At 41.1% G+C, this 72,089-nt stretch overlaps 1 protein-coding gene and 2 long non-coding RNA genes across 5 annotated transcripts in view; 1 reads left to right on the forward strand and 2 right to left on the reverse strand.

Annotated features, from left to right (window-relative positions):
• Positions 1–4,186, forward strand: part of LOC148109441 (uncharacterized) — a 5,635-nt gene extending 1,449 nt beyond the window's left edge. The window contains exons 2-4 of one of the 2 annotated variants that reach the window (XR_015725632.1): positions 50–105; positions 402–1,708; positions 2,620–4,186. This is a non-coding gene — a long non-coding RNA (uncharacterized LOC148109441). The remainder of the gene's footprint in view (positions 1–49; positions 106–401; positions 1,709–2,619) is intronic. The other variant, XR_015725633.1, reaches the window with a different exon arrangement.
• Positions 4,187–6,139: 1,953 nt separating this feature from the next.
• Positions 6,140–49,313, reverse strand: FZD6 (frizzled class receptor 6). 2 transcript variants are annotated; one of them, XM_045805824.2, is made up of 7 exons: positions 48,885–49,313; positions 47,605–47,910; positions 14,617–14,813; positions 10,766–11,783; positions 9,510–9,658; positions 7,829–8,257; positions 6,140–6,591 (listed from the first exon to the last, which is right to left on the reverse strand). In XM_045805824.2, exons 2-7 carry the CDS (start codon positions 47,779–47,781, stop codon positions 6,423–6,425), a joined length of 2,139 nt encoding a protein of 712 aa, XP_045661780.1. In that variant the 5' UTR covers positions 47,782–47,910; positions 48,885–49,313; the 3' UTR covers positions 6,140–6,422. The 2 variants fall into 2 exon arrangements, with proteins under 2 accessions (XP_045661780.1, XP_045661779.1); XM_045805823.2 differs by having other exon boundaries at positions 47,605–47,934.
• A 13,678-nt stretch (positions 49,314–62,991) lies between these two features.
• LOC123797701 (uncharacterized) lies at positions 62,992–64,142 on the reverse strand. The gene is made up of 3 exons (XR_006781029.2): positions 64,045–64,142; positions 63,568–63,628; positions 62,992–63,156 (listed from the first exon to the last, which is right to left on the reverse strand). It is a non-coding gene; the product is annotated as an uncharacterized LOC123797701 (long non-coding RNA).
• Positions 64,143–72,089: the final 7,947 nt, after the last annotated feature.

A 72,089-nucleotide genomic window follows, 5' to 3' on the forward strand; every position in this document is an offset into this window, starting at 1 on the left:
CCATGTCCGTGCGCTTAGACTTCATTCCTCTGAACTGCTCATTCTTTAGGTGTTCTTGCCTCTTTCACACGTGAATTCATTCTCCTCCATCACTCTGGACGCTTGGTGAGTAGAGACGACAGGATCTTATATTGTTTAGATCTCTTCTGAGTGTCCAGGGTAGCCAGACTCTGCCCTGCCCCTGAAGTCCCCGAGGCTCCCTCGGCCTGGTTTCCGATGTGTCGGCCCCCTTTCCTGGTCTCTGCTTCATCAGGAAAGTGGTGGGACCTCTCCGTGTCGGCAGGGCAGGCCTGGAAAGCCCTTCCCGGAGTCCGAGGACCAGTGACAAAGAGGCAGTGAGGACTGTGCGTCGAGGAAACACAGTCCTCCTGTTCTGTTTTACCGTACTTGTTTGCCCGCAGCCTGCCGACCAGGTCAGCTCTAGAAACAGAGCGTGCCATTCTCCTTCCCTCGGAGCCTGCGCAGAGAGAGGCGGCGGCAAGGGCCAGCAGCGGTTTTGCCAGTGGTCAGCTTTGTTTACTGGCTCTGGAGGCTTCTGTTTTATGAGTTTTCATGGGGGCCACGGGACTGGCCATTCGGAAGGGCGGAAACCGCTATGGGACCTTATACTTGCGAATTTTTCCAGATAAAGTCTTAAATCTATGTATTCAGCCTTATGTATTTTCTGGCAGTGAAACTAATTAGATCGTAGAATAGGCCCCCAAGAAAATAAGCCCACAAACTTGCCAGTTTTACTTTAGCACCTTGGCAAATAAGATGGAGAAAATATTAAGATATTTTCTTTTGGGGTTAGGACAAACTTTTCTTAATCTTTGTTGATTTTTTGTGTGTGTGCTTCTTCGCTCGACATTTTCTAAATGTAATAATCTGTAGATTTATAAACCTAAGTATTAAACATCGAGTTTAACAGACTCTTTGCACTTGAGTATGTCAAAACCCAGTATATGTGCCAAATAAGGAGGAAATATTTGTAAAAATAATGTAAATCAAGATGAACTATGGCATGAGTTGGGAGAAAATGGTTTATTTGAAAAACGTCCTTTAAGATGTTTCTGTTGAAACAAGTAGATTCTCTCTCTCTCTCACCCTTTTTTTTTGTGGTGGATATCCTTAGAAGTTTCTTCTGGTTTTCTCCTTTTTCTTTCTAGGGATGGAAAATAAAAGCCTTGGATTTGGCTGGTAAAATTCATTCATTTTAGCATCATTTTTTCATTTATTTTCATTTCTAACTAGTATTTACCACTTCTAGTCCTTCCTTCTTTTCCTCTTCCCTACTTTTGCCATATGGCTCCCTTTAGCTTCCCCTCCCCCAGCAGGGTCCGCAGCAGAATTTCCAAGGCCGCTCTCCCCTGCTGTTCAGCTCTGGGGGCCAATGTCTTTGGAGAAGTTTGGATCAGGCTTTTAATCTTTTCTTGTCTGCTCTCTATTGACGCAAAGGAATTAATGAAAGTTTGATTCTTCTGTACATACAGATCACAGTGGCCACTGTTAGAAACCTTCAACGTCTGGAACTTTCAGTGTTTGACTTGCGCTGGCAGTGAGGTATTAAAGATCATGCTTTTCACGCAGAAGAGTTATAGGAATGCTTCTTGTGATTATTAAAAATTATATCTTTCCTTTCTTGAGAGTTCCAGAGCCTGCCTTGGCAACGTTAAAACTTTCCAGCAGTCGTAACTGGAAGAGCCCACCAGTGGCGTGTTTCTGAGAAGTAAGGAAGCACTAAAGCAGTGATTTTGATGATGGGTGGTAATTACAAGCTGTTTTTGGTCTAGTTTTTCGAGGAAAGTCTAGGAAAGATTCCTTCGCTACCATAAATAGCCTAGCAGATGGATCCTAATGGATGTACTGTCTTTTCGGAAGATGGTATTCCATAACATTCTGTTGAGGATTTGTGGATGATTTTCAAGGTGAAACGTTCCTTCATCATATCTTTTCTGCTGTGGAGTTTAGCTGCACATGGCTCACGCCAATATTGTTATTGTAAATGTAAATATGATATTTAGGTCCACTTGCTTCGTCAAAAAATGTTCTGTAATTCTGATAAAATTAATGTCCCCACTTCTGGAACAGTAGGCTCTTTTTGCATCATGGACTCTGGTCTCCTGAAAAAGAGAAACTGCTGTTTTATTTGAAATTAGATGATAGTCTTGAAGTTTGCTCTTAGAAGTAGAATATTTTAAAAAATTTAAGCTTACTGATTACAAATGCTATGTCCCTGGTTGAGGAGTCATTTAGAATACAAGTAGGTATAGATGTACATTTTTATCTTAAATAAATTGCTAACAAATCAAATCCAGCAGGATACTAAATGTTACACCATGATCACTTTGGGTTATTCAAAGAAGGAACGAATGGCATTATACTAGGAAATTTATTTTACTACATTAGACTTGTAGGTTGAAACGTTGCTGGCCAATTACTGAGTAAGGCAGTTCCTCCTCCCTCCCAGTCGCACACCTAGACTGCATTTCCCAGCCTGCCTTGCAGTTGGGTGTGATTCTGTACCTGGGTTCTGGCAAGTGGAATGTAGCTGGAAATGATGGGAACCACTTCCCACTCTGACACATTTTTCTGTGCAATCGTTTACTCTCTCTTCCTCCATCTGCTGGCTGGGTGCAGAGAATCCTGCAAAGGACCTGCAGTTCTAGGGGATGGCTGTGGATGGCTGCATCGGAAGGTGGAACTGGTGGGTCCTTGAACGATCAGGTGGAAGGCTACCTCAAGAACACGTATACCTGCCCCATGAATAACAGCTCCTTCAGCTGCTAGCCTCTCGAGGATGGTCATTGCCGTTAGCCTACCTCGACTAATACAGCAAAAAGCATTCAATCAAAATTCAGCACCCGCTAATCTGAAAAAAGTTGTCAAAATAAGATTTGTTATTAACTTGTTTAAAAAGATCTATCTTCTCTCAAATGCCAACGTTGTTCTTAATGATGAAATGCTAGAGACCTTCTCATTAAAATAAACCAGACCAGGATGCCCACTGCTACCGCTATGAACAATGATAGGCTCCCAGTTCAAGCTAATAGATGAGAAATAAAATTACCATTATTTGAGATGAAAAGGTCATCTAAAGATTATTGAAAATCCAGGAAAAATCAACTGTAAATTTTTAGAGTGACTAGGAGACTTTAATAAAGTCATCCTTTACAAAATAAATATTAAAAGTTCGTGTTTTCTACATGATCTTTAAGAAGCAAGTTACGTATCTGCAACTATAAAGAATCATGAAACAGAAAGATACTATTTAAAATAAGAGACAAAAATGCTCTGTGAAGTTAAAATTATGACAGCCCAACTAAAAATTCAATAGAAATTTAGAAGGTGAGAAATTTTCTTAGAGAACCAAAATTCAAAGAGATGGACAAAAAGAGAGGAAAGATGAGAAAATTGGAAGATCCACCTAAGATGTCCACGATTGGATTGAAAGGGATTCTAGTAAAAAAGAGCAAGCAGAAGGGAGGAAATTCTCTCTCTCACACAGACCACACATACGCAAAGGACATTTCACTGAATTGAACGTCTAAATTAAAGCCTGTACTTCATTCAGATGCCCTTAGTTTTTACCTACAGCGCCTTTCCTTTTCCGGGAAACCACATGACATCCAGTCACCATGTCCCCTTAGGCATCTCTTGGCTGTGACCATTTCTGACTTAATTTTTGATGATCTTGGTAGCTTTGAGTGCTGGTCAGGTATTTTGTAAAATGTCCATCTGTTGGGATTTGCCTGCTTTTCTCACAGCTAGACTGAGGTTATGGCTTTGGGGGAGGAAGATCATCACAAGGCCAAGTGCCATTTTCATCAGCTCATAGGAAGGGCACCAACTCTCAACAGGCCCTCTACTGATGTCGACTCTGTCCCCTGGCTCGGGCAGTGTCAAGTTTCTCTACCGTGGAAGTTCTTCCCCCGCCCCATTCCCTACTGTGTTCTTTGGAAGGGAGCCACTGGCTATGTGCTGGCCAGACTTGAGTGAAGAATTCTGCACCTCAAGGATGAAGTATCCACGTCACTCAGTTCAAGAAATTCTTAGGAGTGGGATCGCGGGATCGGAGGGTGAGACCACGTTCGGCTGTGTTGAGAAGCTCCTGTTTTCTGGAATGGCTGTACCATTTTGCGTTCCCGTTAGCGATGCATGAGCATTCCTGTTGCCCTGCATCCTTACCAGAAATTGATATCGCCAGTTGTCTTTTGGATTTTAACCATTCTAATAGCTGTAGTGGTGTCTCGTATTTTTAAGTTACATGAGTTTAGCAAATCCATGCCTCGTAATTCAGGAGTACCTCTGGATCTTTTCGTCCTGTCGGATGTTTGTGCCAATTCTTACTCATGTATTGTTTTGGCATGCCTGCTTATGTTTGATTATATGATGACTATCGTATTGGAAAAAATATTTGTAGAGTACAGAAAATGACATTTTCTTCCTCCAGACAAGATTTCCATTTGCTTCTGCCTACCTCTAATCCAGAACTACCTAATTCTACTTCCAGAGTAAGAGGTTTTTTCCAGTCCACCCGGATAACTTGAAGCAGTGCTGCTTTCCTGACACTTTACACTTCTAGGATTCATCCTTTTGAGGTCACAATTCTAAGTGCCATATGGTGGGTGGACCCTCTTTCCCTTGAGCCCAGCCCTCCGAGGCTGGTAATAACTGTTCAACCTCTCAGCTACCTTTTCCCAATCATTAAATGCTCCCTGGGCAAAGAAGCTCCAATTGTTGGGGCTGGCAGGGTGAATTTCTTTCTTCTCCCAGGTCTTAGCCTGGCAATTTCTCACTGTCTTACCGTTTTTTAAAATGTTTTAATTTAATATTGTTCTTTTTCCCACTTCCAGGAGTGAAAGCAGGGTCCTGGGTTCCCTTTGCTTTACCCCATCCTTTAGGTCTTCCACTGGCTTTAAAAAGTACGGTAAATATGGCTGTATAATGTATACTCTGGGAAGAAATCGTAACAGATGACAAATAAGAGTCCTGTCTTCTCTTTTTCCAGTAAAAAAAAAAAAAAATGCTTCTGGCTTATTAGTTATGGAGCCACTGATCTAAAAAATTCTACCACTTCCTGGGTCAGGACCACTAAAAATAAGCACAGAATACTCTACAATCTCTTACACAGAGAAAATTTTATTACTGGAAAGATCACACAATGTTTTTGTATACAAAGTTCAAAAATGTGGAAAAGTTAATATTTACATTTTCCATACAGTACATGATAATTTTCTTTTTATGCTTAATAGAATGTTAAACTGAGGAAAAAAACCCCAAAGCATCAGAAAACATTGTTCAAGGTATAACACTTAACTGGAAATAAAATTAAGAAAATTCTTTAATATTTTAAAGTATGCTATATAAAATACATTTTATTTATCATGACTACATTTTTCCCCATTTGATTGGCACTAATATTGCTAACACTTTTTTTAAACATATATTTAAATGTTCAGCAAAATCCTATATAAGTATATAGAAATGAATTCTACGTAATGTCTGACAAAGATAGTGTACAAAATTTAGTATTCTAAATGTTAAAAAACAGTTAAAACAGAAGTACAAGCAACTATAAATGGTCATAAAAATACAATCTTGAGTGGTCATAAAACTTTTTTTTAAAAAGAAATCAATTGCACTTGGCTTAATTTCTAAAAGAGTAACATTTCATCTAATCCTTCAGGACATATTATTTAAAAATGTAGAAGGATCATCGAGCAGCATAATACAATCAACACTGGACATCAAGCACCTTATTTTAGTGGCATAACAGATGTATGAAATTCCTAAAACAAAAGGACTTTATAAAATTCACGCAGGGAAGATAGAGTGGAATAAGCAGGTTTATTTTAAAGCTGAATTCCTATTATAACTCCTTCTGTTGTGTCAAATATTTTTTATACCATAAAAGAATACTATTTCTCCATTTTCTTAGGAACTCCGTGTAAAAGCTGCCAAAGTAGTGCGAGCACATGAGAGTAACAGAACGATATTTGAGTAGCGCTTCCAGGATTCCTAAAAAAGTTCAAGTAAGTCCATATACACTTATTTTCAAATATATAAAAAAAAGATACAAAGATAAGTCTTAAATACTTTAGCAAAGAAATATCTTGATTTTAGACCATAAAAGTGAAACAGCATATACCACATCTTAACAAGAGTAGAATTTTCATAAATAGAAAAGGAAGATTCCTCTAACTCCCTCCTCCCACACAGGTTGAAAAACTATTATTCACCTGCACATTTCTGCTTTCTGAGTATACTGTCATTGTTAACCTCTGTGCGGAATGAATCCTATTCTCGGAATCTACCGTTGCCAGTGTAACAGCAGGCAATGTGGCTGTCAGTGCAAAAGAACAGAACGCTGATGATAAGACAGGTGCTGTCCTCTCCAGTGTAGCACGAATCCCCTTCTCAGCAACGGGCGAACCTGCCTCTCACGTATCGGAGGGACCGCCGGGGCCCTGCTCTTTGCTCCCTCCCGAAGCCGAAGCCGAGTGAATGAGCAGTGACGTGGAGCCTCTCGGGCTGCCCGGCTCCGAAGAACCAGGGGCCTGCCTGCTCTGCGCCGGGCCCGTTTCGGTGACGTCACTTTGCGGAGTTAGCCTAGGTATAAAGACGAAAGGTGATATGCTAGGACCAGAGCACAAATTGATGCCTAATGTCTTTACAACTGCCACCCGTTTTCCATGAGTTTGACTCCCAACCAACACGCACCTTTATCAGAGCATAAGTAACTAAAACTATGTGCACCCTGACACCTCAAAATACAAATACTTCATTTTCAAACACCGTTTTCGCTAACGTCAGAAACTGCATTTAGCATCGCCCGTGCACGGGCTGAGCACGGCGCAGCCTGGGGAATACAATTAATATGGCAGGATTCTGGCCCTTGGTTTAGCAAGTATTTTATTCATCTCCCACCAAGGATGACATTGTGTAATTCCAACACAAAGATGGAAACACAAAGATGAATCAGACCTCAGCTCCGCCTTTGAGGGTTTACAGATCTAGTGGAGTTTTAAAGGCATATATCTAATTAGAATCCAGTCTGCAAAAACTGTTACGGGGACACAAAGAAGGCGCATTTGGTCTAGTTTGGGAAGAGGGAGGTGAGACAACCTTGAGACCTAAAAGTATTTAGCTATCAGCATTCTGGCTAATTCGATGTTTACCTGTGTTTGAATCACCTATGACCATTTGGAAAAAATCATTAATATCAATATTCTTTCATGTTCAGAAAATAAACATTTTATAATCATCTCCATATAAAATGACAAATGCCTTTTAGTACTATGATACAAGTTACAACTGAATAGCCTCTATTTCAGAAGGATTTAAACATTAACCCAAATATACATGCAACACTTAACAATTACCGTAGAAACGAACATCACTTTTCTATTTGAACAACATTCCTGAAGGCTCTTTTCCAAGCTAAGAATCGAACTACCAAACAGCACATTTATAGTCTGAACCTCAACTTCTTAAACCCAAACTTCCTTGGATTAAGTGTATGAACATGTCATCTCCTAGAATATTTTCTTTCCAGATGTGCTATGCTTTAATAAAAAGTATATAATGCAGGGGCGCCTGGGTGGCACAGCGGTTAAGCGTCTGCCTTCGGCTCAGGGCGTGATCCCGGCGTTATGGGATCGAGCCCCACATCAGGCTCCTCCGCTATGAGCCTGCTTCTTCCTCTCCCACTCCCCCTGCTTGTGTTCCCTCTCTCGCTGGCTGTCTCTATCTCTGTCGAATAAATAAATAAAATCTTAAAAAAAAAAAAGTATATAATGCAGTATTCAAAGCGGTCCCGATTTAAGAAAACAAAATCCACGCTCACCTTCCTTCACTCCGCATACTTTCGGATACGCTGATCTTATCATTCCCATTGCCAGCCCGGCCTCTCCGGTCGGCCTGTTCCCCACAGAGTTTGGAGCTGGATGCCGCTGGGGAGGCCGGCTCCCCACAGTCCTGTTCTCTGGATCTGGGGGTGCTCGCTTCATCTGCTCTCACCTCTCTCACTGATGTCTCTGGGGAGGTTGGTATTTCTGTCATAGTCTCTTGCCCTAAGTAATCGTGGTTGGTGATCGCCACCGAGGAGGCGCCATGATGGGCGGCAGCGCCTGTGCTGGTCCCCATGGATTTGGAAATGACCTTCAGCTTATGCGAACTCGGTTTGTAGTGCTTCTTTTTGTGTTTAACTTTAGAATTATGCTTTAAGAAGAACTCACATGACTCCTGTAGAACTCTTCGACTTTCACTGATTGGACTGTAAGAGAAACCAAGGAGAGGGCTGACTTGGTAAATGTTAAGTGTTATCGAGAAGCCAAAAAGCATATCCCATATCTTATACCAAAAACCCTTAGTCAATTAAGTTAAAAATTCTAAACCATTTATAGTTATGAAATCTGAGATTATAGATACTATGAGCTATAAGTAGATTGTCAAGTGAAATCTTTTTTGCATACACTGTTAGTTACCTTTGTCAGCCTAAGTAGATTGGTAAGAAATTAAAGAAGCCAAACCAAAGGATGAGGACAAGGAAACTCAAAGCAGCATAAAGTAGGGGACTATCTGTGTATCACACATAAATATATCAAACATAAAAGTAAACCAGAAGAGAAAGAACATAGAATGGTTGTCGTTAAATTTAATTGTTTGCTTTCTAACATTAAAGTTAGCAAGTTATACTGAAGTGTGAGTATATAAATATGGGATACATAAATAATAATAGGGCAAAAAAATTAAAGTGCAGTTAAATGCAATTCTTCAGTCAGGCTCCCTTCTCCCTCAGCTTCTTCCCCTGCTTGTGCCCGCTCTCTATCTCTCTCTCTGTCAAATAAAATCTTAAAAAAAATAGATGCAATTCTTCAGACTTCAAAAACTTAGAAAAGATCTATAGCTCTGAAATTTTTACCCCGAAAAAGCTTATTAAACCAATGGGGAATAGTTGAAAACCTATACTACACTGTTGACTGTATAGAGCATACAATGTATATAACCAAATTGAACTATTTACTTGCAAATCTCCTATATTATTATAAAATACTACATAAGGTTAAAATTTTACCATCTTAAGCAAGGCAAATAAGTGATATTTTAAGCCAGCACTATGTGTAGTAAAATTTAAAGGTAGTAAACAATGATCATACAATATATTTGAATCATGCTCTCTAGATTTCCTTACATATATTTGATCTCATTTAATCTTTTATCACTGATAAAATAATTAAAATTTAAAATGCTGCACCCAAAATAATGAATCCAGTGATAGCATAATATAAGCTGTGTAAAGAAAATGCACACTTTACAAATCTTTCATTCATATTTCAATAGAATAGTATAGATCAAAGACTATTTTAACGAACGCCAAACAAAATATATTTCTCTAGAAAAAAGATTTCCAAATTTGATGTAATAGTTGACATAACGAAACTCCAGTACAATGATGACTTGAATAGTTCCTTGGTATTTGTTCTATTTAATTTAAAACAACATCAGATAATTCAATAGCTTCTTACTCTCTCTTACGATTTCGTTTAAAAAACCCAGCCCATTCCGTGCAGGTCTTTTTGCTTCCAACCCAGAAGACGGCCGAGATGCCAACAATTAACGTCATCAGATATTTTATCATAAATAAAGCCAATTCTGGTCGAGTTTCTGTTTTTGCCTACAAAAAAAAATGAATAACAATTTCAGTGATACATTTTAAGTGGAAAGAAGTCTATATAGTCAATGTAAAAGTTGAATAAAAAATATAAATCTTCAGTCTGTTTTATTATAAAGTGCTTGACATAGCATAATATAATGAATAGTGCTGCTTTAAGTATATTCTTTACTCAAGTTCTGAATGAAGAGCTTATCTGTGTATCAAAATACATAGCTAGAAAGGAAAAACACTTAAATATATTTAGAAAGAATATCCTAAATCTTGGCTTGATTTCCCAGCATTTTTTCCCTATAAACATAGCAGCCTCTTAAAATTGCCGAAATATCTGGCTTTAAGAATTTATCTACTTTCCTAAACTAAATCTACCAAAAAATTACATTTAAATTCATTGGAACAACATAGTATTTTCGAGTCTTTATGCATTGTTGTGTTTTTAAAAATTTGGTTGGTGAGAGTGTAATAAGTATCAGTTCAGTAAAATAAGTTCTGTTTTTATAAGCATATACGAAACAAAAAATTGTAAGATGATATGATCAAATTAAATATACCCAAATATGGTTTCCCCCCACTAATGGAAGAATTAAAAACAACTCCCAATTCAGCAGGAGTTGACAGACCTGTTCTTCTGTTTCTGTTCCTCATTATTATTTATCTGCCTCCGCAACCGAATTTAATTTTTAAAAGAATAGCAAAGGAGGCACTTTAAGATTGTAACCAAAGTCTAAACTTGAGGAAGAATTCTTGAGGCCCTGACTCCAGTTTCTTCTAATGCCCAGGGAATCATTCCCTCTGTCCACTGGATTTTCTTCTGAAAAATCTAATGTCATGTTCAGACTAGCTGAAGTGTACTTCCAGGGAACATCCTCTATGTTAAAGTTAAATACTGAACTACTACAGGGGCTCCTAGGTGGCTCAGTTGGTTAAGAGTCTGCTTTCAGCTCAGGTGATGATCTCAGGATCCTGGGATCAAGCCCCGTGTTGGGCTCTCAGCTCAGTCAGTCTGCTTCTCCCTCTCCCCACTGGCTCATGTGCATGTGCTCTCTCCCCCTCTCTCTCAAATAAATAAAATCTTGAAAAAATTAGTGAACTAATACAAATGCTCTTTACCTGATAAGGACATGGGATGTGGTACTGACGACAGTGGTCGGAGACCCAGGTTATCTCCCAGGTGATCCTGTTCACTTGCTCATAGACGTAACATCCCAGAAGTGTCACTAGTGGCACAAGATACAGGCCACTAAAGACTCCAATCCGAATCATAAATTTCTTTAGTTTCTCTTGGTTCCGGCCATCATGTTGTATAACTTGTCGAACGTGATTTAAGGAAATAATGCCAGCTAAAAGAAGAGACAGCCCGACAAACACACAAAGGCACAGTGGCAGGAGCACAAAGTAGCGAGAAGCATCCAGGTCATAAAGGCCCACGAAGCAAACGCCACTAATGTTGTCTCCTTCAACTTTGTTCATAGCAAGAAGCATCACGGTCAGAAAACCTGGTATTCCCCACGCAACGGCATGAAACCACACCGCTTTTTGTTCAATGGCTTCACAACTCCATTTTCTTCCTGCCGCTAGGAACCACGTAATGGTAAGAATCACCCACCACACCGTGCCGGCCATTGTGAAAAAATACAAAAACATAAACAGAACAGTGCAAGCCTTATTCTGAGAGCCCAGAACTACTGTGTCCCCGAGTTCTAGCTTCTCATCTGCCTTGTTGCAGGCTGTGCGATCGCCTAACAAGAATCCGATAAAGTACATCAGGGACACGATGCTGTAGCAGACGGAGTAATATATAATTGGTCTCTCTGGGTATCTGAATCTTTTAACATCAATTAAGAAAGTAAGGAATGTGAACAGAGTTGCACAGAGACAAAATATTGAAACTATCCCGATAAAACTTTTTGCAAACTCCAGCTCATCACTTTTAAAATACATGTTAGGGCATGGAGGTGCGCACTGGTCAATTCCCAGAAACTTATAGCCTTGTCCCCCAGAAGTCTTAAGATGCCTTGGACACCAAAACCCAATGTCTCTTTGAACTTCCTCTGCTTTCTTCTGAGGACCAAGAAACTGTGTGTGTGGATCAAAAGTTACAGGAACGGTCTCATCACAGTATTGCAACCTGTAGAGATTATAAAAACTGAAGTCAATGTTTTTACTGATTCACTATTTTAATGCTATGCTTTCCAGCTCTAAAGTATTACCTGATGCATTCATAATTGATGGGAAGACACACAACCTGGATAAATTATAGGTTGGAGCTTTGAAGTTAACTAAAAACTTGTAGTTGTTAGTGAGCCCCCACCACGCTAACATATATTTAATACCAGGCAAGTGACTATGAAAATTCCCTTACTCAGAAAATGATCAATTAATAATTTTTATTTTATAAACATTTTTTTTAAAGATTTTATTTATTTATTTGACAGAGAGAGAGAGAGCCAGGGAGAGAGGGAACACAAGCAGGGGGAGCAGCAGGCAGAGGAAGAAGCAGGCTCCCCGCAGAGCAGGGAGCCCGATGTGGGGCTCGATCCCAGGACCCTGGGTTCAGGCCCTGAGCCGAAGGCAGACGCTTAATGACTGAGCCACCCAGGGGCCCCTTGTAAACTTTTTTTAAAGTAAGTTCTACACCCTAAGTGGGGCTTGAACTCCCAACCCTGAGATCAAGAGTTGCATGCTCCACTGACTGAGCCAGCCAGGTGCCCTAATTAATAATTTTTGAATAATTTCTGCTTCCAAGACTAAATATCTAACAATTTATCCTAAAAAAAAGAAAGAATTTATCTTAACTAGTAGTCTCCAGACAAAAAAGTGCTGGCTTGTCTGTTTATAGCATTAGAAATACAAGACTTGGGGAAGTTCACTTGTTTTCTAATGCCCACAAAGGAGCTCAACCATATGACTAAGGTTTGACAGTTAAAATTGACTGAAATGAGACCCTTCCCTCTCCTGGACTGAGTTCAGGTGATCTCTACATTGTTAAAGAAAGGCAAGAAGATCACCAAGAGATAGACTGGGGACCAGCTTAATTCTCATCACTACTCTGTTTCAGTTTGGCTGGTTTTTTTTTAATTGAGGTATAGTTGACATACAATGTTGTATGAGTTTTAGGTGTGCAACATAGTGATTCAACATTTATATACATTGACAAATGGTCACCATAGTAAATCTAATCACCATCTGTCACAAAATCAACACAACGTTATTGACTATATTCTCCATGCTGTACATTGTATCCCATGACATATTTATCTACAACTGGAAGTTTGCACTCTTTGCCTCCCTTGTTTATGGCAGACCAGAGTGATATACACAGGCATATTTCTATTTTGTGAAACCCTTTACTACACAGGTGAGTTTCTACGTACCAGTATTAATTTAGAGGGTCTATATAGTTTAGAAATTAGTGTGGGTTTTGGGTCACCTGGGTGGCTGAGTAGGTTAGGCATCTGATTTTGGCTTAGGTCATGATCTTGGGGTCCTGGGACTGAGCCCCACGTTGGGCTCCCTACTCATGGGGAGTCAGCTTGTCCCTTTCCCTCTTCCTCTGTCCCTCCCCCTACTTGTGCTCTCTCTCTCTCTCTCTCAAATAAATAAAATCCTTAAAAAAATAAATTAGTGGGAGTTTTTCAGAAGAAAGCTATTTATTTTTTTTAAAGATTTTATTTTTAAGTAATATCTACACCCAACGTGGGACTTGAACTCATAACAAGATCAAGAATTGCACGCTCCACCAGCTGAGACAGCCAAGCACCCCAACAAGGAAATGTTTAAAATATGCTTTAGATATAGATAAGAGTAGCAATTAATAAAATAGTTTGCCCACAAAGAGAACACTATGTATCTACCAGCATTTTTAAAACTTAATATTATGTCAGTTTTGCTTTCTAGCTTTTGGGACCCCTTTCTGGTCCTATTCTCTTTTCTCTCTCTCCAGAAATACTCATTACCACAAGTTCAGTTTTTATTCTCCATATGCATTAAAATTTTTTTTTTACTATGTGATTTTCTAACCATTGTGTTATATAGTATGTTTCACAGGTTTTGAATTGTATATAAATGACATCATACTATATATATTAACCCACAGCATTCATTTTTTACTTAACAGTATAATTTTTAGATTTATCCATGTTTACAGGTGTGGATCAACTACATTAATTTTATCAGCTGTATCGCAGTGTTCTAGTGTGTAAGTACCTCACAATTTACTAGTCATTCTACAATGGACTTTCACTTTTTCACTTTTTTTAAAAAATTAGGAATAATGTGACAATCAGTATTCTTATGCATGATTCCTTGTTTGTGTGAAAGTTTCTATAGAAGGGGATTGCCTAGAATGTAAGGTATGAGCGTCCTCTACTTTATATATTATCAATTGCTCCTGAAAACAATTATCTGCCGGAAGTATACGACTGCCACAAAGCTTCTATACCTTAGTCTACAGATAAAGACACAAAAAGATAGACACAGCTTCCCAGCTTTATCATGTGGGGTCTCATTATATCAGCAGAATATTTCAAATTGCAATCCCCCAATGTCTAGAGAATAGGAGACAGAAGTAATGAATCAAGGTCAGGGTGCAAAAAGGTCAGTGAATTGATAATAAGTTCATGTCCCCCCAGTCTGGGTCAAAGGCACCCTTACATGTTCTTGGAGAACTGTGTACTTCTCCTTTGTTGGATCTAGTATGGTTATAATTTTACATTTATTATTACAATTACTTGATTACTATCTGTTCCTCCCACCCCACTATAAGTTCCCACTGCAAATCTGTTTTTGCTCACCACTGTGTCCAAAACACTATCACCACAGTGGCTGGCATATGTTAAGTGTGCAATAAACATTTGTTGAATTAAATAATGAAAGCCTCTTACAAACATTCTAGAAAACTAATAGCAACATTAAAAGATAGCTTTCAGTTTTGGTAACTTTCAGTTGAAAACATAATTTACCTGTCACATTCAAGTTCCTCAGGCCATCGCATACCAAAGGTGTCAATTAATTTTTTGCAATCAGAATAAACTTTCTCACAAAAGTTACGACAAGGTGGGACCACATTAATCTGTTCTGTGCAGGCTGGTACAAAAGCTTTGCAAAGGAAAGTTTCGATGTTTGGTGAACATTCCAAATTTGCAAGAGGAAGAAAAGGCTATTAAGAAAAACAGAAGATGAGGTGAGAAAACATTTTAATAACAAATGAATGGAATTCATTTAATATTTAAAGTATATACATTTTCACTTACTTACACTCCAAAAGAACGTCTCACTCTCAATACAAATTTTTTCACTTTTATTTATTAATTTGTTTTTTAACTAATCTCTATGCCCAACATGGGGTTTGAACTCATGACCCTGAGATCAAGACTCATATGCTCTACTGACTAAGCCAGCCAAGTGCCCCTCAATACAATCACATTTTAAGGAGATAATTTCAGTTAGTCTGTTAGACTTATGAACCTTTCATATGCAATGGAACATTATTATTTTATTCAACTATACATTTTTCAAGAAGACATGCTAAATCAAATCAAAAGTATGAGTTGATTGCTAGGTAAAATAAATTATGCAAATATTCAACTTATAAGTATATAATGGAATACCCTAACACTGTACTGAGCATTCTAGAGAACGAAAGAATGTTTGGGGCAGAGGAAGAGCATGAAAAAGGCGCGAGGATCACTAGAACCTTGTCCATGCAGGGCAAGCGCAGCGTGGCTAGAATATGAGGTCAAAGAGGTGGTGTTAAGGGCAGAGTAGAGAGAGGTGAGATTGGAGAGGTACGCTGGGCCTGATCCTGGAGATCAGGAATGGCATGCTAAGTTGTCCGGATTTTTGAAATTAAGGAATGAAATACTTTGGAGAGTTTTAAAAGCAGGAAGTATCTCTAGAGTCTGACAGCTGAGTTTTAATGCTAGTCCCTCACTTACTGGCTGTGTAACTTTGTCGAGTTAACGTTTCTGTGCCTTAGTTTCTTCATCTGTAAAATGGCAATAATAATAGTACCTGTTGCATAAGATTGTTACGAGTACAGAGTTAATAAACGTAAAGCACTTCAAACAGTGTCTGGCATGTAGTAAGCACTCAATAAATGCCAGTTATTGTGATGATTACACTGTAGAGAGTGCAGATGGGTTCTGGATAAACCTGGCACATTAACCATGTATGTTTACCCCCTTTCCCTCCTCATGCTTCCTCACTAAATTAAAGGGGAAAAAAGGCACTAACCCATCAGTAAGTGAACAGAAGCGATCACATTAGCATATCTGACTTTTCCAATGACAAAAACAACAAAAAAGAAAGCCCCAGGCTTTCCAAGATGGAAAGCTATTAGAGGAGTGGAAAGTGGCTTAATGGGACACAGGGTGGACTATGAAGAAGGAGTGGAGACATTCAGATGACAATGAGCTGATGTGCTCTAAATAACCCGAGAGTCTGTTCTTTGAGGTACCAAGTAGCACAAAAGGCTACTCTCACCCTACGCCAGCCCAGATGATTATTTCATTCTACCAGGGTTGTTTCCAGGAGAAACGGAGCTGGAGATGTTCTGCACTTGGGGCGTCAAGCACAGGACAGAGATAACGCACAAAGAGAAAAGAGAGGGACTGAATAACAGTCTACCTACAGAAACATGAAGCCTTCACCTCCCTGTTCCTGCTCTGTTCAGGCATATACCTACCACCCCCATTCTTCGAAAAAACTCAACAGTCTTGAAGAGACACACTGACAATGAAAAAGCCAGTCGAACTTGAGCTCACCCTACAATGAAGCCCACAGGTACCAAGCCCCATTCTTGCACACACAGCTTTTTAGGGCCCCGCACAAATAAAAATGGGTAGCCAAGGATCGTCAGACATTTGAAGAAAGCCATTCACATCGAAGGGTGACCAAAGCAAGCAAGCAGATAATTGAATATTTGGAGGAAACAGAGATTATGCAGGGAACAGAAGAAAACAAATCACAGAACAAACAAAAACCTTACTATTGTAAATGAGAAGTTACTGCATCCATTTAAAAGGGACAGGATGCTATGGAAAATTAATAAGATAGCTCAAATAAAAAAAGCCTCTACAGAAGGATTAGAAGATAAAGCTGAGGGAAGAGATGGACAATCAGAGAGAAAATCCTCCCAATCAGAGGATCAGTCCAAGTGTCCAACACATGACTAAAGGAGTTCCAGAAAGAACAGAGAAAATGAGGTATGGATGATAGTCAAATAAAGAATATAAGAACATTTTTCAGAACAGAAGGGTACTAGCTTACAAACTGAAAAAGGTGGCATCGCACTGCAATCTTACTATTAAAACATTTCTGGGCTAAAACTTCAGTCAATTTTCTTTTCTTTTTTCAGATTTATTTATTTGACAGAGAGAGTGTGAGCTGGGGGAGGGGTAGAGGGAGAGAGAGAGTCTTAAGCAGACTCCATGCTGAGTGCAAAACCCAATGTGGGGCCCAATCTCATGACTCTGAGATCATGACCTGAGCTGAAATTAAGAGCTGGATGCTTAACTGTGCCACCCAGGCGCCCCCAATTTTATTTTACAGAGATCTCCCTCATATTCTTCTCTCTTCCAACCCCTCCAATTCCAAACCCTATGCTACAGTGATTATCCCATCAGACAAACTTGTTCTATTATCACCCATCATAAACAAAACAATAATACCTTTCCTTGACTCCATATCCCAATCCCCATCCAGCCATTATTCCATTTTTCTGTTCCCCTTTATAGAAAAACTCCTCAAAATAGTTGTCTTTACTTTCTCTAATTCTGCTCTTCCCATTCCCTCTTGAGCCTCCCTCCAATTGTCCTCACACTTCAGTGAAACTGCTTGTCAGAGCCACCAATAAACTCCATATTGTCAAATCCAATAGTCAATTCTAAGTCCTCATGCTACTAAACTCTTAACAATATTTTACACAGTGGATCCTGCCTTCCTTGTGAAACACTTTTTTCAACTGGCTTCTAGAATACAAATTCTCCTGGATTTCTACCTATCTCATCGCTGTTCTTTTTCTGATCCTCTTCCGTTTCCCAGTTTTAAATATTGGAGTACTTGAGAGTTCCATCCTCAGACCTCTACCTTATCTATACTCACTCCCCAGGGGAAACTCGTCCAGAACTATGGTATTAAATACCAACTGTACATGAAGGATTCCCAAAGTTATCTCTGGCCCCATCTCTCCTGTGAACTCTCTACTTGATGACCACCTGCTTCCTGGAGAATTCCACTAAGCTGTCCACATGCATCTCAAACCCAGTATGTCCAAAACATAGCTCAATCCCACTGCACCCTATCTCCCAAACAATCCCTCAGTCTTCCCCATCTCAGTTAGGTGGTGCCACCATCACCAAGTTCTCTGGCCAAGAATCTAAAGATTCAGCTTTTACTCCTCTCTTTCTCTTACCCCATATTCAATCCAGGAGCAAATCCTGTTGGTTCTCCCTGCAAGATATATTTCAAATCATCTCATTTCTCACTAAGTTACTATGTCTATGCCACTAAATCTTTCACCTAGACAACTGAAATAGCTTCCCAATCGTCTCACTACTTAACATTCTTGCAAATCTGACAATTTCCATTCAGATCCCCCCTCCAACCAATGTGATTCTTTAAAATGTAAGTTGTCCTTGTTCAAAAGACTCCATTAGAATAAATTCCAGAGTCCTTACCAAGTCCTAAGAAGCCTTAAATTTTCTAGCCCCTGGCTACAAATCCACTTTCCTACCAGCCTTTTCCTCATTTCCTACCATGCTTTCTCTTATTCACTCCAGTGCCACCAAATTGGCCTTTTGCTTCTCATCATTCCATGTGTATTTCTGCTTCAGAATCTTTGCATTTGCTATTCCCTTTGCCTACAACACTCTTCCTCCACATAGTCACATGGCTTGTGTCCTCATTCATTTGGGTCTCTGCATAACTGTCACTTCAGAGAAGCATTCCCTGCCCACCCTATGTAAAAAATTGTCCTTCCATTCTCTGTTCCATTATTCTGTTTTGTATTTCTTTATGGTCCTTATCACTATCTGGCATTTCATTATATATTAGTTTATTTCCTAATTTCTGCCTTTACTACTAGAATGTAAATTCCATGAGGGAAAGGGATTTTGTCTATTTTTTTCACTGCTATATCCCTAGCGCCTTGAACAGTGTGTGTGTGTGTGTGCATGTGTAGAATGATTTCTCTATAAATATCTGTTAAATAAATGAACTATCCAGAGCAATGAATGAACTAGCCACATCAATAAAAAATTTCAGAGCATCAAGATAAAGAGATCATAAATGCTTCTAAATAGAAAAAAAAAAACAAAACCAGGTCACACACAAAGGAATTAAATTCTGAATATCTAATAATATCAGATACTAGGAGACAGTGCAAAAAATAACTCTAATATTCTGAAGGAATATTACTTTTAACCTAGAATTCTATACCCAACCAAACATTTAGGTGAGAGTAAAATAATACCCTTTTGGGGCCTGAAAGGAATAAAAAAATGTTAACTTTCAAGTATCCCTTTTAAGGAAGCAACTAGAGGATGTAGTATTCTTAAAACCAACTGAAGGAATATATGAATAAGCCATGAAGGAAAATGACATGGGACTCACAAATTAGTTGATCCAACATTGGAGAATGGCAAGAGGAAGCCTTAACATGACAGCTCTGTATCTAGTCCAGAAAACAATCAGGGCATATATGGGAGGACAGACAGCTGAAGGAGGAATGTCTCAAGGGAATGGGAATGGGGGACTGGAACTGACAGATTATATATTTTCAGCATCTGGAAAAATCACTATTAGATGTCTAAAAAATCAGGAAAACAATTAGCTATAGGTACATAAAAAACAAAGTAAATGAGGGAAGATGCAGTTACTGCATTAACCAAGAGAGAAGATATTAAAGAAATACATGCAATCAAAGCATACTACTTGACTCAGTAATGTACAATATTTAATGTTCCTAATAATGCTAGCACTGATGACTGATTTAACCAAGAATTGTATTAGAATGTTGGGAGGAGAAGTAAAAATGGTAGAGTTAGACAAATAAATATCAACTACTGTAAGAGGAAAGAATAAACAGAGACTGCTTGAAGTTCTAAATGGAAGATCAGTAAGTAACAGACTAAGCATATTAGAACATGGCCTATGTATCAGAAGAGGCTTGAAAGAGTTCAAAGTGTCTGCCTTTGGGGAGGAGGATTGGGATGGGGATAGAGAAGAGTGGGCAGGAACTGTTGTTTTTCTGTTAAAAGCCTTTAATACTGAGGGTTTTCTTCCAGCTTTATTTAGGTGTAGTTGGCATATGATAAATTGAACATGGATAAAGTATAAACTTTGATGGGTCTTGAAACCATTATCACAGTCAAGGAACTAAATATATCCATCATCATGAAAAGTTTCCTCTTGCCTCTTTGTAATCCCTCTCTCCTATCTCCCCTCTCACGCCCTACCCCCACCCCAAGTCAATAACCTCCCCTGGCAACCACTGATATGCTTTCTGTCATTATAGAGTGGTGTTTTCTAGAGTTTTACATAAATGGAATCATACAACATATATTCTTTTTGTCTGGTTTCTTTCCTTTGGCATCATTATTTTGAGATTCATCCATGTTGTTCTGTGCATCAACAGTTCATTCTTTTTAATTGCTAAGTAGTATTTCATTATGTGGTTATACCATAATTTGTTTATCCATTCACCTGTTGATGGACAGTTTGAAGTGCCCATGAAACATGCAGACAGTTATATAAGCAAAGTTCTGTAAGTAAGAGACTTTAGGTAAAGAACATAGATTTGGAACCCATCATTATGAAAAAGGTAATTGAAATATGTGAATGAAAGTGCCCAAAGAGAACAAAGAGAGTAAGAGAAGATGAAAATTCTGATTCAAGAGGAATGCACTGAATTTACATATTAACATCCTGTTCTTCTCCAAATGTCATTGAAATGGGAAAAAAGGTTTAAGGATTAAAAAAAAGAAAATCTATAGCTCTACAAAAAACTAGGAAAAGGTCTTATCAATGAACTATAAACACTGAGACATTTCTGAAAGATAAAAAGGAATGGAGGTGGAGTATCTGGTAAGATGGTGAAATGGGAGGACCCTAAGCTCACCTTGGCCCACAGATAGAACTAGATAATGCTCACATCAGTGTAAAAAACCCAGAAAACAACCCAAAGACTGGCGGAACCAACTTCATAACTAAAGGTGGAGAGGAGGTCACACTGACGAGGGTAAGGAGGGTGGAGATGTGGTCAGATCTAAATGAACCCTGGCAGTCCTTGGAAAGGAGGGAGCCATGGATGTGGAGAGGGGAGAGAAAGACTATCACACAGGGGAGCCTGCATGGGGAAGATGAAGTGCCATAACATTTGGCTTTTAAAACTAGAGGGGCTAAATTTGTGAGTTCTCACAACCAGTGGAACTTAAAGCCTAGGATTTTAAAAATCAGCAGGCTGGTTTCTGGGAGAGCCAGCTGAGTCCCCAACCTTAAAGAGAAAGCACTACAAACAACCCATGGAGATAGAGCATAGATGCAGAAGCCTGGGGCATATGGGAGGGTTATTTACTAATTTCAGAGTGTGTCCCCAAGGGATAGAGATCCCTGGGGGACTCCCCCAGGAACAAAGGAGCTGGCAGGCACCATTTCCCTTTCCCACCACCAGCACAAACACATGGCCACTTCTGGGAACTAGCCCAGAGCTGACACTCACTACCTAAACTTGCTTATACCACCACCTACCCTTTTAGGGGATCCGCCCCCTCCAGCCAAGCTTGCCTCAGTCCCAGCACTGAGTGTCCTCTCCCCAGAACACTGGCGCACCCTGCCAACACCTTGTCTCCCAACCCTGTGCTTTGTGAAGCCTCAATCCTCCAGTGGTGGTGGGTCCCACTGAAGACCAGCATGCCTTATTAAAACTGCAGGCCCCACACCAGCAGCTGCACCAGCCACACCCTGCAATGGCAGCTCCCCTCAACCAGCATAAACCTTGTGGCCACTGTGGGCCCTGCCCCCTCCAACAGCTCTTGGTTGGAGCCTATTCCAACTAGAGCCACAAGCTGGGCATTGTGCAAGCAGCCATGACAGGAGCTGGTACCACTCCAAAGTGACTCCTGCCCTTGGGTGAGGAGAAGATAACCACACACCCCAGTCGGACAATCCCAGCAGCGGGCTGGGGGAAGACAGTTGGTCTGATTACAGGCCCACCAACCAATAAAAGCTTCTCTGGGGACAACACAGGGAAAGCACCCTTCAGTTTGGTGCTAGAGTAACTCAGGCAAATGCCTGGTCTGACTAAACTCAAGCCCAAGGTGGCCCCAGACTGGCCTACTAACAACACATGGACCAAACACTGCCCACAACAGACAAAGACAGCCAGTGCAGAAGAGCCAACACACAGCATGCAATACACATAGGAGACACCCCTGAAGCACCAGGTTCTGGTGAACAGGGGGCACTGCTACTGCAGGGCACTACAGGACCTCTTCTTCACAAGGCCGTTACTCTCAAGAGTTGGAGACATAGCTGACTTTCCTAACACACAGAACAGACATAGAGAATTAGACAAAATGAGGAGACAGAGGAATATGTAACAAATAAAAGAACAGGACAAAACCACAGCAAGAGGCCTAAGCAAAACAGAGATAAGTAATGTGTCTGATAGAGAATTTAAAGTAATGATCATAAAGATACTCACTGGACTTGAGTAAAGTGTGGAAGACCTCAGTGAGACTCTTAAAAAAAGAGATAAAAAGAGCCAATCAAAGATAAAGAAAACAACAAATGAAATAAAAAATACACTAGAGAGAGGGGTGCCTGAGTGGTTCAGTCAGTTAAGTGTCCAACTCTTGATTTTCAGCTCAAGTCTGCATCTCAGGTTCATGAGTCCAAGTCACACATTGGGCTTCTGGCTGGGCATGGACCCTGCTTAAAAAAAAATGCACTAGATGGAATAAATAGTAAGCTAGAGGAAGCAAAAAATGAATTAGCAACCTCGAGGACAGAGTAATGGAAAGTAATCAAGCTGGACAGGTGAGAGAAAAAAAATTATGCAAAATGAGAACAGACTTAGGAAACCCTGCAACTTCATCAAGCATAACATTCTCATTACAGGGATCCCAGAAGAAGAAGAGAGGGGAAAGGGGGCAGAAAATGTATTTGAATAAATAACAGCTGAAAACTTCCCTAATCTGAGGAAGGAAATAGATAACCAGATCCAGGAAAACATAAATCCCCCAACAAGATCAACCCTAGGAAGTCCAAACCAACATACATAGTAAATAAAATGGCAAAAAGTAGTGATAAAGAGAAAATTTTAAAAGCATCAAGAGAAAAGAAGACATTTACACACAAGGGGATACCACATAAGGCTATCAGCAGACTTTTCAGCAGAAACTTTGCAGGCAGAAGAAGTGGCATGATATAGTCAAAGTGCTGAAAGGAAAAAAAATCTGCAGCCAAGAATAATCTATCCAGCAAGGCTATCATTCAGAATAGAAGGAGAGATAAATAGTTTCCCAGACAACAAAAGTTAAGGTAGTTCATGACCACTACACGAACCCAACAAGAAATGGTAAAGGGAACTCTTTGAGTGGAAAGGAAAGACCATAAGTAAAAGTAAAAAAAGTAGGAACCACAAAAGCAGTAAAATTTCTGTAAAAATCAGTCAAGGGACTCACAAATTAAAAGAATATAAAATATGACTCCATATACATAAAACACAGCAGGGGAGAGAGTAAAGAATGGGTTCAAACTCAGGTGACCATCAACTTAATATAGACTGATATATACAGAAGATGTTATATACAAACCTGATGGTAACCACAATTAAAAAACAGTAATAGATATACAAAAGATAAAGAAAAGGAATCCAAGTATATCACTAAAGAAAGCCAGCAAACCATGAGAGAAGAGAGCAAGACAAGAAAGAAACAGAGAACTATAAAAACAACCACACAAGTAACCAAATATCAATAAATACATATCTATCATTAATTACTTTGAATGTAAATGAACTAAACACTCCAATCAAAAGACATAGGGGGATGGAATGGATAAAAAAACAAGACCCATCTATATGCTGCCTATGAGAGACTCATTTCTAACCTAAAGACACAGGCAGATTGAAAGTGAAGGGATGGAAAAGCATTTATCACGCAAACAGATGTAAAAAGAAAGTTGTGGCATAACGTACTTGTACTGGACAAAATAGACTTTAAAACAGAGACTGTAACAAAAGACAAAAAAGGACACTATATTATCATAAAAGGGACAATCCAACAAGAAGATGTAACAATTGTAAATATTTATGCACCCAACATGGGAGCACTCAACTACACAAAACAGTTCATAACAAACATAAAGGAACTAATCAATAGTAATACAATAACGGTAGGAGACTTTAACACCCCAGTTACATCAATGGACAGATCACTCAAACGGAAAATCCACAAGGAAACAGTGACTTTGAATGACACAGATATATTCAGAACAGTCCTTCCTAGGACGGCAGGATATATATTCTTTTCAAGTGCACATGAAATATTCTCCAGAACAGATCATGTATTAGTCCACAAAACAAGTCTCAACCAATTCAAAAAGATCAAAGTCATACAAAGCATCTTTTCTGACCACAATGCTATGAAACTAGAAAGCAACCACAAGAAAAAGTCTGGAAAGAACACATATACATTAAATAACATGCTACTAAACAACATATGGATCAACCAAGAAATCAAAGAAGAAATAAAAATTTACATGGACAGAAATGAAAATGAAAACACAATGTTCCAAAATCTCTGAGATGCAGCAAAAGTCATTCTAAGAGGGAAGTTTATAGCAATAGTGGCCTACCTCAAGAAGCAAGAAAAATCTCAAATAAACAACCTAACCTTACACCTAGAGGAACTAGAAAAAGAACAACAAACAAAACTCAAAACCAACAGAAGAAAGAGAATAATAAAGATTAGAGCAGAAATAGATGAACTAAAAAAACCCAATAGAACAGATCAATGAAACCAGGAGCTGGTTCTTTGAAAAGATCAACAACAACAACAACAAAACAACAACAAAAAAACAACAACAAAAACAAAAAGAGAGAGAGAGAGACGACTCAAATAACCAAATCAGAAATGAAAGAGAAGAAACAACAATCAACACCACAGAAATACAAAGGATTGTAAGAGAATGTGAAAAAGTATATGTCAACAAATTGGACAACCTAGAAGAAAAGGATAAATTCCTAGAAACATATAACCTCCCAATATTGAATCAGGAAGAAATAGAAAATTTGAACAGATCAATTATCAGCCATCAAATTGAATGGGTAATCAAAACACTCCCAACAAACGAAAGTCCAGGACCAGACAGCTTCACGGATGAATTCTAACAACATTTAAAGAAGAGTTAATACATATTCTTCTCAAACTTTTACAAAAATTAGAAGAGGAAGGAAAACTTCCAAATTCATTCTATGAGGCCAGCATTACCCTGATACCAAAACCAGGTAAAGATATCACACACACACACACACACACACACACACACACACACAAAAAAGACAACTACAGGTCAATCTTTTTGATGAACATAGACACAAAAATCCTCAACAAAATATTAGTGAATCGAATCCAACAATACATTATAAAGATCATTCACCACGCTCAAGTGGGATTTATTCCTGGATGCTAGGGTGCTTCAATATTCACAAATCAATCAACATGATGCATCACATCAATAAGAGAAATGATAAAAACCATAAGATCATTTCAATAGATGCAGAAAAAGCATTTGACAAAGTACAACACCCATTCATGGCAAAAACCTTCAACAAAGTAGGTTCAGAGGGAATATACATCAACATAAAAAGGTCTTATATCAAAAACTCAGAGCTAACATCATACTCAATGGGGAAAAACTGAGAATTTTTCCCCTGAGGTCAGGAACAAGACAAGGATGTCCACTCTCAGCACTTTTATTCAATATAGTACTGGAAGTCCTAGCCACAGCACTCAGAAAACAAAAAGAAATGAAAGGCATTCAAACTGGTAAGGAAGAAGTAAAATTTTCACTATTTGCAGATAACATGACATTATACATAGGAGATCCTAAAGACCCCACCAAAAAACTACTAGAACTGTTAAATTAATTCAGCAAGGTTGCAGGATACATAATCAATGTACAGAAATCCGATGCATTTCTATACACTAATAATGAAGCAGTAGAAAGAGAAGTTAAGAAAATAATCCCATCTACAATTTCACCAAAAATAATAAAATACCCAGGAATAAACTTAACCAAAGAAATGAGAGACCTGTACTCTGAAAACTGTAAAACGCAGGTGAAAAAAATTGAAGGTGACACAAACAAATGGAAAGATATTCCATGTTTGTGGATTGGAAGAACAAATATTGTTAAAATGTCTATACTACCCAAAGCAATCTACACATTTAATGCAATCCCAATCAAATAGCATTTTTCACAGACCTAAAACAAATAATTCTAAAATTTGTATGGAACCACAGAAGACCCTGAATAACCAAAGCAATCTTGAAAAAGAAAACAAAACTGGAGGTATCACAATTCCAGACTTCAGGCTATATTACAAAGCTGTCCTAATCAAAACAGTATGATACTGGCACAAAAATAGACACACAGATCAATGGAAAAGAAAAGAAAGCCCAAAAATAAACCCATAATTATAAGGTCAATTAATCTTTGACAAAAAAGGCAAGAATACATAATGGGGAAAAGACAGTCTCTTCAACAAATGGTGTTAGCAAAACTGGACAGCAACATGCAAAAGAATGAAACTGAACCACTTTCTTATACCAAACAAAAATAAAGTCAAAATGGATGAAAGAACTAAAATGTGAGATCTGAAACCATAAAAATCCTAGAAGAGAGCACAGGCAGTAATTTCTCTGACATCAGCTATAACAACATCTTTCTAGATATGTCTCTTGAGGCTAAAGAAATAAAAGCAAAGGGGGCGCCTGGGTGGCATAGCGGTTAAGCGTCTGCCTTCAGCTCAGGGCGTGATCCCGGCGTTATGGGATCGAACCCCACATCAGGCTCCTCTGCTGTGAGCCTGCTTCTTCCTCTCCCACTCCCCCTGCTTGTGTTCCCTCTCTCGCTGGCTGTCTCTATCTCTGTCAAATAAATAAATAAAAATCTTTAAAAAAAAAAAAAGAAATAAAAGCAAAGGTAAACTATTGGGACTACATCAAAATAAAAAGCTTCTACACAGCAAAGGAAATAATCAACAAAACTAAAAGGTAACCTACTGAATGGGACAATATGCTTGCAAATGATGTATCCAATAAAGGATTAGTATCCAAAATATGTAAAACAACTGATACAACTCAACACCAAAAAACCAAATAATCCAATCAAGAAATGGGCAGAAGACATGAACGGACATTTCTCCAAAGAAGACATACAGATGGGGTCACTGGAGTTAAGATGGCGGAGGAGTAGGAGACACCGTTTTCAGCCGGTCCTCCGAGTCGAGCTGGATAGGTACCAGACCAGCCTAAACAACCACGGAACCAGCCTGAGACGCAGGAAGACGCATCTGGATCTCTACAAATGAACATCTCCAGCGCTGAGTATTGAGGTACGAAGCGGGGAGCCATGAAACTGTGCACAGATATCGGAAGATAAACGGAAGGGGGAGGGAGCCGCCGCGTTCGGGCGCCGGGAAGCGGTAGCCACCTGCACGGGGGAGCGGGCGGACTCGCGGACGGCACCCGCAAAACAGCAGACTGAGACCGTGAGCTGGGTGCGCGCGCCACCAGGCATCTCGCGGGACACCGGAATCCCGGTGCGCTCACCGGATCCAGACTGAGACCGGGAGCTCCCGGAGCGCGCGCGGGGCGGCTGGCGGCGTTAGAAACACAAAGGACAGAGACGCGCCGGCCCTGGAAGTGAGGGCTGGGACGCCGGGTGTGGGGCGCACATCCCGGGACGCTGCAGGGTTGAGCAGCACCAACAGAAACAGAGTTAAAGTGGCCAGAACATCAGTGGAGAACGGGCCGCAATCCCTCTGTTCTGTGACAGAGGCTGAAATTCGGCCGCTGCTGCTCTGACTCTCAGAAGAGGCACAGCAAACCGCCAGGGAAAGCCGCCAGAGAACAAAAGCCTGGAAATACCGGCTCAGGGAGTGCCCATCCCCATCCCCCCTCGCAGGGGACACGGAGACTCTACCCAAACAGGGCTGCCTGAGTATCGGCGCGGCAGGCCCCTCCCCCAGAACACAGAAGGCAGGCTGAAAAATCAAGAAGCCCACAACCCGAGGCGCCTGGGTGGCGCAGTCATTGAGCGCCTGCCTTCGGCTCAGGGCGTGATCCCGGCGTTCTGGAAAGGAGTCCCTCATCGGGCTCCTCCGCTGGGAGCCTGCTTCTTCCTCTCCCACTCCCCTGCTTCTGTTCCCTCTCTCGCTGGTTGGCTGCCACATAAATAAATAAATAAAATCTTTAAAGAGGAAGCCCACATCCCTAAGATCCCTATAAAACAAGGGGCACGGCCTGGGACCCAGTCAATAATTTGGGCTCTGGAAACCCCGCAACCTCTCCTCATCAGAATGACAAGAAGGAGAAGCCCCCCCCAGCAAAGAAAAGACAGTGAGACTGTGGCCTCTGCCACAGAAATAATGGATATGGATGTAACCAAATTATCAGAAATGGAATTCAGAGTAACGATGGTCAAAATGATGAGTAGAATTGAAAAAACTATTAACGAAAAGGTTACTGAGAATATAGAATCCCTAAGGACAGAAATGAGAGCGAATCTGACAGAAATTAAAAATTCTATGGGCCAAATGCAGGCAAAACTAGAGGCTCTGACGGCCAGGGTCGCAGAAGCAGAGGAAAGGGTTAGTGAATTGGAGGATGGGTTAATAGAGGAAAAAATGAAAATAGAAGATGGTCTTAAAAAAATCCACGCCCACGAATGTAGGTTACGGGAGATTACTGACTCAATGAAACGATCCAATGTTAGAATCATCGGCATCCCTGAGGGGGTGGAGAAAAACAGAGGTCTAGAAGAGATATTTGAACAAATTGTAGCTGAAAACTTCCCTAATCTAGCAAGGGAAACAAACATTCGTGTCCAAGAAGCAGAGAGGACCCCTCCCAAGCTCAACCACGACAAACCTACGCCACGTCACATCATAGTGCAATTCGCAAATAATAGATGCAAGGATACAGTATTGAAAGCGGCCAGGGCAAAGAAATTTCTCACGTACCAAGGCAAAGGTATCAGAATTACGTCAGACCTGTCTACACAGACCTGGAATGAGAGAAAGGGTTGGGGGAGCATATTTAAAGCTCTTTCAGAGAAAAACATGCAGCCAAGGATCCTTTATCCAGCAAGGCTGTCATTCAGAATTGATGGAGAAATAAAGACATTTCAGAATCGCCAGTCACTAACCAATTTTGTAACTACGAAACCAGCCCTACAGGAGATATTACGGGGGGTTCTATAAAAGTAAAAAGGCCCCAAGAGTGATACAGAACAGAAAGTCACAGCCAATACAAACAAAGACTTTACTGGCAACATGGCAACATTAAAATCATATCTCTCAGTAATCAGTCTTAATGTAAATGGTTTGAACCATCCCATAAAACGCCACAGGGTTGCAGATTGGATAAAAAGAAATGACCCATCCATTTGCTGTCTACAAGAGACTCATTTCAAACCCAAAGATGCATTCAGACTGAGAGTAAGGGGATGGAGTACCATCTTTCACGCAAATGGTCCTCAAAAGAAAGCTGGGGTAGCAATTCTCATATCAGATAAATTGGATTTTAAACTACAGACTATAGTTAGAGACGCAGAAGGGCACTATATTATTCTTAAGGGAAGTATTCAACAAGTGGATATGACAATTATAAATATATATGCCCCCAACAGGGGAGCAGCAAGATACACAAGCCAACTCTTATCCAGAATAAAGAGACATATAAATGAAAATACATTAATAGTAGGGGACCTCAACACTCCACTATCAGAAATAGACAGAACACCCTGGCAAAAACTAAGCAAAGAATCAAAGGCTTTGAATGCCATACTCGACGAGTTGGACCTCATAGATATATATAGAACACTACACCCCAGAACCAAAGAATACTCATTCTATTCTAATGCCCATGGAACATTCTCAAGAATAGACCATGTTCTGGGACACAAAACAGGTCTCAACCGATACCAAAAGATTGAAATTATCCCCTGCATATTCTCAGACCACAACGCTCTGAAATTGGAACTCAACCACAAGGAAAAATTTGGAAGAAACTCAAACACTTGGAGACTAAGAGCCATACTGCTCAGGAATGACTCGATAAACCAGGAAATCAAAAATCAAATTAAACAATTTATGGAGACCAATGAGAATGAAAATACAACAGTCCAAAACCTATGGGATACTGCAAAGGCAGTCCTAAGGGGGAAATACATAGCCATCCAAGCCTCACTCAAAAGAATAGAAAAATCTAAAATGCAGTTTTTATATTCTCACCTCAAGAAGCTGGAACAGCAACAGAGGGACAGGCCTAATCCACGCACGAGGAAGCAGTTGACCAAAATTAGAGCTGAAATCAATCAAGCAGAAACCAGAAGTACAGTAGAGCAGATCAACAGGACTAGAAGCTGGTTCTTTGAGAGAATCAATAAAATTGACAGACCACTGGCAAGACTTATCCAAAAGAAAAGAGAAAGGACCCAGATTATTAAAATTATGAATGAAAAAGGAGAGGTCACGACGAGCACCATTGAAATTGGAAGGATTATTAGAAATTTTTATCAACAGCTATATGCCAATAAACTAAGCAATCTGGAAGAGATGGAATCCTTCCTGGAAACCTATAAACTACCAAGATTGAAACAGGAAGAAATTGATTCCTTAAACAGGCCAATTAATTATGAAGAAATTGAGTCAGTGATAAACAACCTTCCAAATAACAAAACTCCAGGCCCGGACGGTTTTCCTGGGGAATTCTACCAAACATTCAAGGAAGAAATAATACCTATTCTCCTAAAGCTATTTCAAAAAATAGAAACAGAAGGAAAGCTACCAAACTCATTCTATGAGGCCAATATTACCTTGATCCCCAAACCAGGCAAAGACCCCCTCAAAAAGGAGAATTACAGACCGATCTCCCTAATGAATATGGACGCCAAAATCCTCAACAAGATACTTGCTAATAGAATCCAACAGTACATTAAAAGGATTATCCATCACGATCAAGTGGGATTCATACCTGGGATGCAAGCGTGGTTCAATATTCGCAAATCAATCAGTGTGATACATCATATCAACAAGAAAAGACTCAGGAACCATATGATCCTCTCAATCGATGCTGAAAAAGCATTTGACAAAATACAGCATCCTTTCCTGATTAAAACCCTTCAGAGTGTAGGAATAGAAGGTACATTTCTCAATCTCATAAAAGCCATCTATGAAAAGCCTACTGCAAATATTATTCTCAATGGAGAAAAGCTGGAAGCCTTTCCCTTAAGATCAGGAACTCGACAAGGATGCCCACTCTCGCCACTATTATTCAACATAGTACTAGAAGTCCTTGCAACAGCAATCAGACGACAAAAAGGGATCAAAGGTATTCAAATTGGCAAAGAAGAAGTCAAAATGTCTCTCTTTGCAGATGACATGATACTCTATATGGAAAACCCAAAAGAAGCCACTCCCAAATTATTAGAAGTTATAGAGCAATTCAGTAACGTGGCAGGATACAAAATAAATGCTCAGAAATCAGTTGCATTTCTATACACGAATAACAAGACCGAAGAAAGAGAAATTAGGGAATCCATCCCATTTACAATAGCACCAAAAACCATACGTTACCTTGGAATTAACCTAACCAGAGACGTAAAGGACCTATATTCTAGAAACTATAAATCACTCTTGAAAGACATTGAGGAAGACATAAAAAGATGGAAAGATATTCCATGCTCATGGATCGGAAGAATTAACATAGTTAAAATGTCCATGCTACCCAGAGCAATCTACACTTTCAATGCTATCCCGATCAAAATACCAAGGACATTTTTCAAAGAACTGGAACAAACAGTCCTTAAATTTGTATGGAAACAGAAAAGGCCCCGAATCTCCAAGGAACTGTTGAAAAGGAAAAACAAAGCTGGGGGCATCACAATGCCGGATTTCGAGCTGTACTACAAAGCTGTGATCACAAAGACAGCATGGTACTGGCACAAAAACAGACACATAGACCAATGGAACAGAATAGAGAGCCCAGAAATGGACCCTCGGCTCTTTGGGCAACTAATATTTGATAAAGCAGGAAAAAACATCCGGTGGGAAAAAGACAGTCTCTTCAATAAATGGTGCTGGGAAAATTGGACAGCTACATGCAAAAGAATGAAACTTGACCACTATCTCACACCATACACAAAAATAAACTCCAAATGGATGAAAGACCTCAATGTGAGACAGGAATCTATCAAAATTCTAGAGGAGAACATAGGCAACAACCTCTACGACATCGGCCAAAGCAACCTTTTTCATGACACATCCCCAAAGGCAAGAGAAACAAAAGATAAAATGAATTTATGGGACTTCATCAAGATTAAAAGTTTCTGCACAGCCAAGGAAACAGTCAGAAAAACTAAGAGGCAGCCCACGGAATGGGAGAATATATTTGCAAATGACACTACAGATAAAGGACTGGTATCCAAGATCTACAAAGAACTTCTCAAACTCAATACACGAGAAACAAATAAACAAATCAAAAAATGGGCAGAAGATATGAACAGACACTTTTCCAATGAAGACATACAAATGGCTAACAGACACATGAAAAAATGTTCAAAATCATTAGCCATCAAGGAAATTCAAATCAAAACCACACTGAGATACCACCTTACGCCAGTTAGAATGGCAAAAATAGACAAGGCAAGAAACAACAATTGTTGGAGAGGATGTGGAGAAAGGGGATCCCTCCTACATTGTTGGTGGGAATGCAAGTTGGTACAGCCACTCTGGAAAACAGTGTGGAGGTCCCTTAAAAAGTTAAAAATTGAGCTACCCTATGATCCAGCCATTGCACTACTGGGTATTTACCCCAAAGATACAGACGTAGTGAAGAGAAGGGCCATATGCACCCCAATGTTCATAGCAGCAATGTCCACAATAGCTAAATCGTGGAAGGAGCCGAGATGCCCTTCAACAGATGACTGGATTAAGAAGTTGTGGTCCATATATACAATGGAATATTACTCAGCTATCAGAAAGAACGAGTTCTCAACATTTGCTACAACATGGACAGCACTGGAGGAGATAATGCTAAGTGAAATAAGTCAAGCAGAGAAACACAACTATCATATGATTTCTCTCATCTATGGAACATAAGAACTAGGATGATCAGTAGGGGAAGAAAGGGATAAAGAAAGGGGGGGGTAATCAGAAGGGGGAATGAAGCATGAGAGACTATGGACTATGAGAAACAAACTGAGGACTTCAGAGGGGAGGGGGGTGGGGGAATGGGATAGACCGGTGATGGGTAGTAAGGAGGGCACGTATTGCATGGTGCACTGGGTGTTATACACAACTAATGAATCATCGAGCCTTACATCGGAAACCGGGGATGTACTGTATGGTGACTAACATAATATAATAAAAAATTATTAAAAAAAAAAAAAAAAAAAAAAAAAAAAAAAAAAGAAGACATACAGATGGCCAACAGCCACATGAAAACATGCTCAACATCATTCACCATCAGGGAAATGCAAATCAAAACCACAATGAGATATCACCTCACACCTGTCAGAATGGCTAAAATTAAACACACAAGAAAGAACAAGTGTTGGTGAAGATGTGGAGAAAATGGAACCCTCTTGCACTGTTGGTAGGAATGCAAACTGGTGCGGTCATGGTGGAAGACAGTATGGAGGTTTCTCAAAAAATAAAAAACAGAACTACACTATGATCCAGTAATTGTACTACTGGGTATTTAACCAAAGAATGCAAAAACACTAATCTGAAGGAATATATATGCACCCCTTTGTTTACTGCAGCATTACTTACAATTGCTAAATTATGGAAACAACCTAAGTGTCCATCGATAGATGAATGGATAAAGATGTGGTAGATACATAATGGAATATTTTTCAGCCATAAAAATAAATGAAATCTTGCCATTTGCAACAACATGGATGGAACTAGAGAGTATAATGCTAAACGAAATAAGCCTGTCAGTGAAAGACAAATACCATATAATTTTACTCATATGTGGAATTTAAGAAACAAAACAAAGGAATAAAGAAAGAAAAAAAAGACACCCCTCCCCCCCCAGAAAACCCAGATCTTAACTATAGAGAACAGATGGTTATTAGAAAAGAGGTGGGTTGGGGGATGGGTGAAACAGGTGATGAGGATGCAAGAGCGCACTTATCTTGATGAGCGCTGAGTAATATACTGAATTGCCGGATCACTACCTTGTACACCTGAAACCAATATAACACTATAGAATTACTACACTGGAATTAAAATTTAAAAAATAAAAATGTGACACGATACCGAGCAACTGAAGGAATATAAGAAATGAAAGAAAAAAGAATGAGGACTTTCTAGGAATGTGACCAACTAAGTATCTCCTACCAAAAAACACTCAGGTTCTGGAGAAACTGCAACAGATACGCTTAAAAATGCATTGCTGAGCACTGTATACAGCTGATAAAGTAGCATAAAATATGTAAAGTAAGAACCAATGAAACTGCAAGGAGAAATGTAGAATTCCATGACCTTAATGGGAAAAGTCAATGCATATTTCCTGGTAAATGAAAGGGCAAACATGGAAAAAATTAATAAGTAAATATGAGATGTGATGACAACACTACAATTAACAAGTCTGATTTAAAGGGCACATACAGAACCCACACCCAACAATTAGAGAGCAAGAGCTTTCAAGGACGTTGGACCAGTGGAGAGTCCACCCTGTCCCGAGGGGGCGAAGAGACTGGGCAACACCGGGCCTCCGCAGGCGGCGGACCATATCGCCCTTACATGAATGATGCTGAGACCGACCCCTTGCTGCCTCACAGGAGCTTGTTAGAGAAAGACGGCAGAGAACTTCTCTCCGTTTTCTCTATCCTAAGCGGGAGAATGCCCAGACCGTGAGAGTATCCACTCTGAAGCTGAGGTGGAAGGAGAAGCCCGGGCAACTAGTAGCATTTATTTCCTTATTTACTGTCCAAACAAGCCTCGTTCCTAAAATTTCTGAGTGTCTGTTAATCAGGCCCTATGGTGGAAAGAACGAAAATACACTGTGTTTAATTCGAACTCAGGAGTCATTCAGTAATAGCTAGGGTAAACAGACGGTCGGCATTTAAGAACGCTTCACTGTCCAGTTTAAGGGCAGGCAGCATGAAAGTGACACATGTCCTTTTGCTATGTTAAAATAACTTCCTTACAGGGCAAATTTATGGCAAGTCCCATTCTTTGCTTAATTCTCCTAGAATGCCAGTACTGGTTAACCCAATAATGTTGGGGTGCATGCAACGAGCAGACAATAGATCAGATGTTGAAGCCTCAAATACCTCCAGAGGCCAGGCTGGTAAATTCAGAAGGGACAAGACAGCAGGAACAGCTGGGGGCGGCTGCCATTTGACCCCGGCAGACTGCTCTTTGAAAACGGGGGCACAGGCTTGTCAGATACATCCACTCTTCACAAGAAAACAGAATCTAGATTTTTATATAAAATCTCCAAATTTTTAACTTTGGCACTTTAATATAAACATTTAAATAAGGTACGGGACAAATAAAACATGTCTTCAGGTCAGATCCAGTGTGGACTTCCAAGTTCTGCTGCAAACTGATTGACAAGAAGAATTTTAGACTTGGAAGGGACTTGAGTGGACTTCTTAGTCTATTACTTTCTAAATTTGTGTGTGTGTATTTTGCCAAGGAAGATTTTCTTTAAATAAGAGATTACAAAGAAGCCCAATATATTAAATAAATAAAAGCACAGCTGCTCCGGCTGAAAGGGAAGCCCTCCCTCGGAGAGACCTCTCACTGCTCCCCTTCCCTGCCAGTGACCTCAAAGCACTTCCAGAGATCATAGTCTGAAAACCACTGACCTAATCCAGACCTTCAGGTTCAAAGTGAGAAAACAGAATCCAACTGCTTATTGAAGTTGTTACGAAATCCCCAAATCTAATCTGAATTAGAATTTCAGCGCCCTTACTCCTGCTAATGCTACTTTTACCAACACTAGAGGTACTGATAATAAATCAGAGTTGCACTTGCCATAAACTAGGCACTGTGGTTTTTCACGTGCCCATTCTTTTACAGCAATCCTGTGCGAGGGATGTTCTTATCTCCACCCTGCAGATGAGGACACCAAGGTTCTATGAGCAACTTTCATGGAGTGTCCTAAGTAGTAAGTGGCAACCAGGATGTGAACTTGGATCCGTCCGATTCCAGAGTATGTCCTCTTTAACCCTGACACTATGCTACCACCCAACTCTCTCTGAAAACTACCCTTCCCCAAAACACAAGACGGGCAAGAAGGCCAATAAGGATGAAAGGGAAAACAGATATCAAAAGAGGGCAGGTAAACTTATACATGAAACAAAAGTCTTCAGTTTGAAAGATAAATGTTCACAGGACACATAATCAAAGAGTATAAAACCTCAAACTGTGTTTATCACATTTCAGATGATACACGTACCTCCTGATGGAGGTGGTTTTTTTAAACAGATAGTTATAGAACAAATAAGAGCACTTCAAATAATGGGTAGTCAGCCTGTTACTGAACTCATCCCAATCAGGTGAAAACAGAACAAACAGAATGAGCATATTTCCCCAGTCATTTGAACCAAAAAACTTGATAGGAATCGCTTATGGTTTTCCACAAAATGTCCTGAGTTTCTCAGAAACCAAACCCTGAGGTGGAAAACTACAGGCTTGGCTCATTGTGACATTACTTATGTCCATAATACTACCCTCTGAATTCCATCGTATTAGTAAACTAGTATTTCTATTTAGCAGGACAAGTGCTGTGTAACTATGTGAACTGAGCAAGGATTCAAACTTCCTAGTCTCATCAGTCTGCTCCCTTTCTTCCCCCCTTGGTGACATACCTCCTTCAAGTCTCTGAAGTAACCCAGGGCCTTCACGGTCTCACTCGTGAATTTCTGCTTTTCAAATTTCATTCTCAAAGAAGGCTCCGAAACTCATCCAGTAACTACCACGACATCAAATATCAATGCTTTTGAGATTCTACTATTCAATAGTAACTAAAACAGTCCAGTTGATGATAGTCTTAACACTCAGAAGTAAAAGGTAGCCTCCTTAAGGAAATGGTTAGCTCCTGGCAGAAATCCTGTGGTAGTTACTATTACTACTAGCAGGGATGAGGAAGAAGAGCACCATTAAGAAGGCAACTGAGGCCTCCATTCTAAAATATAACCAGAGTCACGTTATGATAAATAGACCATAAGAATCAAACATGCAAAGTATTTTATATAATACTGTGTCAGAAAAAATGCCAGCGTTCTACTTCCGGCTCCAACGGTGCCATAACTAACCATTAGTGTCACCGCGGGCAGATCACTTCCTGTGTTGGAGCCTCAGACCATCCGTCAGTAAAATGAGAGTGATGAACTGCCGGATAATATCTAAGGACATTTTATGACTCAAAAAGTTTATGAAGAAGGTAACAAAGACTTGAGTAGCAGAGCTGGACATAAATTTCAAAACAACTGTAGGTACTACAGTGAAATTTTCTCCTTCATAGGTAATCCTGTCTTGCGCTGAGCTCTGGAGCGAATGCTTATCATTTCCGTCAGCCCAGCAGCCCTATTTGGGAATCCCAAAGTAGGTGAGATGCTACAGAAGCGTAGGGAGAGATGCAGGGGTGCAACCTGCCAATGAACACAGAGGCACGTAATCTAAGCGTGGCCATTTGGGTGCTCCAAGGACTGTGATTCTTGGGGAGAAGGCTATGTGAAAGAACCGATCCAGTCAGATTATTTAAGGCATGGATAAAGCCCACAGTGTCAAAGTAAGTATCCAGGGACAATGGTCTAGGAAGCGTCAAGTGTCCTTGGCACTCGTGACAGACTGATGCTATGGCATGATCTTAGCTGTGTCCTGGTTCCCTTTACTCCTCTCTCTATTCTGAACCTGGCTCTCCAGTCTCCCCAGTGATTCCAGAAGCTACCCAATATCCATCCATTTTCTGCTTAAGTTAGTCAAAGTTGGTTTCTACTGTTTGCAACCAAGAAAACTGACTGGTACAGCAATTATATGAAGAATGGGTTGTAAGTGACCTCAGTGAAACAGGAGGAATCCTAGAACTGGTGTTCTGGCCTAACTGGGGCCAAAAGCAGTGAACACTCTGGCAACCCGTGGTATATAGCAGAAAACCAGCTAACTGCATTATCCTTGTAATCACTTAGATTTCCAGAATGTCTTAGAATGGCATGCCCCGTAAAGGTAAGGCTGAGTGTCTGCGGCCAGAGAAGTAAAAAATCGTATGGAAAGCATGAGGTATTCAAGGACTGTGGGCTGAGGTAAGTGCTTCTAGCGGCACTGTTTAGCTTAGGAAAGAGTGACAAATGGCATCCCTCAATTCTTGGTTCAAGGAGTAGAATGAAATACAAGGATTAAAAGGACTTAAGGTTTAAAGTTGAAAACCAAATGCACAGTTTGATCCTGCAGGTTGCCAAATTGTATCAGTTAAATTTTGCTTCCCTTTCACATAAGAGAGCGAGAGATACTGTGATCTGGAAGCAGCGGGAGCCGCAGATCTGAAGCAGATACAAGACAAGGTTCAGAGTACTCACACAGTGCTCTCTGAACCTGAATACCTCAAAGCAGACCCTTGTCCCTTGTCTGTTGGGGCAGGTGCTCCTCATCTGCAAAATTTACTTTATAAGAAGAAAATAAATAGCCTCATACCACATCCCAACCACTCTTCAGTGTCTCAACCTGTAAGCAGAGTTCTACCCCAGCATGCCCTGGGAGGGTCAAGCTAAAATCAAATCTGGAAAAGAGGAATACACATTACTTGTAAGACACTGTTCACTATATTGGTTTCTGAGTGTGCTGGATTAAGGAGTAAAGAACAGAATTTTAGACAGGGCTGATACACTGATATGGGTGTATTCATTCTAGATTCAATGAGCTAGTTTCAGAAACTGGGCTTCTGGAGGTCAGATGATAAATGGGCTCATGACAGGGGCTTGGTGGGACTCCAACCCATTGTAATTTCCCAAGTCCAGGCATACTTCAAATAGCTGTATTTAGCAATAGCACGATCACCACACAGCTTCCTGGATAAACATTATTATGGTAGAAGGGGCCAAATGAAAGCCATTAGAAATCTCCCTCTACCATGGTAGAACATCAAAAGCAATACTACAAGCCAAGGGGGGCACTTTCAGAGGCTAATAACACCACTGAAAACATAGTGTAATTCTTAGCACCTGTCCATTTTAACTTTCCAGCACAACCAAATATGTTATTAATAGATTGTCTCAAGCAACCTTAATCAAATGGCTAAGATGCTTTTCCAGACGTGGTCTCTATTGGAGCAAATCAGTACCACCTTGGCACCTCATATGCAGGCCAATGCTAATCTGGTCAACACTTGTTGCTTCCAAAAGCCATTTACTCTCATCTAGGAAGGATGGCAACATATCTTTCCCAACTTGTCTTAGTGCAGTGGTTCTCAGAGTGGTCCCTGAGTAAGCCTCGGCAGCATCCGGAGGGAACGTGCTAGCAATGCAAACTCTCCATCCCACCCCAGACCTACAGACTCAGGAATTCTCCAGGTGGGGGCGAGGATCTGTGTTTTAACAGGCCCTTCAGGTGGTTCTCATGCACACCAAAATTTGAGAAGCACCACGTTAGAGTAACATCAGCTCTTCAGCTCTGTGTCTCAATTTCTACATCAGAGACTCTAAACATATCGCTGCTTCATAGGACAGCACACTGGCCCCCATGTGTAGGACATAAAGCTGCCACAGATATATTCCAATGAGGAGATTAACCTTAAATAAATAATGGTTTTGCTAATAGTTCCCGGTAAAGACTAGACACAACTATGGGACAGCTACACATAACCACCTGAAGCCACCTCTCACGACCTGGGTCTTAGCTGACTCACCTACTCATGACATCAGGTGGACTCAATAGCACTCCAGCTTCAAGTGGCCTGACAGGGACTACAGACATGGGAAAGCAGCACGAGTACGCGTACACTCTCAGAATGCCTGCTTCTGCCCTATTTCCATCTTTTCCTTAAAACACACCCGCTAGCTTCCCACGCGATGACTTGACAACGGAAGGCATCATAATGTAAGCCTGGATCTGCTGGCACTGTAAGAGCCTGAAGAGGAAGTCTGGGTTAGAATTCTACTAGAGAGTGATCAAAAGAAGAAAGATTTTTTGATTTTTTAAAAATATATAAAGTTACCCCGAAGCAGAGTGGTTCTGTGCCTTGACTCCCTTAGTACTAAACTAAAAGACAGAGGATGTATAGCATTTGTCACTTTGCTGAAACATGAATCCCACACGGAAGCAAGGAAGCGGCACTTTACTACTGAACAAGACCGAGTGCTGCGAAACATCTGAATCTCAGCTCAGGATCTGTGCTTTCTACTCACGGGGACATACACAGTAATTCTCAAGACGTGATAAAAGCTTTATTCCTTATTTTAAAAAAGCACCAAAACAAAGTCAACTTCTAGTGATGGTAATGAAAATTGGGGGAAAGTGAAGAAGTCTAAAAAATGAGACAAAAAAAGTGATAGGCCTTAGCTAGATAACAGAGTCACTAAAGATCTAAAGGGGTCCTTATTTTTTTTTTTTTTTAAGATTTTATTTATTTATTTGAGAGAGAGAGAGAGCGCGTGCGTGAGAGCACAAGTGACGGAGAGGGAGAAGCACGCTGCCCACCGAGCAGGTTGCCTGGTGTGGGACTCGATCCCAGGACCCGGGTTCATGACCTGAGCTGAAGGCAGACGTTTAACCGACTGAGCCACCCAGGCATACCTAAAGGGGTTCTTATATGTTTATACCTCACAGAGTAAATACTGTTAAAGTGGCTACAGAGATCTCAAGTAAATTCTATGAGAATGTTAACAGAAACTATGTAAGAAAGTGATGCAAACCTTGTCACTTATTTTCATGAACGTGACCAATATCAGACAAGTGAGCTTCTTTAAATAATACGAGTATTATTATTACAAGTATTATTAAATAATTATTAAATAATAAAAGTATTACATAATACAAGTATTCCAGAGCCTGGAATACAAGAGAAGAAAAAGCAAGAATTTGCATTATTTCCACAATGGAATACTTATTTTTAGTTCTTAGCAGGCAGCATTATAAATTTTAAATTATTTCTCCAAAAGATTGTTTATTTTGGAAATTAGACAAATATACACAATAACTGGTTGAAACTACAAAAGAATCTTTCCAGTGAAGAGTCAGCTTTAATTTAAAACCTGTAACTGGGAAAAACTCTAATTCCAGGGAAACTACACATTTAGGTATACGACAAATATTAATGAATACATGACAAATATACAAACCAGAGTAATAAGGCTTCGTTATCTACACGTCACATTCTCAAGGAAAGGAAATAACAACAACACAACAGTCCTCTCACAGTCTGAAAGAACTATGCCTCTTTGTGGACAAGCTCTCCTGAGGGCATGACGAGTAATGTCCTAGACTGTTCAACATCAAGGAACGGCCCTGTAAGGTGTGCCTATCAGCAGAGCTTCCCAGGAGAAGTACTGTTCTCTGTTCACATACACGTCTGATTCTGCAGACGCAGAAATAGTCATGGTACTTTCTTACTACTGATGTGGGAAACAAAGATAAAAGGAAAATTAAATTTCCTTACTACGTACAGCCCACTGACAAGTCCTTGAAACAGGCAGAGTGACATTCCTCCAGGAAATTAGCTGCCTCAACGTTAATACTTTGCTAAGGGCAAAAGGCAATCTTAGCCTGACCCCCAGGATCCTGTAAGTCTACTTTAACATATAAAAATTTCTTTGGAAACTTCCTTTTCTCTACCCACCCCAAGATACATGTTGGCAATCATCCTCCAAGCATATGACCTGCTGATATACATCTGAAAAGTCTCATGACTGAGTTTTTATTGAACGGTAATAAATGACCTTTTCCTAACAACAGCTAGCCCCCTCAGGATCCTGGAAACCTGGTTTCCAAAATACCTGGGAGGCTTAGGCTATCCCTAACCCCCTCTCAACTTGAAAGTATATAATGGGACCTCAGGACCCCAGTGCAGCTCTTTCTGCCCACAGGTCCTGTCCTCATGCTTTAATAAAACCACCTTTTCCATCAAAGACATCTCAAGAATTCTTTCTTGGCCCACAGCTCTGAACCCTAACAACTTTCCTACATCACTACGTAACACAGCATCACAAAGGAAGGTAAGTTTGTGAGTTCTACATTTAAAACACAACGGTAGCCACTATACACACACTGACTTGGAACACATTTCATATCTGTTTCATTTTGAATGACTCAACAACTTACTTTCAGAATAGTTACAGCTATTTTCAGAAAGTCTTTCCTGAAAAACAGAAGTTAGTCACACTAAACATTTTCTTTCCTTCCATATGGGGATATAAGAGTAAATAAAGAGGAAATGAAGGGGTCCACTAGGCTCTTCTAAAAGCAGGAAAGTGAAAATGTTTACAAAACTACTGCCCAGCAGAAATAGGTTTTTTTTCCTGAGAAGTTTGTTTATACAGTTTTTCTCCACTCCTTTATTTTTAATTGGATAGAGAGACATTTTAGTGGTGCATGTGAACAGGTGGAAAGGAAAGGGGGTTTTTTGGCTTACTTCCCTTTAGACTGTTCGAAAGTGGCACGACCACATGCTGTTCCAAACACAATACATGACTTTGCTTTTGCCTAGACCTCAACGAAGGCAATTCAAAAAGAAAAATACAATATTCCTGTTTCCATTTTCCCGAGATCAGTCTCAGCTCTTTCTGGACGAAATCAGTCTCTCAAGGGACATCAACCTCACAATTTGGGAAACAATGCTCTCGATATGAAACAAAAAGGAACACAATGGAAAGCCAGCAGCCATTTGTTTTTCTACTTGGGAGAGTTAGGCTGTACAACATCCTTTTCATTACCAAGCCAAGTTACTATTCAGAATTGTAAATTAACTCTTTGAAATACAAATGACTTCAGCTTCAGATGATAAAAGAAAAAAACTTAAGTCCCCCATTTCAAGCAATCTCTGAAACAAGACTGAAGAACCAGAATATCCCAGTCAGTGTCTGTGATAAATTTGGCCTAAAAAAAATTTATGTGGAAAGTAAATAATATCTAGCTCAGGTAACATATTGACAAGAATGAACAATAATGGTTACTTATTACATACTCTGTGTGTATAATCCTTAAGAACACTTTCAAATACCTAAAGCCAGGTCCAGCAAACTACAGCCTGTGGGCCAAAAAACAGCCCACTGCCTGTTTTGGTAAATAAAGTTTTACTGAGAACACATCCACACTCATTTGTGTACATATTGTTTATGGCTGTTTTGCGACAATTGCAGAGTGGAATAGCTGTGACAGAGCCTGTATGGTTTGCAAAGCCAAAAATATTTATTTGTTCCTTTCAGAAAATTCGCATCCCTTGCTCTAAACCAATGGGTCTCAAACTTTAACATTCGTAAGAAACACTTTGTTTGAACAGCCTCCTGTGTTTGATCACAGATCATGATTCATTAGGTTGGGACGGGGTCCATGAATGTGCATTTTCAACAAGCTCACAGGCTGCTGGTCTATGAACTGAACTTCGAGAGCCACTGCTCTAAACCATCTCCTGTAATCACAGGTGAGCCATGACAACAGATGCTATAGATTCTAGGACTATAAAACAGGATAGCCCTCAACAAAATGAAAACTAAGGCGTAAAAGAGGAGTGAGATCTGTTGACATACGGAATTCTTGGTAGCTAAGAAAGCACAACTGGTTGCCATAATCAGCTGATAATTCTACAGCCCCTCATCCTAACATTAATTCATAACGAACACTGGAAACTCAACAGGGACCAGCAGGAACCGAAGGCAGCTGGGTCGGAAGTGTAAAATCCAATCTGTTCTTTAGAGAAGTTATAAAATGCTTTTTTTTTTTTTTTTTTTAGTAAAAGCTAGGCTATATGCAGTTATGATTTAGTATTTGACTAGACTATAGTCCAATGTTTGAAAAAAAAAACTATGTGGTTTATAATACAATGCACCAATCAAAGGATGAAATTCTTTCACTCCATATAAATATAAATGGTTAAAGAGAAAAATCTTTTTTTAAAGATATATTTATTTATTTGAGAGACAGCATGAGCAGGGAGAGGGGCGGAGAGGGGGGAGACAAGTAGACTCCCTGCTGAGCAGGGAGCCCTGCATGGGGCTCTATCCCAGGACCCTGAGATCATGACCTGAGTTGAAACCAAGAATCAGATGCTTAAATGACTGAGCCACCCAGGTGCCCCCAAAATAAGATTCTTTAAATAAATGCTAAGAAACATGTATCATGCTAATATGGGGAAGAATATAGAGGATGTCAACTAATACCCTTCATTAGAACTAGGCTCAGGTAGGGGCGCCTGGGTGGCACAGCGGTTAAGCGTCTGCCTTTGGCTCAGGGTGTGATCCTGGCGTTATGGGATCGAGCCCCACATCAGGCTCCTCCGCTATGAGCCTGCTTCTTTCTCTCCCACTCCCCCTGCTTGTGTTTCCTCTCTCGCTGGCTGTCTCTATCTCTGTCAAATAAATAAATAAAATCTTTAAAAAAAAAAAAAAATAGGCTCAGGTAGAACCAAAGTGGGAGATATGCAAACCACCTAAAAATATCAGAGTTTCTTTCACTTGGATACTGCAGACGATAGAGGTGGAAGGTATAGATTTGGAGGGAAAATTCTCTTTGCTGATTTCCTAGAACAGGAAACACCACCATTTTCTTTTTTCAGCTTTTACTGTGCATCTACGGGGCTCCCAGGCACTGTACTAAGCGTTAGGAAAACAATGAATAAACACCATCCTTACTCCTAGCACCTTTGCAATCTAGTGAGAGCCACATCAGTAACTGCAATACAGCATAATAAGTGTAAGAACCATTGTATATTTTCAGTGCTAACAGAGTGTAGAAACTGAGTTACATATGCTTGGGGGTGAAAGAAGGCTTCACCGAGCACAGAGTCCTGCAGAAACGGAGCAGGTGAAGGGTAGGTAGAGAGCCTAGGAAGCGATGGATACAAGGTGTACAAAGGTACAGAAGTGAGAGAGAGTAATATGGATGTGAGTTCTACCAACAGGTCAGTTTGGCTGAAGCAGAGTGTGTAACTTCTGAAGGGACAAGAGGGGAGCTGGACAGGAAGGCAGGGTCCCATATGAAGAACCTTGGGTAACATGCTAGAGTCAGATCTGTTCTTCTAGCTCTGAGGAAAGGTGAAGAATGTTACCCCCAAAGTGGACCGTGTGCATTTGCGTTTTAATAAAATCACTTTGACACCACCAGGGAGGAGCAATTGGTGAAAAGTGTGGGGAGACTTCGTATTCACAGCACAGATGAGAAGGAGAAAGAGAGGTAGGTCTGAAGAGAGGTTAAAAAGAAAAAAAAAGAAAACCAAAATTCCCAGTTTAATTTTTATAGAAATGAAATTTGCAAAGAAGCAAAAGACCGAAATTAACATTCTGAATCTTAGGAAATATTTTCTTTTTTATCCAACAAGGTCAAAGGCTAAAAAAAACCACTTAGAGATGACATTATGGTCCTTGTTGACAGAGAAGACTCTGTCAGATTCTAGTGCTCAGGCGTCGGACAAATCACAACTTCTCTGAGCTTCAGTTTCTTCACCTATATGATGAAGGGTTCAGGGGCTCTTAACCTGGGCTATAAACAGAAGTACATTTCAATATAATTGGTTTCCTTTGTAACGTTACTCATCTTAATTCAGTTTTAAAACACTCTCTCATTCTAAGAAGAGATTAAGAAACTATGCCTGATATTTAGTGTCACAACTCTCAAATTATAGGACTGTGCATTCATTATAGAAACTAAGAGAATGTCACTGGCTAAGGACAAAGAAAGACGGGGCAATAGTAAAGGTACTATATCACGGACCAAAAAAAAAAAAAAGAATACACTGGGATTTACAGTCTGACGAAGGTTGATATTACTTTCCCTTTCTTCTTCTGTAGGTTAATGCTATATTAAACAACTTCTTGATGACTTCCTTCTCTTATATCCTTAAATTTACTGAAGTATGATTCATAGAAAAAACAGTAAAGTCTATGAGAAAGCTTAGCATATGAGGAAGATTATATATATAATGAGGCTGCGGGCGTTAGCAACCAAATGAAGGTGGTGAGAGCAAAAATGCCTGCTCGATAATGTCCAGACACAAAACTACCCGGGAAAGAAAAGCAGCTAGATAAATAAAAAACTTCTTCTTTTAATCAGAAACAATTGGTTTTAAAAAGACATGTGGAACAAAAAGTAGTTCTTATCATCTTGAAATTACAGGATTTAATAGCAGGGATGCACCTCCCCCTGCTCTCTTCAAAGGTCCTGTACGATAATGAACTCCAAATGATGCGGCTTTGTAAGGCCAATGTTATCATTCAAACGTATGTAGCTACTATACAGAAAAGAAATCAGATTTCAGAACAAACACATTTTTAAGAACTCTATAAGGCGTGACTTATAAAACATGTTATCAGAGAAAATATGAATGATATAATTATTCCTTGAAGTCACTCCTATTACGTACTTTATTTTGATCAGATTAAACCATCAAAATGGTTCTGATTAATCAATGAAAGCATCACTGCATCATCTGCTCAGTGTTCGAAATGATATTTTGCATTGGTTTGAAAAACCACAGAAAGATTACTATAAGGTAATGTGTATTATCCTTTTAAAGGTCATCTACATAATATTTAAAAGCTCTGATTGAGACCTGAATCTACCAATGAGGTAGTCAAAAAACTCTTCAACTAAACTACAGTGGAAGACTTCTGAATGCACAAAACCAAATCTAATCACTTTTTAAATCAGTGCCTATATTAAAATTGTAGGAGTTGCATCTCTTCGCAACATTCTGAGGGAAAAAAGCCTTTACCATCTCTGGACACTTCTTCTGGAGCAAAACTACAAAAATATTTGTCTTCTTTCCTTCATGAGACTTATCAACCTCACAGATCTGTACAGGAGGGCAGGCTCCCGTCTCTACAGGTAATTCTTTCTTCCCACACATCCCTGGCAATCTGCATATCTCTACACCAGAGGCAGGTAATGAGACACCTACGGCAATCTTTAGTGTCTATCTGCTCCTCCCCAGATCCGTGGTTTCTTTCAACAGGTATCTTACATCGAGCACTTAAGTGCTACGCTTAAAAAAAAAAAAAAAGTCACTTTTTAGCGAAACACTACAGCCCCCAAATCTTCCAGTAATTGATTTATTTCAGAAATACTGTGCCAGGTGAACATTACGACTACTTATGAAAATATATGGATGTAATTCAAGCACTTTTAGTCCAGACAATATGGGATATATGTTCAATGAATTAGGAAAAATTCAGAATTCACATTTCCAGAGGAACTACCATAATTGATTCAGGAGGGAAGCAAAATATTTGCCAGGTGCAAGATATTTCAAAATCATCACTACAATGCATGTAAAATAAACCCTACCTTAAGCTAATCCACTAACAAGGGCCACAAAACTACACAAAACATAATTTAGGAGGGGAAATTAATTTTCAAAAGGATGTATTCAAAAGATGAAGCTGTGTACAACTTAAAGAAAATCCCTATGTTAAAAAAAAAAAAGTCACATTTATAGTTTATTCCAGAGCAGAACATAAACTATTTCTCTATAAATGTATGAAGAAATACTCACCTCCATTTTCACAGCAGCTGTACTCTGGTCATAATGCCTCATCAAATTAGGGAAAAATGTCATGTTGTAGGCCATTTTCATACATCTGGGAACAGTAATTGGTTCACAGGTGAAAAGACTGTGCCCTCTTATGAGGGGTAGAAAACCACACGTCCACAAAAATATCAACATTTCCATTTTCTTCAAATTCCTGGTTTTACCACATGGCTGGGATTAATCGCTCTTTTCATTCTCAGATTTCCATCCAAAAATAAAATGTTCAAATTCCTCTTTCATTATTTTGCCATTTTGAAGGAAGCTCTTTTCCTGAAATGAGTTCTGGGTCAATTACTGTAAAAACAACCAAGAGAGGGCATGTGCAACATTTGTCATAAACTCAAATGCTGACATCAAAGTGCAGAGCTAAAACTTTCACCCTGGGTAACCAGCACTGGAAAAATGACGGAAAATTCCGTCCTTTCGGGATACTCTTCCACCTGCTTTAGCACAGAATACAGAATTTGCTGAGGAAGTCTCAACTCTAGGGAACCCAATGATAGAACGTTTGCGCAGTCTGAACACACGGGGGGCGGGGCAGAGGATCCGTGAAATGGAGAAAAAAAAAATCATGCTAGGTTTAGGAGTAAGTTAAAAAGTATTCGTCCAATCTTCAAATCTAAGGGCCCCTGTTGGATATCTGATTACGCACAAGAAAACTGAGTCCCAGGGAAATTCCTTAAGACCTAATGAGTTCCTAAACTCTTTAAGGGCTCCAAAGAGCCAGTTTCTGACTTTCCTGTTTTTCAAAAGGCCAACTAGAGGGAGACGTCTAGGATTTCTCCTGGAGGAGCGAAATTAGTTCTCACGGGCTGGGGCGAGTAGTGACCCCACCGAAAGGGAACAGGAACACAGCTGGCCTGGGAGGGTGACGGATATCTGGGGAGGAAAGGCTGGGGGCCCTGGGTCGCGACGAACCGCACCCCCACCCCCATGCCCCCGCCCCCGCCGGGTGCCAGGCTTCCAGCGCCTGGCACGGGAACTCGCCCCACACCCCCGCACCTGCCCCGGGCCTGGAGCCCGGCAGCAGCGGTCCGGCCCGGCCCGGCGGCGCGGGGCCCCCGCAGCGTCCTTCAAGAGCTCGCCCCAGCTTCTGCGGAAACTCTGGCCTGCGCGGCCTGTCCCGCCGCCGCCGGCCCCGCACCTGTGGCTCCCAGCCTGCCGCGCACCCCCGGGGCCCGCCCGCTCGCCCCCGGGACCCACCCGGCAGCAGCCGCCCGCCCAGCCGGCCCGAGGAGCCTCACCTCCCTCGGGTCCTCGTCCGGTCTACCGTCCGCCCCCCTTGACCTGAGACGGCGGCTGCGGGAAGCGTCCGGAACTCCAGCTGCCTCCGGAGCGGCCCGGGGAGCGAGGGCTGAGCGATCCCGCGAGACTGCGCCGCCAGGTCGGGCGGGCAGGTCTGGGCTCGCGGCGGCGGCGGCGGCGGCGGCGGACCTGGCCCTCAGCCCGGCCCCGCCTGCGCTGCGGCCCGGGCGGCGCCCCAGGGACCGGTGTGGGGCTGTGGGTCCCGCTGTGCGGCCGGCAAGTCCCCTCCACCTTGCGGTCTGTGCTGGTACCCAACGCACACGAGACGCGGCGCGTCTCCCTGGCCCGGTCCAGAGGCGGGGTTTTGAAGCTCTTGGTGATCCCCTAAATAAAACTGCCTTTAAGAGAACTCACTGCATTTCGGATCTCAGGACACACAAGAATTCTTACAAGGGGGCAGATTTTCTCTGTAAAGTTAATTGTTCAACCGTCCTTAGTTGGAAAGTGGGTAACTTCCTGGATAACTGCCCCACCCCCAAATCCCTTTTGTTAATTCTGGGAGTCCAGCCACCAACGTGAGGGGCAGGTGGCAATGGGATTCCAGCCCTGGCAGGTCCCACAGTTTTATTGACGCAAAACCCTAATAGAAAGGTGAACTACTTTATTTTTAAATTTTTAAAAAAATATTTTTATTTATTTGTCAGAGAGAGAGTGCGCGCACAAGCAGAGGGAGCAGCAGGCAGAGGGAGAAGCAGGCTCCCTGCGGAGCAAGGAGCCCGATGCTGGACTCGATCCCAGGACCCTGGCCTCATGAGCTCAGCCTAGGGCAGAGGATTAACAGACTGAGACTCCCTGGCAACCCAAAAGTTGAACTACTTTAGAAGTCAACCTGGTTTTTAGTGCCAGCCATGCCACACATCATCTCATGTGCTTCACCTATTATTCATCCCTCCTTTCTTCCTAACCAAGACCCAACGACCAGGGATCTTTTTACTCTCGCCATAGTTTCATCTTTTCTAGAATGTCATATAGTTGGAATTGGAAAATACGTAGTCTTTTCAGATTGGCCTCTTTCACTTAGTGATATTCTTCAATGTCTTCTCATGGCGTGACAGCTCATGTCTTATTAGCATTGAATAAAACTCCATTGTCTGGATGGACCACCAAATATATATTTATCCATTCACCTACGGAAGGAGGTCTTGGTTGATTCCAGGTTTTGGCAATTGTGACTAAAACTGCTAAACACATGTGTGCAGGTTTTTGTGTTGATGTTTTCAACTCTCTTGGGCAAATACCAAGGAGCCCAATTGCTGGATCATAAGGTAAGACCATGTTTAGTTTTATAAGACACTGCCAAACTGTCTTCCAAAGTGGCTGTACCATTTTGCATTCCCACTAGCAAAGTTTGAGAGTTCCTGTTGCTCGACATTCTCAACGGCATTTGGTGGTGTCAGTGTTCCAGAGTTTGGCTATTCTAATAGGAGCGGAGTGGAATCCCATTGTTGGCTGAACTTGCACTTTTCTGATGACATATGACGCGAACATCTTTTCATGCACTATTTACTGTCTGTGTACCTTCTTTGATGAGGTTTCTATTAAGGTCTTTGGCCTATTTTTTAATTGGGTTGCTTGTTTTCTTAGGGTTGGGTTTTAAGGGTCCTTTGTATATTTTGGATAACAATCCTTTATCAGATATATCTTTTGCTAATATTTTCTCCTGGTCTGTGGCTTATCTTCTAATTCTCTTGATACTGTCTTTCACAGAGCAGAAATGTTTAATTTTAATGAAGTCCAGCTCATTGATTATCTCTTCCATGGATCGTGCCTTTGGTGTTGTACAGAAAAAGTTATCACCAAACCCAAGGACTTCCAGACTTTCTCCTATGTTATCTTCTAAGAGTTTTATAGTTTCGTGTTTTACATTTAGGTCTATGGTCCATTTTGAGTTAATTTTTGTGAGGATTTTGTGTGAGATTTGTGGCCAGATTCATTGTTTTGCATGTGAATGTCCAGTTGTTCCAGCACCATTTGTTGAAAAGATGCTCTTTGCTCCGTGTGTTGTCTTTGCTCCTTTGTGAAAGATGAGTCGCTATATTTATATGGGTGTATTTCTGGACTCTCTCTCTCCTGTTCATAATGAACAAAGCTGGACCAGGAGGGTGACAGAATGTCTGGGGGAGGAAGACTGTGACCTCCAACACACACACCCTGCCCAGTGCTGGAAGCCCCATACCCTAGCACCTGTCCCTGTGTGGAGCATGTCTATTGGTACCATTTTGCATCAGCATTTGCTCACTTCATGTCTCTGTGCCATATTTTGGTAATTCTCAAATTATTTCAAACTTTTTCTTTTTTTTTTTTTTTTAATTTTATTTATTTATTCGACAGAGATAGAGACAGCCAGCGAGAGAGGGAACACAGCAGGGGGAGTGGGAGAGGAAGAAGCAGGCTCACAGCAGAGGAGCCTGATGTGGGGCTCGATCCCATAACGCCGGGATCACGCCCTGAGCCGAAGGCAGACGCTTAACCGCTGTGCCACCCAGGCGCCCCTCAAACTTTTTCATTCCTATTATATCTGTTATGGTGATCTGTAATCTAGTTATTATGACTCCCTGATAGCTCAGACCATGGTTAGCATTTTTTAGCAGTATTTTTAAATTAAGGTACGTACATTGTTTCTTTGGACATAATGCTATTGCACGCTTACTAGACTACAGCATAGTGTAAACATAACTTTTATATGTACCAAGAAACCCAAACGTCCACTTGACTTCCTTTATTGCAATAGTTGCTTTACTGCAGTGGTCCGAGTAGCATCTCAGGTGTGCATGTATCCACTTACATTACCCATCTGTTTCTGCATGCTGTCTGCTTTTTCCTGTAGATGCCTTACATATTAATCATAGTTATTTTAAATTCCTGGCCTGATCATTCCAACATTTCTGTATATCTGAGTCTGGCTCTGGGGCTTGCTCTTCAGACTGAGTCTTTCTGCATTGTAGTATGCCCTGTAACTTTTTGTTGAAAGCCAGACATGACGTACTAGGAAAAAGAACTGCAGTAAATGAGGCTTTAGTGATGTGGTATTAAAGTGGGGGTGGGGGACACCGGGGTGGCTCAGTCGGTCAAGCGTCTGCCTTCGGCTCAGGTCATGGTCTCAGAGTCCTGGGATTGAGTCCCACATCAGGCTCCTTGCTCAGTGGGGAGACTGCTTCTCACTCTCCCTCTGCTGCTCCCCCTGTTTGGGCGATTGGACAGTATCGCCAGAGTGGACTGAGTGGGGTTGGGTATTTTCTTCCCCCAAGTCAGTTAGGCCCAATAAAATCCCAATAGGTTAGACTTTGGCAAAATAATTTCCCTGGAAGTCGGGCCTTATTAAGAACAGAATGCTCAGGGGCGACTGGGTGGCTCAGTCGGTTCAGCGTCTGCCTTTGACTCAGGTCATGATCCCAGGGTGCTGGGATCGAGTCCTGCGTCAGACTCCCTGCTTCTCCCTCTGCCTGCCACTGCCCTGCTTGTGCGCTCTCTCTCTCTGACAAATAAATAAAATCTTAAAAAAAAAAAAAAAAGAAGAAGAAGAAGAAGAAACAATGCTCAGGCATATTTCAATACAGTCTCTTTCCTCCTCCTTCCCCTGCCAGAAACATGAGGGGATTTTTCTCCACTAGTCACTGCCAGAACCCAGTAGAGCTTCAGGAAATAAAACAAGTGTGGGGGTTCCCTGAAGACTGGGTCCCGATGGGGTTTTGAACTCTTAGACCTGTCTACCCCGAGTCTCCAGCAAATCATCAGTTAGAGTTCAGGTTTTCCTATCCCCTGCTGGTTCCCCTGGAAGGTTTCTGCTCTGGTAGGTTGTGATTCTCTGTATCTGCCTGTCTCTCCAATTTGGGGGGCATCAGTGGGCTTTATGATCTCAAGTCTCTGAGAGATCTAAGAGAAGTTATTGATTTTCAGTTTATTCAACTTTTCACTAGTTCAGAAGTGATGGCTTCTCAGTTATTTACACGCCAGACCAGAAACTCCAATTCTTCATTTTCTAAAATAAGTATTACTTTAAGAAATTGATCAATATTTCAGTTGCTGCTGCCTTAGCAGAACCAAGTTTCTCTGAATTAAAATTAAGTTCAAATGTTCCAAGAGTTATAATAACTCAGGAAAGTTATGTAATTCAGTGTTGTTGTTAATAGAACACTGATTATACGAAAATCGTGATTATAATAACAAAATTAAGTGATTTTGCTAAAATGAAGAGGAGAAAATAAAGTTTGTGGCGTAAACATATCATTTGTAAATTGTGCTAAGTTTTTATTTTATTACTTATCCAAACATCTCCAGCCCATCATCAGGCTAAACAGATGCACACAATAATAATTACATTCCTTGAACTTGGTAATTTGCCTATGCTCATTAAAATATAGCCTTATACATTTAAAAAAAATTTTATTTTATGATAAAGGGAAGGAGACAGAACATATTTTATTTAACAGTCTGTTAGCTTGATTTATGGCTTTTCAGTATGTAGACATATAGTATGGTGTCCTTCTTTGTACTCTTGCCTGTAGCCCGCACACGTCATGTGGGTAGACCTGCTTGTAATCACTGACCCGATGCCCAGGCCTTAGGAGTGGAGGGGGACAACAGCAGTAGGGGAACCCCAGCTGGAGGAAGCTGGGTGAGTGGGAGCAGAGAAGGCAACAGAGGGAGAGAGGAGTTTGGCCTCTAGGGGCTCCTTCCCTCCTGAAGTTCCCTCCCAAACTCTTGTTTGCCTTACCCTTGAGAGCTCTGCCCAAGGCTGCAGTCCATGAAGTGACACGTGCGAATGTGATGGCTTATTGACTTAATTTGGGGGAGTTTATGAACGCAAAGTAGAGGAGAGCCTTTATTTAAAAATTTTCCCTTGAAGTGCCTGGCCTGTCACTCCCTGCTCTCAAAGCTAATTGCTGCAGCATCTCTAGCGTAGCCATTAACCCCTTCGCTGTGGTTGTATCCATTATGGTTGGCCAGAAATAATACACCTTCTAATTACTACCTCCGGCATTACTAGGAAATAAAAATTTCAGTAGTAACATAACACTGCAGGAAAGAGCCACATATTTTAATGACAGTTTGACGGGTAAGATTGTGTCTTTGGAGCCCTGGTATTGTCATTTGCAAATAAGAAGATTCATAATGCTAAAGAAAAACAGCTTCAGCTCTATTAACACTCCAAGTTTTACTGTGTCTGTCAGTTTACTGTGATTGATTTTGTTTTTAGTGGTTTCAATACCTACTATCTGGTCACCTTGAATATTTAAGATTTTACCGTTTTTTCCCAGCAAACCAGCTGCATAAAGTCAAATATTAGAAATGGTTATTTTCCTCTAAAGCTTGTAGCATCTCAGAAAGGACTTCTGCCTCAAATTTAGTAACATAGATAATAGCTTAATTAATTTCCTTTGATATGCAAAACCAACTTTACCCCTAATTGTGCATCATGGGCTGTTAATGACTATATGTATTTTTTTAATCGTCTTAAAAACAAATGGGATAAGTATATGTTACAGGGTGACAAATGAAGCAAAATATAAATTAAATTTTAGAGAAAGTGGAATTAAAGAAATATTACTATTTTTGCAGTTCAAGAGAAAAATTTTATAGAGGAGGTGGTCTTTGGGGAGCAACGTGAATGCAAAATTATAAAGAGATTTGTAATATGGCCTGTGGGTTGGGCGACAGTGTAGGGGTAGCAGCGGGATAATTTAAGACAATAGATCTTGTGTGTCTTTGAAGGCGGAGGCAGAGATTTGCCCTGATGCTTATGAAGCTTAAGCTTGGGGGACCCTTCCACAGCTTAATTCTAGATCTTATGTACTTTTTTTTAAAAGAGTCCCTAAAATTGTGTAAGCTTCAAGAACCTCGCCATCAGAATGTACTTCTCCTGAAAGGAGGAAAATAGTATAGTGGAGACCAGGGAAACAGAAGAGCTCAGGGAGATTTTGAGGCCGTGAATAACCGTGAGGAGAGTTGACTTCCACTAAGAGAGGGGGAACAGTGGAAGGCGAGGCTGCCGACCTACGTTCTTATGAGTAAAAACTTTGTAGACGTAGTTAACTTTTGCGTGTATAACTTTAACAAAACATTTATGGATGTATGTGTGGAGACACGGAGGTGTGTATTTGAGGGAAAACGGAGCTGGGCAGTACATACCGGCAAGTTCCTTATTGCAGGAAAAGCCCTCCCAGTCTTTGTCCCTCTGGCCCCCCGCTGCCAAAGAGCGAGAGGGACTTGGGAAGTGGGGCGTCCTCAGGAAGAGGAAACGCTGCTCCCACAGTGCTTGGCCTGGTCCTTCTCCATTAATGATGAGGAATTTCTTTCCCTCAGGGAGTTTTCTTCATTAGCTTCTCCCCTAGGCTGGATTTTTTTCTCACACTGTTGTATCCAAAAGTGGAATCCACAATCAAGGTGAATTCAGTCCCCAAATGAAGCAGCAAATGGACAAAGAAAGCCACAATTACAATATTGTATGTCCGAAACTCATATAATGTCATATACCAACTTGACCTCAAAATAAACAAATTTGGGTCAATTTTGGTTTCTTTGTAAATATAATTTTGGATGGTCACTTTCTTTTCTTTTTTTTTTTAAGATTTTATTTATTTACTTGAGAGAGAGAGAGAGAGAGAGAGTGCACAGAGGAAGAGGGAGAAGCAGACCCCCACTGAGCAGGGAGCCCAGTGAGGGGGCTCAATCCCAGGACCCTGGGATCATGACCCGAGCCGAAGTCAGACGCTTGACTGACTGAGCCACCCAGGTGCCCCGGATGGTCATTTTCACTTTAATTTTAAGACATGTCTGTTACTTAAATGACTCTACTTTTGCTCAAATTGAATGGATTATAACCTTAAGGATAGTATTTTATTAAAAGAGGGAAAGATGATTTAAACAGGAACTTCATGAATAGAATATTTTCATTTTAGTAAAAACTCTGGATAAAATAAATCTTGCATTTTAATTCAATTAACAAATCCATTCTAGCAAAAATGACACTAAGAGAATATAATAGGGGCAGTTCAACAACCAGGGACACCTGAGATTATAAAAGCAGTTCTCTGGACTTATTATAGTTATAAGACAAATATAAAAGTTATAGAATGTTCTCCTAAATAAATTTCAATTGGTTAAAAAGAAAGACACATTTGGCAGGTCTACACTTGAGTTGGGTGAGACCAGCATATGGGGTGGGGGGAGGGGTGTCAGAGATTGAGAGGGGAGATAAAAAGATATATTTCCAAGGAGGTATGAGAAACTATTAACATTAAGTCCTTTGTGACTGGCTGGAATAAGTTGACTCTAAGGCAAAGGCTGATGTGCAAAGAGGGCTCTTACTTATTGAGTCTATATTACTTTTATAAAAAGAAAATTCTGAAGAAAAATTTCACGATGTAGAGTACATTCAACAGCAAAGGACAAAAATGAAATTAAAACATAATGGTAAAAACAACAATTTACCACCATACATCTATTAGAAAGGCCAAAATCCACAACACTTGTTACCAAAGTTGGGTTCTTAGGCTGGACAAGGATAGACCTAAGTCTGGACCCAAAAATCAAAGGCAAAACAAGGCTTTATTAGGGCCACAGCTCAAGATGAAGGGAGACAGCACTAACAAACACTAGTTAGCAGAGAGCTAACTAGCTCTCTGAGAGCTAGTTAGAGCACAGAGAGCACGCTTTCTCTCAAGTGAATAAATAAAATCTTAAAAAAAAAAAAAAAGTAAAGAAAGTGACCATCCAAAATTATATTTACAAAGAGACCTCCCCACCAACGGAGGGGAGGCCCTGCCTATATAGAGAAAGTTGCAGCTCAGGTTCCCATCAGAGCCCAATATACTAATAAGAGGAAGGAGAAAAATGCCTCATCCTGATTGGCTGGAAGGGCCTCATCCTGATTGGTCAAGATTGGCAGGCAACCAGGCAGCTTATTGGTGGGTTTTGGATCCTGGGTCCTCTGTTTTAAGTCTCCCTTGTATATAGGGCCATATCCTGGTTCTGCTCTGTAAGAGAAGTGGTTTAAGAGTAACAGCCCACAGAGAGTACCCCGGGTGCACAATGTTTTTCACCTGGGGCTTGTTCCCATGGTCCCTAGCTGTATCACACTGATAACATCGGATTCTAGCAAGGACATGGAATACTGGGAACACTCATTCATTGCTGGTGGGAACGCAAAGTGGTACAGGTACAAAACTAAACATACTCTTACCATACTATCATATAATCCAGCAATCATGCTCCCTGGTATTCACCCAAATGAACTGAAAACCTATGTCCATGAAGAAACTTGCACACTGATTTTTATGGCAACTTTATTCATAATTGTCAAAACCTGGAAGCAACCAAGATATCCTTCAGTTGGTGTTATGGATGGAACGTTTATACTCCCAAAGTCGTATGTTGAAGCCCTAACCACCAGTATGATAGAGGAGCGGGTCTCTGGGAGGTAATTGGGTTTTGATGAGGTCGTGAGGGTAGAGTCCCCATGATGGGATTAGTAGCCTTATAAGAGGAAGAGACACCAGAGCTTTCTTTTTCCATCATGTGAGGACATAGCCAGAAGGTGGGCATCTGCAAGCCAAGAAGCAAACCCTCACAAAGTACAAAGAACTGACCCACTGACACCTTGATTTTAGACTTCTCGGCCTCCAGAGCTGTGAGGGAGAGATGTTTGTGGCTTCAGTCACCCAATCTCTGGTGTTTTGCTGTAGTACCGTAAGCTGACTGAGACAGTAGGTGAATGAATAAATAAACTATGATCCATCCAGACAATGGAACATTAATCATTCAGCACTAAAAAGAAATGCGCTATCAGGCCATAAAAAGACACGGAGAAACCTTGAAAGCATATTACTAACTGAAGAAGCCAATTTGAAAAAGCTAAGTATTATAGGATGAGTCCAGCTATATGATACTTAGGAAAAGGCAAAATTATGGAGATGGTAACAAAGATCAGTGGCCAGGGATTGAGGGGAAAGTGGGATGAATACGCAGAGCATAGAGGATTTTTAGAGCAGTGAAACCATTCTGTAGGATTCTCTAACTGTGGACACGAGCCATTTTACATCTGTCAAAACCCGTGGAATGTACAACACCAAGAGTGAACCCTAACATCAAGTATGGACTCTGGGGGTGGGGGGCGCCTGGGTGGCTCAGTCAGTTAAGCGTCTGCCTCCTGCTCAGGTCATGATCTCAGAGTCCCGGGATGGAGCCCCGTGGGGCTCCCTGCTCAGCGGGAGTCTGCTTCTCCCTCTCCCTCTGCCCCTCCCCCTGCTCCTGCTGGCTCTCCCTTTCTCTCTCTCTCTCACAAATAAGTAAAACCTTTTTTAAAAAAAGTTGGACTCTGGGTGTTAGTGACGCGTCAGTGCAGGTTCACCATTTGTAACAAATGCACCACTCCGGTACGGAATGTTGGTAGTGAGGGAGGCTGTATGCTTGTGAGGACCAGGGGTACAGGGGAGCTCTCTCAATTTTGCTGTGAACCTAAAACTGTTCGGAAATATCAAGTTCATTTAAAAAGGAAAAGAAAGGGTTCCACGAAAACTTCCCCAAACAAGACTGGGTGTGAGAGTCAGATGGTTCATTTCAAGAGGTGGGAGAAGTGAGGGGTTCTTATCAGGGTCTTAAAAAGCTACAGGCAAGAAGGAGATGAGATTACAGGAATGCTCTAAAATAATTAGTTAGACAAATGGGTGAAATAAAAAGAAGGACTACAAGCAGATAGACAAATATTTCTACTACTCTGCCTAGAGGCAGCAGTCAAGTCCCGAGCAGTGGGATGGAGGTGAGGGGTAATAGAGGATTCCCACTGTCCCGCATCAAGTCAAGAATGACTAAGTCCTACTGTGTGTATATGTGGAATGCGGGGGTGGGGGGGGTGTTGTACCAGGGCCCCAAGAGGTGTCAGAAAAAAAAATACTAATAGGGAGATGAGTGATACTGCTTCTCTAAGGGAGAAACTAAATAAGGTAGAGGAAATTTCTAGAAAAGTGGGTATGTCTTGGTCATGTTTCATCCAGTTTGGCAACTGGAATTCTCATTTAAGAAATCTTATAGCAGAGAGCTATACACTACCAAACTGTAGAAAACCTTGGATGGAGGCATTCTTGGCTTTTTTCCTGCTGGACTAGTTTAACTATGATTGAAGTGTTGGCAGTCCATTGTATTCAACAAGAAAAATAGTCATTTGAGACATTTTGTAGCTATCATGAGCTGCAGAGAAACTATATCAGGGGAAAAGGACTGGACACATCTCGGGGCGCCTGGGTAGCGCAGTCGTTAAAGCGTCTGCCTTGGGCTCAGGGCGTGATCCTGGCGATCCGGGATCGAGTCCCACATCAGGCTCCCCCGCTGGGAGCCTGCTTCTTCCTCTCCCACTCCCCCTGCTGTGTTCCCTCTCTCGCTGGCTGTCTCTCTGTCACATAAATAAATAAAATCTTTAAAAAAAAAAAAAAAAAAGACTGGACACATCTCGTACATTAGGCGTGATTATTAGATCTGCTTTTATCCTTTTATTTAGCATTAGATTCCCCGCTGAAGCCTTTTGCATAAGCCCATCTCATACATTTTTCTAAACCTGATTTATGCACATTTCTATTTCTGGGTAGGATGGAAACTCTCACAATGGAAAATTGATTCTCTTTTGGGCAAGGAGTGTTTTTTCTAATTGCTCCCATACTTTTGGTAATGAGCCTTTTTAAACATTTCTCCTGATCATGGCTCTAAGCTTCAAATATAACAGTGAAATTCCTTAGAAACAGGAAGTAAGAAAAACGACTTTGAGGTGGGAGAAGCCCGGAAAATGAATGAGGTATTTGATGACATCAGAGCCTGGTGAAAGGTGTTGGGGGGCTACTTACAACCGCCAGGTTTTGTGAAGGTAAGTATAGTCCCTGCTGACAATTGTCCCCTTTACATTGGCTAACAAGAGGCAGTGTAGAGTGGCTAATGGAAAGGGCTGTAGTTTTAGACTTCTGGGTTAGAAACCTGTTCTAGGCATTCACTAACTCTGTACCCTGGATAAGTGTCTTCAGTTCTCTGTCATGGCTTCTATATCTGTCAAGTCAGTTCAACGATAATGTATTTCTCACTGGTTGTTGTGAGACTTAAGAATTAATTTACATAAAGCATTATGACTATTACCTGGCAAGTAGTAAGATGTCCAATTACTGTTGGCTACGAAGTCCCTTGAAGAAAGTTCTTGCAGGCTTTCTGGGATACAGGGAGTTGATGGCACATGACCTATTCTGATCAGGACATCAGGCATTCCCTATCTCTTCCCATCTCAGAAGGTGTTTTGGAGAATCACACAGCAACCATTTACTATTGCCCATGAATTTACAGGTTAGCTGGGCGGGGCTTCTGATCTCTGCTAAGCGTCTTCAGGCATCTGTGGTCTGTTACAGGTCAGCAAGGTGGTTATGCTTCCAGAGTTGGCTGGCTATTGGCTCTGCTGCTTCTCTTCTCCATATCTCCTTGTGTTCTCCAGCAGGCTTGTCCATAGGGTTCTCAGAGTTTCTAGAAGGAGAGCGAAACTCTGCAAGGCCTTTTGAGACCTAGATTCAGAACTGGCAGAATATTGCTTCTGTTGCATTCTCTTTGGTAAAGTGAGCCACAAGTCCAGCCCAGGTTCAAGGGATGGGGGATGCCATCTCTCAGTGGGAGGGGCTTCAACATCATCTCGCAAAGGGGAATGGGTAAAGGGAAGAAAGTGTAGCCACTTTTGTAAACAGTCTTCTACACTACCCAATTTAATAATTTCTTCTATTGCCAGCAGGTGGTCACATGGGCCACCTTGAAAGACGGGCAGATCACTGTTTTACAAAGCAGCTCTGTGTTGGAAGGTTCTTCATTATTATGCCTCTATAAAGACACTGACCTCATAGAATCTTTGAATCATAGGATTGAAGGTCATTCAGGCAATGAACATGTTGAAGCCAGATTCCTGTATAGGAAGCCACAGGAAGTCTTCAGTTTCCACGGATTTGTCCCTGTTCTACCTTTCAGAGCAAAACAAAGCATTATGTATCTGTTACTCATTTGTTTTTAAGCGATTCTTACCAAGGCCCACTTGGGCATAACAGGTACATATTCCATTGCAGTCCCCATTCATTCATTTTCTCCCCATTCATTTATTCATGCATTCAGTATCTATTAAGTAGATTCCATGGCCAGGCACTCGTCTTAAAATGAGTAAAAACATGACATTTCAAATCGCTTAGACTTACCTATCAGTCTCATTTTACCACTTGCCGACTCTGTGACTTGGAAAATTGTTTAATTTCTCTAATTCTCAGCTTCCTCATCTGAAAAATGGGTATGTAGTTACCCCTACCTCACAGGGTGGTTGTGATAATTCAATTAAATAACAAATACAAAGTGCCTGGCCTTTGGTAGGCACTCAGTTATTGGTAGCTATCACCGCTATTATTACTCTTAAGGGATGATCCCTGCCTTCGATGTTTCCTGGGATCTCACTGTCTCCTGGGGTCTCTGATTACTCCCCATGTCTTGGCAATAAGTTACATTTTACATAGACAACATAGTGTAGCATAGCAGTCTGAATAAATGGCCTTTGCAGTCAGACATATCTGGGTTTGAATGCTGGTTCAGCCATTCACAAATCTGTGACTTAGACTCTCAAAGCTTTAGTTTATGAATCTGAAAAATTAGAATAATAACAATTCATAGATTTGGTATGAGGATTATGTGAGAGAATGTACATAAAACCCTTAGCAAGGTGCCTGACACTTAGTAAGTCCCTCTACTGCCCGCTCTCCACCTAATGGAAGCTATGACTTTAATTCAATGCATTTTCATGATGTATAGCGTGGTGTCCTAGAAAGAATCAGAAGAAAACTTGAGCCAGGTTACTCCAGCTCTCGGAGTCTTCACCCAATGTGTAAGGAAGGGGATGGACCTCAGGACAGCTTACAGCTCCAGGAGCCCATGATTCACTTCTTCCAGGTTTTCTTATTCCTTTGATCAGAAATAGAATTATGGAGGAATGTCAGGGTGACTGTAGAGAGTGCAAGAAAGTAGAAATTCAAAGCCCTTCCAGGATTAATCCCTTCCTGTGAGAGTTTCTTCTCTGCTTCCCAAGAATATGCCAGGCCACCCTCTCATTGACAATCAAGTGCCATGGTCTGGAAGGCCAAAGTTAGGGAGATATTGCTCTCTTCTGTTCAGGCTTTACGCCAGGAGTGTAATAAAGTACTAGATAGAATACAGGGTGTCATAGCAGCAGAAACTGAGGGGACAGGCAACTAGACAGAGGCTGTTCTGGAAAGCAGAAATACCACTGTCAAATGTTACAGGTACTTAATAAGCTTTACTGTTTTTCTTACATTTCCCTCTCCATGTTCTCAAAAGTATAGGAAAAACTGTTTGTCTCTTCCTCTGCATCTTCTCAAGTGCTTTTTGTGTGTGTGATTTTCTTTGAGTGACAGTCTCATATACATAACAGGTGTGGAAATAACCTAAAATTGAACAACAGCAGTAACAAATGACCAGGGACTAATTTCCTGTCACTGGCTTAACTCTTGTTCAGAGGTTAGAAAGGAAGATTGTAGCAAATTATTTACTTCCATGTTCCAGTGCTTTATGCAAGGGCTAACCATGCACTTAAAAAAAAAAAATTGATCCAAATCCTGGCAGATGATGTCCTTAAGGGTCTCCCAGACATGAGGACTGGATCTAATATGAGAGGGAGAAGTTTGCAGAACAATGGTGGGTCTTGTGATTTTTTTTTTCCTTAATGTCAAGAGCTCCCACTAGTGTTAAAAGCATATCCACAGGAAATATTCAGAGCAATCCACGACTTTGGCTGGCTTAAGTGAAAGGTCTGATGTGCCTGTGCTCAGGTCATCACATTATACTAAGAGCAACCTATGGGGCTAATAGCTGCATGCAGGCTAATCTTGTTATTGTTGGCTTAGGTTCCATTTAGGGCTCAACATTCCTGTTATGTTTACCCTTTCCTCAAGGCTCCCTTGTAAGTTATCTAAGAAATGTACCATATTTAACAATGTAGTTGAGCAATGAAAAAAATATATCTTTTTTACCCTTGTGATAGAATGTTCCACTCCCAGGGTGCCTCATTAGCACTATTTCTGACTTGAGCCAAGATGCTCCTTCAACACCACTTCAAGGACAGTCATGTCTTGTGAAATTCCTGTCAATTTCAATCAGAATATTGTTCTCCAGGCAGCTGACAATATATAGGCATGTCTATGTTACCTGTGTAAAAAATAAGTATCCAGATGCTAGTCTGCTCTCTTAAACCACCAAAAGAGATTATGGAAGACAGTGCTAATTTTGGCAAAAATAATAGATTCTGTAATAAATCAAGCCCCACAATGTATCAGAGCTATTATAAAACATTTGCAAACATTTATAAATCTTTCTTATCTTTAAGAATATAATAAGGAGGGGCACCTAGGTGACTCACTCGATGAAGCGTCCAACTCTTGATTTCAGCTCAGTCATGATCTCAGTGTCGTGCGATCAAGCCCTGAACCGGCTCCATGCTCCGCTGAGTCTGCTCCCCTCCCGCCCCCCTCGCACTCTCTCTTTCTCTCAAATAAATAAAATCTTTTTTTTTTTAAAAAAAGAATATAATAAGGAAAAGTCAGTCAGACATAAACGTACCATGCAGTGTGTTATGGGTAAAGCCTCGTGGCATGTCATAGTGGTGTCAGAAAAGTCACTCCTGGGAACAAAACAGTAATTAGGAAGAAAACGTGCATCACTGTGGCCGGTCCATCAAACATTATTTTGACATCATTGCAAACTTCTATAGCGTATGATCATTAGTCAGTTTTCCGTAACAGTATGGCTTCAACAGTATGATAATTAAGTCAGTCTAGTGAAAAACAAAACAAACCAGTCCATACTATAAGCAGAATAGAAAGATTGAAATCACTAGACAAGGAGACAAAGAATAACACAGAGGAGAAAGAAACTGTTCGGCAGATACATCCACGGAATTACAGCTCTAAGAAGCGTTGGGAGCCAGGTCGGCCTACCGTTGCTCCAGTAGACGTCCTGCATCTTGCCCTGCCCCCATGATAAAATTTTGGAAATATTTTAGATAATAATCATAATGAACATGTATTGGGTACTTACCATGAGTCAGACATTTGCTGAAAGTTTGGGCCCCCTTGCTTGGTACTGCCCGTAACTGTCCTCCTAGGAGGTAGGTACTCTTACCGCTGCCATTGTACTGCTGGCTTCTGGAGACTGAGTAACTTGCCCAAGGTTACAAATCGAGGAAGTGAGAGAGCCAGGGAGGGAACCCACATCTCTCTGGCTCCGACCCTCTGCCCATCATCTGCCTCTTGCTCTCAGCTGCAGCCCAGCCCTTCCAGGATCCGCCGTGCCTCACAGGGCGCTAACTCTGCTGTCTGGTCTGGAAACCACTAGCTGCACGTGCTGCTTCAAATCAATTTAAAATTAGGTGAAGTTTAAGATTCGGTTCCTCAGGGCGCCTGGGTGGTGAAGTCAGTTAACCTCCGAGTCTTGGTTTTGGCTCAGGTCATGATGGGGAGTAGGGGCTCAGGTTGTGATCTGGGGTGTGGGGGGGTGTCGTGAGGTTGAACCCTGTCTCGGGCTCTGAACTCAGTGCAGAATCTGCTTCAGACTCTCTTTCTTCCTCCCTCTGCCCCTCCCCTCCTCTCTCTCAAATAAATAAATAAAATCTTTAAAAAAAAATAAATTGAGCTCATTGTTCATGGAGCCCACTTGACACCTGTTTCCTGTGATTAGAGGAAGCTTTTTTTTTTTTAATTCTTACCTCTATTGGCTTGACAGCTTCACTTTCTCAAGTTTGATTTTTCTTCTGTAATTCTTCCTTCTCTCCTCCACCCCTGAAAAGGTGGGAGATTTCAATATTTTGTGGAAAAGACCACCACCTCCTGGATTGGGGAGGTCCCCTCCTTGGTTTCCCCCATGGGGGTCTTTGCTCACCCCAGTGCGTCACATTTAGTTCCTTATGGATCTGTCCCCTCCCCCACTAAATGGAGGACCCTGGCCGCTTGCGAGCAGAGACAGTTTCGCCTCCTTGCATCCCTATTCATATCCCAGGGCCTGGCAGACCCAAAGAGCTCAAAATAGAGTCCTGGAATGAATGAATATTACAGTTTATGAAACATAGTCATTTATTCGGCATCAAAATATTTTACATAGAAAATTTTCATACGAGAAATGCATGCCAGAAACTTGACCTATAATAACGTGAATATGTGAGGAATACATGTACTTAAAATACCATGTACTGAGCTGTTTATCATTTGGTTCACCCTAATCTCATCAATTTTTCAGGAACTTCCAGCGCCAGCAGATGGCACCAATAAATATTGTCATGGGACCGAATTGGAAATTGGCTGATATTTTTTGACACGTACTTTAAAAAAAAAAAAGCAAAATGAATACAACTTACTTAGTTCAAATAATAATAATAACTGCCCTTTAGTTAGCATTTTCCAGTTAACAAAGTGCTTTTATACCCTTGCCTCAATTCTGTCTCAAATTCTGTCAATGTGCTGAGAAAATTTTGTTGTGAGCTCTAGATTTTTGTTGACATCTCATGTAGTCACAGTAACAGGATGATTATGCCAGCTAATGACTGTGTTATTCATTTATATTTATGACACACCAATCTTCCAAAGACCAAAACTTTCTATGGAAAATTTGGGCATGATCCTACACATGAGAACTGAACAGTAACGCAGACACCAATAATTTAGAGAACTATCTTCTGCCTCATTAAACAGTAATGATTCCTTTCATTTCTGTGGTGTGCTGTGGGTGCAAATACTTGCATAGACATGGCATCCTTTGATGCTCACAACAGCCCTATAATGTGGGTGAAGAGACTAGCTCTCCTCCTGTCCTTTCCCATTCTTCATGCCTCCTCTTGGCCCCCCTCACTGCCCTTCCCAGCTTCCCTGCTTCGGGCTTAATAGGTCATAAATCTTAGCAAAACTCCAGCGACACATGAATGGCAGTTAATATTGGTCTCACTTAGAAAATTACAAAGAAATGCTTAGGTTAAAACTCATTTCTAAGGGCACAGAGTTATCTGATACTAGGGTCCCAGACAGGAATGTCTACCTTTTCTCTCTCCTCCCAACTAGACGGAGTCATATTTCCTCCCCACAGCTTCTAGAAACCACCACTGTACCTTCTATCTCTATGGCTATGCCTATTCTGAACAGTTTCTACAAATGGGATCATTCAACGTGCGTATTTTGTGGCTAACATTCTCTTAGCACAGTATTTTCAAGGTTCATTCACGTCTGTTAGGTCTGGTTGGTGTATAGTACTGTTCAATTCTACTTCCTTATTGGTTTTCTGCCTGGTTTTTCTATTATTAAAAGTGGGGCAAAGAATGATTCTACCCTTTTGTTCTACCCCGTTACTTGAAGAATTGTATATAAAGTGCCTTCCAAAAAATGGATGAAATAATCATAATAGGTTCATTACAAATGTAACAGGAGAGAAAAACAGAAGTAAAAATGTAAAAACTGCAACATATGATGATTTAAACCTTTTAAATAACCCAACCGGCAAAGAGTTTCTGTTGGGATAAGAAGCCTAATTTTGAGGGGGGCAAAAAAAGGATTACGTTGATTCTTTTGTCTTGTTAGAATGCGACCTTACAGACTAGTAATCGAGTTTACACAAAGTATCTCTGGCAGAGTGTCTTTTGCAATCAGAAGAGTATTTTTTAAATGAGTCAAAGATGGCAGCGTAAGGAGTCCTCAAAGGCCTAACAGAGTCAGGCTCATGCAATGTGTGCTGCTTCCAGGATCTAACATACAGCATGGTGACCGGAGTTACCAATATTGTATTTTATACTTGAAATTTGCTAAAAGAGATCTTAAAGGTTCTCCCTACACACACACACACACACACACACACACACACACACACACACACACACACGGTAATTATGTGAGGTGATGGTGGTGTTAACTAGCCTTATTAAGGTAATCACGTGGCAATACACAGGTGTATCAAATCACCATATTGCACACCTTAAATTTACACAACACTATGTATCAATTATATCTCAATAAAGCTGGAAAATAAAACAGAGGAAAATGTATGGAACTTCCCTGAACTTGTCAATGCCACTGTTATCAGTGCAGCCAGACCAACTCGCCAAGTCTTGGCAGAAGTGCTGCTTTATCAGGAGGAGTATTAACTTTCGTATCTAGCACTGAGTCCATACACATGCATAATCCAATTTCAAGGATTTAATTGGCATGTTAGAGTTGATAGTAAGGACTGTCTACATTGAGTTGGCAAGGATGTGGAGAAATGGAACCCTCTTGCACTGCTGGTGGGAATGGAAACTGGTGCAGCTACTCTGGAAAACAGTATGCAGGTTCCTCAAAAAGTTAAAAATAGAGCTATCCTATGATCTAGCTATCCCACTACTAGGTATTTACCCAAAGGATACAAAAATACAGATTCGAAGGAGTACATGTGCTCCAATGTTTATAGCAGCATTATCAACAATAGTCAAACTATGGAAAGAGCCTGAATGTCCATCGACTGATGAATGGATAAAGAAGTGGTACACACACACACACACACACAGACACACACACAGGAATATTACTCAGCCATCAAAAAGAATGAAATCATGCCATTTGCAATGACACGGATGGAACTAGAGTGTATTATGCTAAGTGAAATAAGTCAGGTAAGACAAGTACCGTATGATTTTACTCATATGAGGATTTTAGGAAACAAAACAGATGAACATATGGGGGGCGGGAAGAGAGAGAGAGAAACAAACCATAAGCGACTATTAATGATAGAGAACAAACTGAGGGTTGGTGGAGGGAGGTGGGTGGGGGATGGGCTAGATAGGAGATGGGTATTAAGCACTTATCACGGTGACCACTGGGTGTTGTAAGTAACTGAAAAACCACTAAATTCTACACCTGAAACCAATATTGTACTTTATGTTAACTAAATTTTAAATAAAAACGTGGAAAAAAAAGGTCTGTCTACATTGAGGTTTCATAATTTACTTTGCCCCCCCCAATGCCTGATTCAGCAAATTAGGGACCTTGTAGTTGAGAGTATGTTTGCCATCTCTTTTGCTTTTCTACCTTACCAAATGAATGAATTTTTAAAGGCTTAAATAAAAAATCAAAAGGAATGGCTGTGAAGTTGATCTCCTGGGAGATGTTTGAGAATTGGGGGGTTTCCTTTCTTCTAGATTGTGCTTACTCCTCTTACGATGGCAGGACCTGGGTCTCTGGTTCTAGAAGTCTTCACTGGGCTCAGGCGATTTTACGGTGTCTACTTGTGTTCAGATTTGTGATCTTCTGGGTAAGACACTGCGGGGGGAGGCTGGTTAGACCACAGAAGGATCACCATGACCTTCAGGTCTGTTCATTCCCATCTGTTAGACAAACAGAGTTTGCTTTTGTTGTGTACAGATTTAGAGCAAGCTTATTGTTCTGACTGAGAGGAGGGATGATGTCATTTCTTTGCTGACTGTAGTAATTGTTCAGGAACGTACTGATATGGTTTTCTACAGCTGCTTTTGTAAGTGTTTTGCTCGTAAATGGCCGAGGTGTGCATGGACATCTTTGTCTAGACAGGCTTCGGCACTCACAGGAAATCTCTGCTGTTCCTTCTCCCCTGCTCCCTGAAATGTGCACAAACTCCTCTCCCCTTTTCTTTAGTGCTTCTCAAACTATGCTCCGGGGTCCCATGATTTATCAGTAGGATTCAGGTACAGATAACAGAACACTCTTTTGCTGGTTTTAGCAGGAAGGGATTCGATATAAAAAATTAGGTGCTTATAAAACTTCCAGATGTGCTGGAGGGACAGGTTCTAGGCTAAACCCCCCTGGGGATGAACTCTAGGTCAGCCCCACAGAGCTGGCCTGGCAAGGGAATTGCTAGAAATGAAGAGGAGAGAACCTTAAGATCTTGGTCAAAGTTTTTGCCACAAGGGTGTCATTGATTAAATATATGGATCCACATCATTGCTTTATTATGTTAAGACCGAGGAAAACCTGGGGCGCCTGGGTGGCTCAGTCAGTTAAGCCTCTGCCTTCAGCTCAGGTCATGATCCCGGGATCCTGGGATTGACTCCCTCATCGGGCTCCTTGCTCAATGGGGAGCCTGCTTCTCCGTCTACCTGTTGCTCCCCCTGCTTGTTCCCTCTCTCTCTGACAAATAAATGAATAAAATCTTAAAAAAAAAAAAAGACTGGGAAAAAACTGACCTGTTTCTTGGGCCCGTACAACATGGTCCTTAGACCCGCATCAAATCTCCCCGAGCCTGTTGACAAATGCAGTCTTGGGCTTCCACCCCCACTGCTGCTGAATTAGACGCTCTGAGGGGGGAGCCTGGGAATCCGAGCTAACCAGGCCCTCCAGGCGAGTCTGACACGACAAGGGGGACCAAGGCCCTGGTTTGCCCGAACTGCGGAAGAGTCCCTGGGCGCACGAGACCTCCACTGCTAACACTGGAAAAGCCCTGGGGAGGACAGGGCCAAGGGGTCACCTCACGTGCAGCAAAAGTTGGGGAAATACATCTTCAGCCATCTGTGTAGACGCTTGTCAGTGCGGAATGGAGAGGGGGTGACACATGGACAGGACGTACAACATTATCGAGGCAAAGCGACAGTGAAATTTTCTCACTCAAAATAACTTCAGTAGAAATAGCAAAATGCTCATTTGTCACTACTTTCCACGTAACACTGAACAAAGAAGGAGGCGAAATCCCGAGCTGAATGACTTGAGAGTGAGATATGACAAACCGAGAGAGCACGGGTGGCCGAGGAGCCCACACGCTACTCTCAGTGGTACGGAATTTTGTCCTATAACTGAATTGAATTTTAATCTCAAGCCCCAACCCTGTCTGGTAGCATAACTCAATCCCAGCCATTTTAGGGAAAACCCAGTCAAATCAGAGTCTTTTCATTCAGATTTTTTTTTTTTTTCAGTCAATTCAGGATTTTCACCACCCTCCCCACCCCGTTCCCTGGATTATGGCTAAATACTGGGAGTTCTCACAGAGCCATGGTGCTGCAGGACCGGGAGGTGTATGTCCCTGCCGGCATCTGTGGAGATGTGTGTCACCCCCACCCCTGGAAATTTCTAGGACATCTGGGTTCTCCATCTGGTCTCTGGTAGTAGGTCCAGGAAGGTCACCCTGCCTCCCTCTTATCTCCATCTCAAAGTATCTTAGGGCTGCTGACCCTCCCCTCTACCTCTGAGCTCCTCATAATGGAGCAGGAAGGGCTTGCAGACATTGATTTTAGATGTTCTCCCAAACTACCCTAGGGTCATAGGCCATCTACCATAGGGTCTCAGGCTCTCCCTGTCTAGACCTATCAGGCTGCCGTTTCTATTACGGATAACTCACCACAGAGGCCTGGGGCAATTCCATGAGCCTCGTCACCTCCTGGATTTTCCCCTGGGAGCCAGGCACAGAGCCTCTGCTCTCACACTCCCCGGTCTATCTGGGTTTTCTTCGGACGATTCGGTCATGAATCTTCAGGCATAGGAACCTGCTTGGGACCCACAACAGCCATTTTCTCCTTACTTCCTTTCTGTTCCTCCCATCATCACCCAGTCCAAAGGATGGTTATCTCATCCTGAGTGAGAAAATTTGCTATTGCATACTCAAGGATGACAGTCGATTTGTATTTATGGTATCAACTTTGTACTTTGACTTCAGGGCTGTGGCAGAAACTGCTATTTGTGACCCTATATCCACTCTCTCTTTCTACTTTAGTAACACAGTGCTGATTTTATTTGTAGATAAATCTACAAAAGATTACATTTTCTGGGCTCCTTGCAACTAAGCATAGCCATGTGACTAAACTCTGGCAGATGAAATACAACATGAGTGTTCTGTGGGACCTCTGTCTTGCCTATGTAAGTGATCTGACTGTGTAGGAAGGAATCATTTTGCCTTTCCCTAGTTCCTATTGCCTGGGATGTGGATATAATGGTTGGAGCTCTAGCAACCATTTGTACCAGGAGGTAATCGTAAGGCTGTAAACCAGTACTAGGAGGGAACTAAAATACATATGGAATCTGAGTATCTGGTGACAACGTCAGCTCCACATGACCAGGCATTTTTTTTTTTACAAGAAAGAGAAATAAACTTCTATATTTAAGACTTTGCACTTTCAGTCTTATGCTAACTCTAACAAGGTTAACAAGGGCATTCCTGAAAACCCTTTTTTCTCAAGCCATTTTCTCTGCCACAAGTTTACAAGATCTATGTTGAAACTCAAAAGCTAAATTTGAACTGTTTCTTTGAGTTTACATTGCCATAATCCTTTTCTGAGATCCTTGAGGAGGACATCTTCTTGCTACCTGAAGGAATAGAGAGAAAGAAGCAAATGTTAATATTTAAAAATGTTGTATCTGCACCCATGAAATTTATCCAAGTACTCACCACGCCTTGTATTAAAGCCTGGAATTTAGAGCTTTAAAAATCAAAGAGAAGGTATACAGAGACATGAAAATGGTCAATACATTTAACGATGTCTGAAAGCAGCTCTAGAGGAGTCTGTTTGAAAACAGTGGCTGCAAATAATATACTCCAAACTCTCTCTCCCGGCTCCTACTCAATGCCCGAGCACTCTCCCTGCAGCAGTTGGGGAGTCAACATCTTTATCATATGTCTTTGTATCGCCTACTGGATTCGACAATGTGCCCTTAGTTAACATTTGCTTATTGGTCTGGGGCTTGCCGGGCTGCCCCTTCAGTGAAGCCCCTTCAATGAATGGTACGAGTGGTCAGCCTGTCAATCACTTACTGCTCCTCTGTGTTGATAATTACAGCAAATTCTATTCCTTCTTAAGGAAGCAATGGGTAGTCAACCCTTAAGTATCCTCAGATAGATAGATATCATAGGGCACGTCTGCCTTTCTTCATTTTATTTTTCTGCAAGGTCGTGAATGGAAGCACAACCTGCCAGCCAAAAATAGCCCCTTTGGAGCACGATTTTAAACTAAAGTTACTCGAGAGACAGCTGGTGCAAGAAGGACACTCTGATTGTCCTTCGTCTCCCTGAAAGCAGGAAATACATCTGCCATGTGACAGTATCCTCCCCATACCAGGAGGATAGAAGGCATCCTTATGGCCAGAGATGGGGAACTCAAAGCCAAGAAGGTTGTA

This window comes from Ursus americanus, chromosome 9, assembly GCF_024610735.1.
Source record: "Ursus americanus isolate L20-20 chromosome 9, mUrsAme1.1.p, whole genome shotgun sequence".
Taxonomy (NCBI): Eukaryota; Metazoa; Chordata; class Mammalia; order Carnivora; family Ursidae; genus Ursus; species Ursus americanus.

What these genes read in the sequence shown, in the direction of transcription:
- FZD6 (XM_045805824.2), bottom strand. Translation starts at nt 47,781, where the DNA reads ATGGAAATGTTGATATTTTTGTGGACGTGTGGTTTTCTACCCCTCATA. An exon ending in CAGCTGCTGTGAAAATGGAG is followed by an intron (nt 14,814 to 47,604) that starts GTGAGTATTTCT and finishes TTTTCTTAATAG; the next exon opens with CCTTTTCTTCCTCTTGCAAA. An exon ending in GAGGAACTTGAATGTGACAG is followed by an intron (nt 11,784 to 14,616) that starts GTAAATTATGTT and finishes TAATCTCTACAG; the next exon opens with GTTGCAATACTGTGATGAGA.